Source organism: Arachis stenosperma, chromosome 1, assembly GCF_014773155.1.
Source record: "Arachis stenosperma cultivar V10309 chromosome 1, arast.V10309.gnm1.PFL2, whole genome shotgun sequence".
NCBI lineage: Eukaryota > Viridiplantae > Streptophyta > Magnoliopsida > Fabales > Fabaceae > Arachis > Arachis stenosperma.
Genome location: NC_080377.1, coordinates 8,887,692 through 8,959,780, shown reverse-complemented (window position 1 = coordinate 8,959,780; position 72,089 = coordinate 8,887,692). Strand labels below are relative to the sequence as shown.

General features: G+C 31.2%; 5 protein-coding genes, 1 long non-coding RNA gene, 1 other non-coding gene and 1 pseudogene across 8 annotated transcripts; 4 read left to right on the top strand and 4 right to left on the bottom strand.

Annotated features, from left to right (window-relative positions):
- Positions 1 to 5,754: 5,754 nt before the first annotated feature.
- Positions 5,755 to 7,799, bottom strand: LOC130974814 (uncharacterized). The gene is made up of 2 exons (XM_057899664.1): positions 7,562 to 7,799; positions 5,755 to 6,914 (listed from the first exon to the last, which is right to left on the bottom strand). The coding sequence occupies exons 1-2, from the start codon at positions 7,797 to 7,799 to the stop codon at positions 5,755 to 5,757; spliced, it is 1,398 nt and encodes a 465-aa protein (XP_057755647.1).
- A 1,850-nt stretch (positions 7,800 to 9,649) lies between these two features.
- LOC130954357 (small nucleolar RNA snoR100) lies at positions 9,650 to 9,759 on the bottom strand. Its single transcript, XR_009076287.1, has one exon. It is a non-coding gene; the product is annotated as a small nucleolar RNA snoR100 (small nucleolar RNA).
- A 2,510-nt stretch (positions 9,760 to 12,269) lies between these two features.
- Positions 12,270 to 13,802, bottom strand: LOC130937643 (probable glutathione S-transferase parA). Its single transcript, XM_057867095.1, has 2 exons — positions 13,449 to 13,802; positions 12,270 to 12,742 (listed from the first exon to the last, which is right to left on the bottom strand). The coding sequence occupies exons 1-2, from the start codon at positions 13,770 to 13,772 to the stop codon at positions 12,398 to 12,400; spliced, it is 669 nt and encodes a 222-aa protein (XP_057723078.1). The 5' UTR covers positions 13,773 to 13,802; the 3' UTR covers positions 12,270 to 12,397.
- A 3,211-nt stretch (positions 13,803 to 17,013) lies between these two features.
- On the top strand, positions 17,014 to 24,815 carry LOC130974805 (uncharacterized). Its single transcript, XM_057899656.1, has 20 exons — positions 17,014 to 17,081; positions 17,201 to 17,274; positions 17,908 to 17,930; positions 18,052 to 18,236; positions 18,846 to 18,962; positions 19,100 to 19,145; positions 19,389 to 19,468; positions 19,643 to 19,744; positions 20,169 to 20,220; positions 21,000 to 21,093; positions 21,701 to 21,893; positions 22,178 to 22,340; positions 22,423 to 22,460; positions 22,941 to 23,010; positions 23,093 to 23,170; positions 23,263 to 23,288; positions 23,406 to 24,276; positions 24,403 to 24,452; positions 24,595 to 24,635; positions 24,708 to 24,815. The coding sequence occupies exons 2-20, from the start codon at positions 17,233 to 17,235 to the stop codon at positions 24,813 to 24,815; spliced, it is 2,379 nt and encodes a 792-aa protein (XP_057755639.1). The 5' UTR covers positions 17,014 to 17,081; positions 17,201 to 17,232.
- Positions 24,816 to 33,876: 9,061 nt separating this feature from the next.
- LOC130968381 (B3 domain-containing transcription repressor VAL1-like) lies at positions 33,877 to 41,030 on the top strand. 2 transcript variants are annotated; one of them, XM_057893624.1, is made up of 15 exons: positions 33,877 to 34,007; positions 34,396 to 34,516; positions 35,045 to 35,083; positions 36,011 to 36,092; positions 36,241 to 36,342; positions 36,971 to 37,611; positions 37,809 to 37,905; positions 38,049 to 38,223; positions 38,463 to 38,539; positions 38,652 to 38,814; positions 38,896 to 39,074; positions 39,222 to 39,271; positions 39,416 to 39,529; positions 39,680 to 39,747; positions 40,002 to 41,030. In XM_057893624.1, the coding sequence occupies exons 2-15, from the start codon at positions 34,413 to 34,415 to the stop codon at positions 40,757 to 40,759; spliced, it is 2,649 nt and encodes an 882-aa protein (XP_057749607.1). In that variant the 5' UTR covers positions 33,877 to 34,007; positions 34,396 to 34,412; the 3' UTR covers positions 40,760 to 41,030. The 2 variants fall into 2 exon arrangements, with proteins under 2 accessions (XP_057749607.1, XP_057749598.1); XM_057893615.1 differs by having other exon boundaries at positions 38,652 to 39,074.
- Positions 41,031 to 45,347: 4,317 nt separating this feature from the next.
- LOC130945716 (uncharacterized) lies at positions 45,348 to 46,960 on the top strand. Its single transcript, XR_009072210.1, has 3 exons — positions 45,348 to 45,814; positions 46,326 to 46,459; positions 46,548 to 46,960. It is a non-coding gene; the product is annotated as an uncharacterized LOC130945716 (long non-coding RNA).
- An 18,764-nt stretch (positions 46,961 to 65,724) lies between these two features.
- On the top strand, positions 65,725 to 66,231 carry LOC130974794 (phenylalanine N-monooxygenase CYP79D16-like). The gene has a single exon (XM_057899648.1). It carries the CDS (start codon positions 65,725 to 65,727, stop codon positions 66,229 to 66,231), a length of 507 nt encoding a protein of 168 aa, XP_057755631.1.
- A 1,192-nt stretch (positions 66,232 to 67,423) lies between these two features.
- LOC130974783 (isoleucine N-monooxygenase 2-like) lies at positions 67,424 to 71,111 on the bottom strand (annotated as a pseudogene).
- Between the last annotated feature and the right edge of the window lie 978 nt (positions 71,112 to 72,089).

The window sequence follows — 72,089 nt, the reverse complement described above, 5'->3', positions numbered from 1 at the left end:
ATTAATTAATTAATTATAATTTCTAAAATTATTACAAAAAATTCTAAATATGTATTTTTTATTAATATATCATATTAGTCAAACTCAAATATTATCATTTAAAATATTCTCTAACTACATTTAAATATATATATTTCTAACTATTATTTAAACATATATTTTTAGATAATAAATCTGTCACTCCTAAATTCAACTTCTAATAACAACTATAATTAAATTTCTAACAATAATAATTATAAATCTTGAAATATAAAAAAATTAATAAATAAACTTACATAATAAAAAATCAGAATAGTTGAGATATTTTATAAAATTTAGATCGATCAACATCTCTAAATTTTTTTTAAGGATATAGAGGAAGAAGAACTTCAACAAAGAAGAAGAGGGTGGATCGGAAACAGGAAGAGATATGTTGCTTTAAGGGCTCCCCATATTTTCCATATTGAGGTCCTACCCCAGTCTCCTCTAATTATTTTTTGGATATAACGATGTAGAGTGAAAAAAGAGACCCTGTCACCATAGGTATTTTCTAAATTACTTTTTCTTTATTTTTATATTTTTAATTTTATTATCTTTTAACAATGAGCACATGTTCCACACTTTTTTATTTTTTATATTGGGGAACCGTTGGTATATAACCACGTTATGGTCGTCCATGGTGCTTCACGCAGATGTGACGGCTGCAATGAAGAAATCGGACGGTCCGATTTATGGAAGCAAATCGGATGGACCGGATTCGCTGCTGGGAGGGTACATAAATCGGACGGTCCGATTTGTGCCCCCAGCCATGTGTCACGCATGCAAGTGTCCCCCGAGGTGAAGCTAGCAACACTTTGGTGATTTTGGTGCATCCCCTCGCCATTTCCTTTCACTTTCAGCAACCAAACTCTCTCCCCCTGCAACCCCACAAGCTTCTTCCATGGCCTTCCTTACATAAAACGCAAAGGAAAAAAAAATTGGACCACTTGTTAACAATGCCGAGGAGAAGGAGAAGAGTAAAAGATGTTAATCGTCTGGACCTCCACATTGCTAATTATCTTGATCATCCTAACTATGTAAGTTTTTATTTTATTTTAAAAAAATTTATTTTAATTAAAATAATAGTTATTATTATGTTAGAGATTAGTAATTTATTATGAAGATGATGTTAGAAATTAGTGTAATAATAGTGTTTGAATATTTTAATTTGATTAAAATAATTTTTGAAATTAGTAGTATACAGAAATTAGAAAATTAGTGTAATAATATTATTTAGTTGCATTATAATATTATAATAAAGTGATTATTGTTATTAGTAAGATAATTAAAATAATGATAATAATAATAATAATACTGTTATTATTAGGTATGTATGATAAAGAAACTAAAGAGTTATTAATATTAGTTATTATGACCGAATTTATAGGAATAATAATAATAATAATAATAATAATAATAATAATAATAATAATATAATAATAATAATAATAATAATAATAATAATAATAATAATAATAATAATAATAATAATAATAATAATAATAATAATAATAATAATAATAATAATAATAATAATAATAATAATAATAATAATAATAATAATAATAACTGATATACTGATGGTTAAGTAGTAATATTGTTAGTGTAATTAGTAATTAATTTTTTTGTAGTAATAATATTTATTTATGATGATTAAGCATTCGTAGAAAAATAGTAAAATAAATAAATATTATGATGTAAAAGTTATTAAGTTAACTATTTTTTGTTATAAGTATAACATAAATATTTAATAAATGATTAACGGTTGATTTATTGTTGTATGTATGTTGTTAGAATATAATTGGATAGTTACTTTAGTATTAGTATATAGTATAATAGTTTTTTATTTAATAGGTATTTTTATTGGTTGTGGTTGTGGATAGGTTTTACTGGTTATTTGGTAATGAAAGTTTGAGTTGATAAATAAATTTAATTTGTTAATTATTTAATATAATGTTTGTGTTTAGGGTGAACGAATGTTGCAATGTGACCACTATATGCCGCCGGATCGGTACAATCCAATAGTGGAAGGGTATTTACGGGACACAGGCTTTTATCATGTTTCACAGATTGGAGTTGTCCAATGCCAGTCGGCATTGGTTAATGCTCTGGTCGAGAGATGGCGCCCTGAAACACACACGTTCCACTTTCCTTTTGGTGAGTGTGCCGTGACACTGGAGGATGTGGCTTTAATTCTTGGTCTGCCGACGAATGGTTTGCCAGTTACGGGACTGACACTGAGCAGTCATGAGGCTTTAGAGATTGAATGCCTGGACCAGTTTGGTGTTGCACCTCTGAAGTTAGAGTGCAGGGGAAGTTTCATCAAGTTGGTTTGGTTTCGAGCATTGAAAGAACGATTAGTGTTGGTTGATGATATCCAGATTCAGAGCTACGTGAAGTGCCACATAATGTTATTGTTTGGGACCGTTATGTTTGGAGATAAGTCTGCATCAGGGGTGCACTGGAAGTTTCTGCCGTTACTCCGTAACTTTGCGGGGATCATACAGTTCAGCTGGGGATCGGCCTGCCTGGCACACCTGTATAGATCATTGTGTAGAGCAACTCGGGTCGACTGTAAGGAGATTGATGGTCCGCTGACACTGTTGCTTGTTTGGGCTTGGACCCGTCTACCATTCATTGCGCTGATTCCAAGCAATCCTCAAATCTTTCCGATTGCAAATAGGTAAATTTAATTACTAAACGCTTTTAAATAGTGTATTTTAAATTGTATCCATAAATGTAAGTTAGCAACTCGCTTGATGTCAGGTTCCATAACTGGGAGCGTCAGAATCGGCCTTACAGATTTCGTACCCTTGAGACCTATAGGAGAGATCTGGATGTTCTGCAAGAAGGACAGGTTTGTTGTAATAAATAAGCAGTTCTTTTCATTTAGCCGTATTATTATTCTGTGTGTAATCCTATGATTACTTGCATAATGTGTGCAGTTTGTTTGGGAGCCTTATGCAATTGGAAGGACCGATCCGGAAGTGATTCCTCCTGATATCCGTCAGCATTCTGCTATTTGGAGTGTCACAGTTCCACTTATATCTTTTGAATGTGTTGAGTGGCATGCATCTGATAGACTGAGGAGGTAGTTTGGCTTGACTCAGGGTATTCCTGATCAGGAGCGAGACCTAGGTGAAGCACACGGCGAAGTTCTGACAGGTCCGAAGAATCAAGATTGGTCTGGAACCCACTCATCCTGGGTTATGCAGTGGACGAACCGGTATAGTCTAGTTCTTGTCGATGACACGGTGTCCTCACAGCATCAGGCAGATATCTACTTGCATTGGTATCGAGGTGCATTTGGTGACCACTTGCAGCTGTCACAGATGGAACCACAAGATAATCAGCCTGGTGATCCTATGCATAACCAGGAGAACCAAGACCCACAATCACCGCAACCACCATCGCCACCGCAACCACCACCGCCCCCCTCACAAACACAGGCACAACAAGATCCTGACCAGTTCACTCCATACATTCCTGACACGCATTCTGCGGATTACCTGACTCCACCAGTATATCAGCAGTACTGTAGTGTCCCGCACCAAGAATCTATTGAACAAGGTTCTTTTAGCCAGCTACTTGGGTTCATGGCTCCTGGTCCAGGTTACTCATATCCAGCTTACAGAGACATTCCCACCGGTCAGATGGCCCAACCGAGTGGGATAGCTCCAGGTAGATTGTCATTGGATACGAGACCTCGATAGCACACTTCCTCTGGTACATCCGGAGGTAGATTTTCTGTTGACTCTGGTATGAGTGATGATGCCACGAGGGGTATCATACAGAGCGGCGTTGATCGTCGTGTTCTGATGAATCTCATTCTAGAGAGCTACCAGCCAGCTGATGAGGACAATGATGACTTTCTGGTTGACCATCCAGATGGGGATGAGGTTGCAGACGAGGATGATGATGAGGATGACGATCAGGACGACGACGAGGATGAGGCGGATGGTGAGGATGATGATGATGGGGGTGATGGTCCGGTTCATGGTTCAGCGCCTACTGCAGGTAAAACAAGTTGTAGTAAATTGATTATTTTACTTGATTGTTGATTTTTGAAGTACTTGTTTGTTGAAGTAGTTGGTTATTGATTATTCGATTTGATTAGTTGATATGATTAGTTGGTCATCGATTATGTGATTTGAGTATTGATTAATCTAGTTCATTGTTGAGTTAGTTGTTTGTTGAATTAGTTGGTCATCGATTATGTGATTTGAGTATTGATTAATCGAGTTCATTGTTGAGTTAGTTGTTTGTTGAATTAGTTGGTTATCAATTATTTGAGTTGATTACTTTATTTGACTATTTGGTTATCAAATGTTTTTATAGGTACAACCACTACCGAAAAGGGAAAAGGATACAACCTTAGAGCTGACCCCCCTCGGTGGAGCGCTAGTCGGTATACCCCATCCGCTTTTAAGAAGGCTGCAAAGAAATGCAAGAAATTAGTCAAAGATGTAAAATAGGCGATGAGAAAATGATGTTGAACTTATTTATGTACCATGTCTTATTTATGTAGTATGTGTTGGACTTATTTTCGTGGACTTATTTATATAGCATGTGTTGGACTTATTTATGTACCATGTCTTATACTTATTTATGTAGCATGTCGGACTTAATTATGTAGAATGTGTTGGGATTATTCATAGAACTGGTTCAATTTTGTTGAATGTTTGAGTTTGGAAATAGTTGAGAACAGGTTTGAGAAATACTTGGATGGGACCCGAATAGGGTGGCAAAGTCCGAGTTTTAGAGGAGATGCTGCCGAAATTTTAATAAAATTGAAAGTCTCTATTGAAGTAAATATCTAAAAAGATTTGGCTTTAAACATGATACATTTAAAGATGATATATTTAAAAAGAAGGAATTATGTCTTGATTGGGAATTGTTAATCACGTCATACAATAACGTCACATACGAAAGTCATACAATATATAAAATACTCAAAGTCATACACTAAATCGAGTAACCGCTAAGGCCGGAACTCTATTGCATTGTAGCACCCGGATTACTTGGCCCACCACGTTGATGACATCTACTACGGCTGTGGCCCTCGGTCCCGCATTGCTTATATCGCCTAGGACCACGCAACATCCGAGTGTCCATCTCATTCAAGAACCGGGTCATCCTTGGCCGACCTTTGGATACCCGTCTTAGGAATGGATTACCTACGAATTGAGGTCCATGATAAACAGGCCATGTTGTCGGATTCCCGAGTGGCCTAAACCTAGCCCTGTACACTCATCGAATCTGGTCCATCTTGTAGACATCATGTACATACAATTGCCAATCAAGACGTTGGTTTGCACAACAAGCAAACACATGTCGACACGGAAGCCGGTCAACTTGGAACTCACCACAGTCACACCGTTGTTGACGGAGGTCCACTGTATACTCCACACCACTAGGACACTCACGCACTTCGAATACCTCATTCTGTCGGTCAAAGCAACTAACTTGGATGTTACCTGCTGCCCGCTGATTTGCATGTAGTTTGGAGGTTACAAGCTCAGAGAACACATGTCCTGCATTAATTCGAGCCTCAGCCTCGGCTCTTTTTCGGGTGAATAATTCATTAAGCCTGTAAAATGTTGCCTTAACAAGTGCAGTGACTGGAAGATTGCGAGCCCCTTTCAATACCGAGTTGATGCATTCCACTAGATTGGTTGTCATATGACCCCATCGATATCCCCCATCAAATGCCAAGGCATACTGCTCACGCGGAATTCAATCCAACCAGTTGGTATAAGCCTCACCCCGCTCACGTAATCGCTGGTAACGCGTCTCGTACTCACGAACTGTTCGCGAGTATCCTGTCACATAAAAAAGGGCCCACCATAAGAAACGTTCATCATAATAACTGAGTCCAGGAGTAAATGTAATCGTAAATATCATACCGATGTTGACGATAAGCTTCTGCAGATACGGAGCCTTGAATTTCCTCAGAAAGTTGGACTCTATGTGTCTGATGCAAAACATGTGGAATGCTCTGGGAGGAGACCACGCTCCGTGACTACGAGCAATAGCAGACCTAATGGAGTCGTGTCGATCGGAGATAAGGCCCACACCGTCACGTGTCACAACATGCTGTCGCAAGTTACTGAGAAAAAAGTGCCAAGACTCAGATGTCTCTCCCTCAACTATGACAAATGCAATCGGCACGATGTTGTTGTTGCCATCCTGTGAGACTGCAACCAACAAACAACCCTTGTACTTTCCATACAAATGAGTTCCGTCTACCTGCACTATTGGCTTGCAATGTCTGAAGGCTCTAATACAAGGGTAATAACTCCAGAAGACTCGGTTTAGCACACGAATATTAGGAACCAAGTCATCTCCCTGGTACGCAGGCATTGTTTCAAAATGAACAACTGCGTGTTGCTCCTTGTGACACATGGCCTCAAACCATATCGGCAAGGCTTCGTACGAAGCTTCCCACCCTCCGAAAATTGACTCCACTGCCTTCTGTTTAGCCAACCATACTTTGCGATAACTAATGGTGTAGTTAAACTTTGACTGTACTTCCGCAATCACTGATTTCACCCTAATAGACGGGTCAACTTCTACCAACGGCTTTATTGCTTCTGCAACTGTGTTGGAATCTAGCTTCGAATGATCTTGAGAAATGGTGGCCCTAGTACAGGTGTGACTACCGTTGTACCTCCTTATCTCCCAACAGAACTTTCTGGACATTTTGCTCACCCTGATCAGCCAATCACATCCTGCACCATACTGGGTGCATTTAGCATAGAATGTCGTCGGTTCTGACTCATGCACCCGATAATCCACACCTCTGCGGATTGTATAATCTTTCATCGCCTTAATCACTGCCTCCCTAGAACTGAATTCCATCCCCACAGTAAATTCACCATCCGGCATAAGCTCTGCTGCAATAACATCACAAATTTTAGAGTTGTCAGAACTAATAATGTAAGAAACTTATAAGCACAGAACAATGGAAAACGTACTTCTCAAAACCGAACCGGTTATCGAATCGACCGGTCGGGTCGAATCGGCCGGTCCGGTCGAACCGGTCGGTCCGGTCGGATCGGCCGGTCCGATCGAACCGTTAACTCCCGTCCTAATATCCTGCTTATTTGGACCGGTCGATCCGGTCTAGATGGCCAGTCCAGTCAAATCGGTCATTCTGGTCGACCAAGCTGGTCCGGTTGAACCGGCCGGTCCGGTCGAACCGTCAACTCCCGTCCTAATGCCCTGCTTATTTGGACCGGCCGATCCGGTCTAGATGGCCGGTCCAGTCAAATCGGTCATTTTGGTCGACCAAACTGGTCCGATTGAACCGGGCGAACAGGCCGGTCCGGTCGAACCAACCGGCCCTGTCCAAGTGTCTGCCCCGGTAGTACCGGCCGAGCCAGCTTGATTCAATCACCAATTTGACTATATTAAACGTTAAACAATTACTAATTACATGCTATATTTTGCCTATTTACCCTTGTCTTAAGTATTTGTCCTAAACACATAACCCATGCACAAATCATACTATCACAAATCTTAATTTAAATTAACGGCGCACCTGCATTTACATATTGAGGATACTCCGGTGCATGCATGGCATCCAAATCCAACGACCGCATGAAACTCAACTCCACAAACGGCTGCTGATTTGCTAGTGCATTTGCCACGTCCGCTACATCTGCCACCATAGCCTCGTCAGCTTGATCTTCGTTTCCACCCGGATCAACGACCTCGTAGTTGCTTTCGAACTCTTCTTCACTATCACTGTTGTAATCTTCCAATTCAATAAACGTCATTCACGACCGACTTTCAAGATACACTGAAAACATTTCTTGCATGCTCGCCTCGTCGGTCATATAGGATATCTGTACAGAATACATAACACTCTCCTAGATATTTCAAAATCTATCTTCTCACATATGATCCCTTTTAATTCTTCAAATGACAGTGTGAATGGAATAATAATATCTAACGGATTATCACACACAAATTTCACTCCTTCTGATGTTTGTAATAAAATATAGCCATCATAATATACTTTTAACCTTACTCTATCATTCATGATAATAGAGAAGAAGAGATCTACAAATAGAGAAGAAAAGCTCTGCAAAGAAGAGATGTAGAGAGTTGTAGCAACAAAGAAGAATGAAATGAGCTGTTTAGATTCTGTGGATGCATATATATATATATATATATATATATACCACACCCAAATCGGACCATCCGAACGGATGTATGCCCATTCGAATTTTTAAGAACAAAAAAATCGGCCAGTCCGATTACCAAAAAGCCCGCCCAAAATCGGTAGGTCCGATTTGGTGATAAACAATTTTCAAAATAGGCCCTCAAATCGATTGGTCCGATTTTCTTGGGCAAAAAAAATCAACACTCTTCCACATGCTACAAATCATATGGTCCGACTTCCGTGCATACACCATAAGCGCGCACAAATCAGACGGTCCGATTTGTGACCCTCACCCTCTGAAAGAAATCAAACCGTCCGATTTCTCTCGGTCAGCTGACCGCCGTCACACACTTGTTAAACACCACTAACCTCCATAAACGGGCGTTACACCACACCGTGCATCATATCCGAAAAAATTAGCTTTAATAATTTTTTACTGAACTGATAATAAAATAACAATAAATTAGCTTTAAATCAAAGAAGCAAAAAATACAATAGTTTTCTCGAATACTCTGGAATTGACGAAAAACAGAGCAAATCCCCAGCAACAACACACGGGGTTTATGATAGAACAAAAACTAACATAAAAAAATCTCAGAAGAAAAATAAGACTTCACAAGTGAGAGAGTAGGTGTCAGTTTATACTCTTCAGGCAGATTCCTTGCAGCAGCAGCTACTACTTCAGTTGTTTCTTGATCTCCTTCAAGCATTCACAGGAAGCTCCATCTTTCTCCATATAAGATTTCTCTGCGGAAACCAAACTTTAGAGTAAACAATGATACATTCCCCTTAATTTCATTTTGTTACATGCCCTGAAAATAATCACCAGTGTAAGATAAAGATAATAAGATAATGTCACATATTGAGGAAGCTAAGCAACACCTATAGTCCATACTTCTATGGAGTGTGGAGACCAGAAACCCACACATTACACATACCACATGCAATATTGCAACCCTCAACAAATGCCATGTAAAATGTATGCATCTCTGATCTCTACGCCCAACTTAACAGAAATTGCAGACTATAATCTAGCTTTCTCAATAAGACACACCATCCTATCATCCAAACATATCCTTAGTTATAATTCAGAATTTAAATACTTATAAAATACAAGTAGAGCATAAAACTTATCAATAATTTCTAATCAGCGGGCCAAAAAAATTGCATAGTCCGTACTTCTGTAGAGAGTAGAGACCAGAGACCCACACCTTTCATATGTCACATGCCATAATGCTGTTCGTGCACTCAGCAAATGACATATGAAACGTACGAGTCTCGGTCTCTACGCTCAACACCATCATATCGTCCAGAGACTCTGAACAGATCAAAACATCTACAAATAAGATCTATCAAAAATACCGCACGCACATTTTATAATCATGCTTTAATAAAAAGCAGATCTCTTAGTAAAAAAAGAGAAAATATTAAACTCAATTCAAGGATTTGAAAACATTATAAAAATGTAGGTATGAACCAGGCCCTCAAATCAGGAGTAGTTATCATTGAGAGCAGACATGTTGACCCTAAAGAAATCAATTTCCGTACACACAACCATGCTGCCTTCCTTTCTGAAAATCCAGAGCATCGGCTTATTGTGCACGGTTTCGGATATCAAATAAAAAAAAATGGAACAAGCTATTAAATTAAAACAAAAGAAAACAGAATAAATATAAGCTAATTATAAACCCTAAAGGAGAAAAGAGCATAGAAAGATCTTAAAAAGAACATAATCAGTGAAAAATTAGTGGGAGCAGTAAGCTGTAGAGAATGGAGACAGATGCATATCAGGTTTGGGATGGAAGCACTATTTATAGGAGGGGACAGTTAGGGTTTTACTTTTGCCCTATTCTTCGGGGGATATAATGGTAAAAGTCAGGCCCATTGTTTTTAGAATCCTTTTCGGGCTGGAGATTTTGTGATGTTAGGGACTGAAAACTTGTTGGGCCCAGACTGTATGAATAAATGTATACGTTGGGTGAAGCTTGAAAGTCTTTCTCTTTCATTATCATAAACATCAATAACTTGGGCCTCGGACTCCTTTGTATACAAAAAATAAACACTGATAACCTTTTTTTTTTCATAACCTTTTTTTTAGATATTACTAGGGATGGCAAAAATTCCCAACGGGACGGGTATCCACGGGGATTTATCCGTCACGGAGCGGATATGGGGACGATTTTGTACCCGCGGGACGGGGCCCCGTATATTAAACGGGGCGGGGGCGGGGATAGAGGTTCCCGCCCCGTGGAGACCCGTTTAAACTCCGTTTATGTAAAAAGATTAGAATACCCCATTTGTGTGTACTATGATTTTGTTAAGTATTTGTTATAATTATTGAGTTAGGTTAAGTATAATTTATATGATTATAATTAAGCATTTGTTATCATCTTCATTATCTTTGTTTGCTTTTTCTATTATAATTACTGTGATTTGGATAAGCATTTGTTATAATTATTCTGAAATTTTTATTATTTTACTGATTTTGAATTTTTGGTTAAGCATTTGAGTGCTATACATGTAATTCATAATATTGAAGTAGATATTGATGTAAGTAAAATACCAAATTATATACAATACACTATTTTTAAAATTTTTTTCTAATTTTTTTCAATTTTTATTATTTTTTATAAAAATCTGCAGATATCCGCGGAGACCCGGGTCCCCGGCGGATATGGGGCCCCCGTTACCCGTCACGGGGACGGGGACAGATAATAAAGGCGGGGGCGGGGGGGGGCGGGGGGCATGTCCCCGCCCCCATGGAGACCCGTTGCCATCCCTAGATATTACAGGTTATTCTCTAAAGTCAAAAATTAGAAAATCTAAATTTGTAGTTATTCTTCTTTATAAAATATAGGTAGGAAAATATCAGGAAAAAAAAAACGTAGGTAGGGATTTAAATTTCACTTTATATTTTTACAACAATATAAAAAGAAAAAATATAGATAAATAATTTTTAATTAGTTAACTTTAAACAATTTTAATCAATAATTATTAATTTTGTATTTTTTAAAAAATAAAATTTAGATAATTACTAATTAATGATAATTAAATAATATAAAGTATAATTTAAAAATGCTTGTTGCTTGTTATTAGCTAAATCTTCGTTGGTTACCTAACGAAATTGATATAAAAATCTATTAATCGATAATAAATTCTTAAATGACACTCTTAATAGGAAATAAATGTTAAAGTCAAGTTATATTTATAAATAAATTTGATTGGTTAACACTCAAAATATGAATAAAAGTATGAATAAACTACTAAAATGCTATCAAAATGCTTACATCCTAACAACAAGAATTTCAAAAAAATTTAACGATAAATAAATTTAAAATTTTAAAAAGTAATAAAAAAAACTAGATATTAAAATATATTCTAAAAAATAATTTTAGAAATCAAATTTTAATGCAAATTTTTGCAATCATTATTAGAAAAACAAAAACTTTTCATCTTTAAAATTTGATAATTTTATGTAAAATAAATTTTAAAAAAAAATATTGTGAATGACCATATTATTTTTAAAATAAATAAAAAATTCTAGAGATCAAATTTTGTTCCTATTTTTATCGTACACCTTCTAAATATCTATTTAAATATTGTCATAAAAATTCAGATCAAATGAATAAGTCATTTATTAAATATGAAATTTTTTTATCACTTACAAAAAATATAATATTTATTGTTTATTTTTTTAGTATTTTCAAATTATTTAAAAATTGTCTTTTTATCCATGGCTACATTTTTAAAATACCAAATTGAAAGTTAACCCTAAAAATATTAAAATATGATGTGACTGATTTTTTGAATTTATAAAATATTTGATTATTTTAATAGTTAATTATGCTATTAGAAAAATACGTATATAGCACATATAAATATATCAATATTTTATTGATCATAAAATATTTTATATTAATATTTTGTTTATTCTTATATTTTTTATTGTTAAGAAAAAAGAGAGAGAACAACTATTAGTATTATTAGTATTATGGGATATTTTGAGCGTTAATTTTTCGTTAAGGTTGCTCAAAAACATTAATTTCTTAATAATAATCAAATTTATTTACGATACAAAACATGATTCCATAGAGAACATTAATGTTACATTACAACACCGTAGATGCTTATAGCACATATAAAAACAAACAAACAAACAAACAAAAACAAACTCAAGCAATTCTTTCCCATGCATTTAGCAGCAAAATTTTACTCATATCCATGTGCCTCTCTATATTTCAAAGCAAAGTCATATATGTTATGAGGGTGAGGGAGTGACTTGGCCACACTCTGTTTTTCCATGCACCTTTTGGTCCAACCCACAAGCTTTGGAACAAATGCCTCTATGCTTAGGTTCCCTAGTGTTTCATATGTATAAAACCAGCTTGTGAAGGGAACAAGAGCCACATCAACATAACCAAATTCATCACCTCCAAAATATGGCTTCTCACCAAGCTCTTCCTCCAACATCTTCAAGCATTCTATGAATTGCTTCTTGCTCTCTTCTTTCTCTTCCACCTTTCCATTCCATACCTTCTTTCCTCTGCTGTATACCTAAATCAAGACCACCTCAATAAATTAACTAAGAGAAATGTTACGAACTATTAATATTTTTTATTAATATTAATTAACATTTTAGATTAATATTTTATTTTTATATTATTAAAATTTAAATTTTAATATTTAAAATTTAGTATTTAGGGTTTGAGATTTAACAAACATAGGTAGAAAGAATGGAAGCTAAAAAATTTAGATATGGAAGTAGGATGTGTGTATATTTTAACATAATAATTTTTTGTGTTTTTTAAGACTATAGGAGGTACACAAATCGAACTGTTTAAAAAATTTTAAAAATTTGGGGTACACAAATCGGACGGTCCGATTTCCATACCTCTTAAAAATTGGACGGTCCAATTTGTACTCCGTAAATTAAATCATTCCACATTTTAAAAAAATACTACAGTAGATCACAATTCAAAAAAACATTATTATCATTGTTAACCCAATATTAAAAATAAAAATGTGGAGAATGGAACCATTTATTTGATCATAGACTTATAGCCATGCAATGAATTAGACCTTCTTAAAGCTTATACCCCCAAAAAAAAATCTACATATACAACATTAGTGTAATTTTAGTTGAATAAAATTAGTATCATTGCTGGTGTACAAAAATATCGATACAAATATTTAATCTTATATTGGTATATGTATAATGAAGAAACATATATAAGATAAAGTAGATAGTTATATGACTTACATTTTTATCAATGTAATTGCCCCAAAACCTTGCTTGGGACCTCTTGTAAGGGTCAGAGGGAAGTAGAGAAGGTTTATGGTTCCAAACCTCATCGATGTACTCAACTATGTTGAGAGATTCACAAATGGGTTTACCATTATGAATCAAAACTGGGATCATTTTGTGAATTGGGTTCATCTCCAAAAGCAGAGAACTTTTAGCTTCAAAATCTTCTTGCCTACACTCATATGAGACACCCTTTTCTTGCAAAGCAATTTTCACCCTCATCCCATAAGAGCTTGGCCAGAAATCCAACAATACCACATTGCTGTTGTCTTCACCCATTTGCTTATATTTAATTTATATCTAAATTGGTAATATTAAGTTATATTGTTCTTATGGATTTGCAATTGGGGTATTTATACTTGTGCATTTTTACTTGTTTGCACAAAAAATGTGACACATCAAAAAGGGTTGACCAATGCTGGTGTCATTGCTCATGTTGGATTTTGATATCTATCTTTGTTGTGATCCTCCTTGTTCTCCAAGGACAACTTTTCCTTTTGATTTTTATATGCTTAGTGATAATTATCTCATGCTTTTGAAATATTTAATATTTCTTTGGTTGAATCATATCCCACAGTGTATACATGGTGCCTCATTAGAACCATCAAAATGTGAAAGGAATAAACTCACATAATTTTGGTATATTTTTAATGGATATCAATTTTGACCCGGTACGGTGCTCTAAGCTGATTGTACCCCTTTTTTTTTGTGTTATCTAATCTTATCTACTAGAAAGATATTGAAGAGATTGACCATGAGACTAAATTCCCATAACAAATATAATAATATATATAGATAGCTTCTTTTATATATATATATATATATACTATATTCAGAGTTCATGCTGAAGTGTATTTAGATGATCTAAAATTTTTATTAGTAAATTGACATAATTAATAATAATAGATGTTAATAGTTTTTTTCTGCTAGCTCTTTATTGCTAAATAAACTCTACCCTTATAAACAAATTATACTCCATTATACAAATTAAATTCTTATTGGAAGTCATATTACTAGTTACTTACTGAAAATTGATAAGCAATATAAATTTTATTTTATTTTTTCAAATGCTTTTATATAATTAAAATTATGTACTTTTTAATATAATTTTAAAAATTAAATTATGAAAAAATGATAAAAAATTATCTTACAAATACTTTATTTTTTAACTACCATCACTTTATTAGTGAAAAAATGAGCTAAACCCTAAAATGGTCCCTAAGATTGGCGTTTTGCACTAAAATCGTCTCTGAGATTTCAATTGCACCAATTACGTTCCTGAGATTGAAAAAAATGCATCATATTAGTCTCTGACCTATTTTTCATTAAAGATGTGATGACATGGCATGTTGACGTGGACTGTAAGTGACACGTGTCACTTTATGATTTGGCCACGTGTAATGATACGATGATGTGGTGACCAGTGACATGTGGCATGTTGACTTGGATGGTTGTGCCACGTGTCACAATGTTATTTGGCCACGTGTACAGTTGTGCCACGTGTCGCAACAGTATTCGTCCACGTGTCATCCATTATGACATCGTTGTATATGCACCAAATTAGTCCCTCACTTTGCATTAAGTGACTCATTTTAGTCCCTGAAATTAAATGTCGTGCACCAAACTAGTCCCTTCACCAATTTTTTCTCATTTTTTTAAATTTAAAATTTTAATATCTTGGATACACTAATTTCAATTCTATTTTTTCATATATCGTTTAAATATAAGTGCTTTCATAAAAAATTTAAGATTTTAGTTTTAATTATATAATTTTTTTAATAATTTAACATTGGTAAATTTTGTAATATATAAGTATGTTATTATAAAAAAATAATTATATGATTGATTAGACACATTTTTTCATAAAAAAATATGTGTTTTTAACAAGAAATTAATAATTAAAATAAACATTTTTTTCTTATAAAATACACGTTTTCGTTATGTATAAATGAACTAGATTGAAGGAACTTCAAGCACCCTCACTACCACATTTGACCTCTGCAGTCTAGACGAAAGAGGTCGGAGATGGTAATGAGGGAAGCTTGAAATGCCTTCACGCCAACTCCAAGACGGCGGCTATTAAAGATATCCGCAAGAAAAAAAATATTTTATAAAAGTACTGAAAGAGGTCGGAGATGGTAGTGAAGGTGTTTGAAAAGCCTTCACGTCAACTCCAAGTCGGTGATTAGGGTATTTGCAAGAGAAAAAATATTTTATAAAAACACTTTTATTTGAAGAACTGTGAAAAAATAGAATTGAAATTAATGCATTCAAAAATATTGAGAATTTTAAATTTATAGAAAAAAATGAGAAAAAACTGGTGAAGAGACTAGTTTGGTGCACGACATTCAATTTCAGGGACTAAAATGAGTCCCTTAATGTAAAGTGAGGGACTAATTTGGTGCATATACAACGATGGCATAATGGATGACACGTGGACGAATACTGTTATAACACGTGGCACAACCGGACACGTGGCCAAATAACATTGTGACACGTGGCACAACCATCCACGCCAGCATGTCACGTGTCATTGTTCATCACATCATCAAATCATTACACGTGGCCAAATTATGAAGTGACACGTGTCATTTACAGTCCACGTCATCATGCCATGTTATCACGTCGTTAATGGAAAATAGGTCAGGAACTAATATAGTGCATTTTTTTCAATCTCAGGAACGTAATTAGTGTAATTGAAATTTTAGGGACGATTTTATTATAAAACGCCAATTTCAAGGACCATTTTAAAATTTAACTCGTGAAAAAATTGATTCCGACAACCATGTAATATATATTTAATAAATACTTTCAAACTTTTTATTATATAGAGATAAAATATTTTTATCTGACGTATAATTATTCAGCACTTCTTAAATAAAAAGCATTTTTGTGAATGCACATTGTGAATGAAATTCTCTCATTATTTTGGCACTTTTGAGTTAGCAATGACAAATTAATAAATATTTTTTTAATAAAAATTAATATTTTAGTAATAAATTTTAAAAACAAGAAGTGGAGCTAAAGAATTATAACATATCCTTTCTAATTTTATCTAGAGATTTCGGATTCAAATTTCATTTCTAAATTAAAAAAAAAAGATAGAAGATAAAAAGAGGGATTATTATAAAAGTTTAAAAAAGTTGATTAATTTAGTTTTAGAAATTTTTAAAAGAAATATTAAAAAAATAAAATATTTTTGTAACTAAATTTAGTTAATTTTTTTATTTTAATTAAAATTTATGGTTATTAATTTTTAAATTATTAGATTAACTTGGTTAAATTTAATTATTTAGATGCTTGATCATGTAGCATTATTTATTCTTTAAAATATTTAATGAAAATAAATAGAGTTAATTCCACGTGGCAGAAAATAATTGGAACAAAGCAAAATTAATGATTTTCACGTATACGAATTTCTCTTCACTCTTCAGTCTTGCCGCTCCCGCGTTTCTATTTCATACTTGAGCTCCACACTTTCAGTCTTCTCTTCACTTCGTTTCCATTCACCATTTTAATTTCTAGGTTCTTCTTTTTCTTCTTCTTCCTCCTCTTCATTCTTCTCTGTAACCGCAAAACCTATCTGTGGTATTCCGCTTCTTCTCTGAAACTCTCTTGCTGACTATTCCGGCTTCCGTTTTCCCTATCGATTCTTTGTTTTCCAATCTGATTTTGAAAACTCAACTATTTCAATTGTTTCGTGTCAGGTTTTAGGTTTTTTCTGATCTCTTCCTTCACGATGTTGCAATGGATGGGAGGATCGAGGAAGAAAGTTAATACTGTGAGTCGTTCCATTTTGGATTCAGTTGTCAGTTTTCGCGTAAAGAAAAAAAAAAAACGAAGGATCTTATTAGGTGCTTACTGCTTTATAGTTTCCACTTCCAATCCGCATAAGATAGGGTTAAAACCTTCGAATTCTAAATTTAATGGACTTTTGAGTCTCTAAAAGCATCTCTTTTGCATGCTTGATTCTGATTCAGAAGATAACGCTCTGGAAATTTATTTAACTTTTCGTAGTAATGAAGATAACTAGGAATTCCTTCTGATACCAAACCATAGCTAATTGTGTTTCTTAAGTTCATATACATCATACATTAATTCTATTTTTGAATTGCACAATTGAATAATTAATTTTGTAGGGGAGCAGCTAAACCTAATTAATCAATTTAACTGTCACGCAGTCTGTTATATAGTAGTAAGTTTTTCTCTTGAAAAAGAAGTGGAGGAGAAAAACAGAAAAGCTAGAGTTGCCTTCAGCATCAATGCATAAATATGATTTTTCATGAATTGCTAATAACTCCATTGAGCCTGATATTTCAATATAGAAACTGACTTTTTTGTTTCTTTTGACCCCTGATATTTAAATTTTCTATATGGTGCATGTGATCACTTATGCTGAGATGGGAATTTTCAGTCAAGAATGTCAACGCAGAAGAGGTAAAAAATAGATGTTAGCTATCCTGATGGAGTTTGGTTGGTTGAGTCTTGAGAGAATGTGGTTCCGCTAAAATTTGGTGGTTATTTACTTGAATAGCTGTTAACTCTTTATCTTTTACAGACAAAAACAATATTTTGAACAAAAGAAGCGTCAGCAACAAAATCTGCAGATGCTTGGGTTAGATAACTGTACTAACAGCACAGGCATAACTGCACAGAACCGCAAACAACATCGTTCGCTAGACATTCTTAATTTGCTTAACTTGTCAACAAATACACAAAAATGCGACTCTTCCCATCTTAAGGGTAAGCATTTTATATTTTGTTCTTGGAATTGCAATTTTATTGCATCTTTTTCTGTACATTATTGAAAGTGATTTTTGTGACCTTTAAAACCTCTACTTTTGGTAGCATATATTTTGGTTAAATAGTTGATAATCTTCTTGTGTTTGAATTATTCGTGAGGCCCGGACCATTAGAAACTAATGCAGGTATAGACTTTAGTTAACTCCCTTTGTATTGAAGTATTAATAGAACCTATCATTTGTTAATTTATTAGGGAAAGAGAAGAAAGCTTCGTTGTGAGATTTTCTAGCATATAACTGACGATCCAGTATTTCATAGTTGAATTCTCATTTCTTTCCTTCCCATTTATTGTTTTTTACTTATGGAAATAATTCTACTACATTAAGCTTGTATGATACTTTTGGTGAGTAAATCATTTCACATTAGGCTCAAACTCATTATGATATACTTCCTGGTGAACATGAACATGAATGGGGAAAATATTTACTAGTGTCTTCCTTAAAAATCATTTCACCTAATGCTTAGGCTTCTTCTCTTTTCATTTTCTTGCTCATGTCTGATTTACTAAAATTGATGATTCTCCCCACATTTTGTGCACAATAATAAAAGGGAGGGATGACGGAGAAAGCAATATTTCTACCTTGCCCAACAGTATCTCAGCAAATCAACCAACTATTTTTGCAAACATGGATACTAATGTAGATACCTACAGATTTGAAGAAGCAAGTATGTGGTTTAATACATTTACCTCACTGTATATAAACGGTCAAGTTTTAGGTGTGTTTGTTTGTATTTTTCATTTTTTTTTAATTTTTAACGCGCAATGTGAAACTGAGATGTGTAATGTATAATGAATTTTATAGAAGCAGGATCCTATTTGTGCCGCCAGATAGAAACATCTCCAAAGAAGTGAGTGAATATTTAATTTTACATGATATTGTAACTGAGCCTTTTTCTTTATTAGTTTACTAATTAAGTCATGTTTTTTAAAGTTATTGAATAGATAGAATGGGCATTTGATCAAGCCGGAAGGCTTGGTTATTATTAGGTTAAGCTTCAATACCTAATTTCTTTCACTTAGCGTGGTGTTATTTCTAATTATCACAGAAGGCCTACAGTCTCGAACTTAATGATATTGTTGTCGCTTGACAGGATTTTAACAAGTTTTCCCACTCAAAAGAATCCTACTGTCAATCAACAGGCCAGCCAATCAAAGACAGTAACTGATCAATGTAAGTAGCCTGAGACATATATACAACCCATGCACGTCAGGACAATGGTTATTGCCATGCTATTAATTTACATTTGAGGCCATAACGCTGGTACTAAGTTTTTATTGTTATCTGGTTAGCCAGCAATTTTCTAAACTTTACTCCTCTCAACTATTGATTTCTCTTTGTTCCAAGACTCGGAATTATCTGTTATCGATTTACTTTGTTGCGATGAGCCCACTGCCACTGTGGAGAAGTGTCCAACCTGTGAAGATCATGTTTCTTTTTCACTTGAAGGTATATATTACTTTTATCTCCTTCCCTTTACAAATTGATGTAATTCCTAGGATACATGTGATTATTGTTTCATGCTCACTGAGAACTTGTATGGAATGTCCCTTTTTAAAGTTGGTGGAAAGCAGATGCACAGGCTGAATTTGCCTCTTTGATTGCAAATATAATTTATAACAATGAAATTAAAGGATTGGTTGTCATGGTTAAATTTATAGTTTACCTCTTAGGTCCTAGATATCTTAGTATGCTATGTCTTATGTTGCTCGAATTCATCTGTTGCATGAACCATTCATATATGTATCTTTCCATATATCTCATTATCTATTTTCTTAAAGGTGTTGTTTCTTTGATGATTCCATCAATACCATTGTTTATTTAGTTGTTAATCCAACAGTTTGTTCATGTAAAATAAATTGAATGCTTCTAGGTTTGGGTAAAGTGGGGACAGAGACGCCAGTTCATTCCCCAGAACAAGCTAGGTAACTTAATTGATAATTTTTTATAATAGATCAGTTGTTCATTCCTTCCTTGAATTGTCCTGTTATATTTAGGTCTTCCTAGTTTGTGATTAGTGCAACAATTGTCAGTGATTTGACTTTTAGGTTGGATAGTAGCTGATTTTGTTACAAAGTAGAAATTTGCTTCGATTCACACTGTATCAACTGGTCTTTTCACTCACATACAGCTCATAACAAGCATGCCAGTAGCATTTGTCATAGTATACGTAATCTGTAGCTAATTAAAATGCAGATTTTGATTATTTGGGAAGTCTTTTCTTGAACAAATTTTACAAAAATATATTCCTGTTGCCTCTGTCTAGGCATGTTTATTATGCATGGTGATGCTCATTTAAATTGTTTAGGAAGTATTTTTCTTAAAATTTTACAAAAATATATTTATTTCTAAACTTTTATTTGCTTGTATAATAAAACTTCTAATATCTGGTTTTATTGCTTTTTGAGAAAAGGGATAGTTTCCTCGGTGCTTTTTTCAAACTTGTTATGATACCAGTTGCAATTTGCTGCATTTAAGTATTGCATTATTGCTATGTATTTTTAGTAGTAGCCTTCTTTTACATTCTTAAATGCTAGAATGATGTTATATCTCTTTGCAACCTACCTTTAGCTAGTGTCTTTTACATGATAGGTTACACTACTCTTGATGCTTGGAACTTTCATTTAGTTTCATGGAGCTAAAAATTATATATACAAAACACTATCTATGTGTTTCAAATATTTTTTCCGGTTGTGTGATTTAGAATTCCGCGCCACCACTCTCCATTGCTGAAGAATGGAAGGAAATCAAAAATGAAAAACCTCGATTATGTGCTGGATGACATTGAGCTTGAAGTGGTAAGGAAAATGTCTAATCATCCTTTTTTGCACTTTTTCTTTTTTTGGACTAATCCTGTCTGAATCTTCTGAAGCTATAGAGTATATGTCAGTCATTACTGACAACTGAAGACTTGCAACTTTTCTTTAATGGACATGTCTTCATCATTGAGTTTGTTATATCTGAAATAATTTATTCTGTCTTCTGTTTGATAAAAATTTAACAGTACAATCGATGACTCTTGGCAGGAAGGATACTGTAAAATAATTTATCTGATTGTTTTGAAAAGCTGTTTGATCAATTTAATGAAACACGATGAGTCCAAAGTTAGTTCATATTCTTTGGTAGAAATTCATGAATATTTGTGAAGCATGCATGAATTTGCGTCAGAAAAGTCAGATTTGTGCCTATAAATGGAAGTTGAGTGAGAGTGATTAGTTACCTGGCTATATATGGTGCATTGATCGCAGAATAATCATGATTCTTGAAGCAAAGGATCTTTCAATTTTAAACAGAGATGGTTGATTTTGTTGGATATCCATATGTAGTGTGTGATTGATTTTGATTATGTACGTCATATTTTAGCCTCTGTTGGGATTATGCGATGTGATGATGCCTTACCTGTAGGATACAATGATGGAAGATATCAAGGTTTCCCCTATAAGCAATTCTCAGAACTTCCCATTTAACAAAGTAAAGCTAGATTCGGCTGTTGCTGGAGACCGCAAGCATTATTATGATTATGCTAACAAAAAGGGCTCTACTGTCAGTGAAGAATTCTTCTACACGACTGAAAATAGTAAAGAAAGCCTATGGAATGGTAATTTCTCCATATTTCATATACACATTGTACAGCGCTTAGCCGCTTACCACCTATGTTTAACACGAAATCCCAAAAAAAAAAGCATCGGCTGTTTACATGTTTATTTTCAATGTATGTTCGGTAACTATTTCTGGGTCATCTAAATATTTCTGTATATATACTCTACTTGATCTGATCAGAGATAAGAACTGACCTTGGCTCATGGTCACATAATTTCGTGCTATAAATAACATGTGAGATCATTGTTTTACCCTCTGGCCTCTGCCTTTTGTGTAATGTAGTTGGTTCTGGCTTCCTTGAAAAGCAATTTGACAACAAAGAAGGCTTTGATACCTTGTGGAATCGGACTTTTGAAAGTGGTTCTAGGTCCCCTGAAGTAGTGCATGGAAGGTCCTGCAAAGTGGGAAGTTATGCTTTTGATGAGGACCTACCACCAAAGCCATGGTATTTCTTGTGTTTGAGCATACCTTCCCACGTCCTCTATTGATAGTTTGGACTTAGATGATTGTTATTTCTTGCTATGTAGGTCCTCAGCAACAGCAATGAAAGAAATCAACACAAGCGGTAATGCTTGATTCCTTAGACCAGCCGTGAAGAACTTATTTCTTTTTCTCAATTCAGATAGTATCCTTAAAGCACCATGAGACTTAAGATTTAATAACTTTATTTAACCTCCACCTGCTTTAGTTAGTTCCGAGAAGCATTATTTGAAAATCCATGAGTAAACATAGTATATGAATGTGAGTATGGGTTGAGCATTGCTTTAATGAATGCTAAGAAGTACAATATCCAGATTAAACAATTGCTAGATTATCTTATCAGTGGTTCTACTGAATGAACGTTAGTAATTTATCTTCTCATAGGAAGTTATAATTTTATCTACTAGATTGATACTCAATGTGCTTCACTCATCATAGATCTAACATAATGAACATGTAACATGTATGCCATCATTGATTTCTGAGTCCTAATTGCTTTGACATAAGTGATGTTCTATCCATCATTCCATGCTATTGTGTACCTTGTGCTCTTCTTTTTTGTCAGAGCAACCGACTTCGCTTTTCAACGGCCAATTAGAGAATGATTTTGACTTCTACATGCCTCGTGGGGCAAGGTATGAGCTGATGAGCACTAGTACAGTAGTACTCTCTGATGCTTTGCTGTGGTATTCTGATGTGCTTGTTGTGTGGTTGAAGATGTCCTAGATTAGATGTGGGCTTCAATGCTGAAAATTTAGTTCCAGAAGACATAAGGGATAATTCCAGCTTGCAGAGGTAAATTCAGAATTATCCAGGATTTAAGGACTTTATCTATTTCTTTATAGTAACTTCGGTTTTTTGACTATTTCTTTTGTACTTTCCTTCAGCGATGAGTCAAGCTCATCCACTGCTGGTAATATATCTTATATCTTTCTCTTCTCTCACACAATGAGTGTGACACTTATCAGATTTGTACATGATTAACAGTATTCATAGCAATCTTAATTGGAATGTATGTATTTTATGTCAGTGATGGGTGAGGCCATCAAGCATTCATCATCAAGGTTACGGACAGAAGACAACAGAAGAAACCATATAGATGCTTTTGCAAGCACTAGAAATAAGTGCAGCACTAAGGAAGAAAAACGTAGCAGCATGTCAAATCCATCAAAGCGAAAATCATCTCATTACTCAACCTCTATTCTCCAGGAAGAGTTGAGTGCACATAACATCTGGCAATTTGAGGAAAGATGTGTATCAGTTGATAGAAGTTCTGGTGCCACTTCATTCTGTCAAGATCTAGAGGAAAATTTTCCCGTCTTTGGCGCCAAGAATAAAACCGAAGACCCTTTCAACATCTTTACAAACCCAGAATTACAGAACAAGGTAAGTGCTTCCTCTGGGGGATTTAAGAGGGCTGCATTGGCAGATTCACCTCCGCGCAGTTTTACCTCCCACAAGTTTGCATTTCCTTGTTCAAAGGCATTCCCAGATGCCGAGTCATGGCCAATGAGCTCAGGTTTATCTCCAGATTTTCAGTTCAAAGAAAAGCCTCAAGATGCTGCTGGTTTTCACCGGGAGACTTCATCAAGTGATACATCAGCACAGGGAAGTGCTAGCAAAGGTGAGAGAAAAGTGAGACTGCAAAAGCACAGATGCAAAACATTTGAGCAAGGAGAAGATATTTTCATGGGAGATAATGAATTGTCCTCGGACAAGAAAATGGAAAGAGATGCTTCAAATTCCAATAATCATAAGCAAGAGGGTCAAGGCACAGAGGACACAAATCCAAAGACAATAGAGTCTCTTGAAAAGACAGACGACTCTCCTAACCATGTGGAAGAGATATCATCATCAATGAAGAAAGCTAACAAACATGAAAGCAAAGTAGAAAAAAGAGAGTAGGTCTATTCTTAATTCCAATATTCCATTTCTCTTGACACAATGGCTATGACTTAGGCCAATACTCTGGCTTATACTTATGTTATTACATGAGATATTTACTAAGAAAACTGAATTTTCACCAGGAGCAATTGTGATGCTGAAAATCCTCTGAAATATGAAACTACAGAGGAAGGTATGCAGTTCTGGGGATTTATCCATCCACATTTTCTTTCACATATTTCTCCTTATTTGTGTTGGAAATGCAAGTTAATTCATTCTTCCTTGTGCTGCGGATTGGACATAAACAATATACTTTGCTCCGCTTGCTTATGCAGAAATTAAAAACTGGGGGCGTGAAGGAGGAAGAAATACGACGGTGAGTGGAAAACATAGTAATGAACACACTAGCTTGTCAGGTCAGGTAATGATTGAAACCTACGTCTTTCAGCTTCTTTGTGTTCAGAGGGTATGGAAGGAGGCATGCACAAGTACAATACCAAGAAGGAATAATCCCTTCCTTGGACCTGGCAGTGATGCAATTTTTCATCGGATTTAGAATAAATATAAAAAAATAACAGTAAACATTTGTTTTGTTTTTAAACAAGTGGTTGTTTAAACAGAGACTTCGCTTGGTTAAGTTTTGAAATTTTCTCCATTTGAAATAGTACAATTTCGGTACAGCATTTCTCCAGGTGCTATTTGGGCACGAGGCATTACGTGTAAATAAATGGAATTTCACCCATATAATTGGTTAAAAAAGTTAAAACTATTTATAGAAAGAGTATATGGAAGACTTATGACATTTACATGTATGTTAGGGATTTCTTAGTATCTTAACGTGAATGCAATGGAAGTATTTGACAGCAATTATCAGTTATCTTACTATGTCTATCTATTAACTTAGAAATGTAACTGAAAATTTTCTTTTTATAACTGTAATATCTAAGAAAATGTGATCTAAATTTTACTCACTCTCTTGTCCTTTCTGATACTCATAAATTTAGGCATAATATGGCAATTATCAGGATTTCGGAGACTAGATAGATAAGAATATGATCCAGCATGTACATTGAGATGGAATCCGAAGACCAAATTACTTATGTAGATGCATGATTGGACTTTTACAAAGAGTGCTCTAAGGAGAATATTGTCAGAAAGTAAGGGAATGTCACGTTCATATTATTTGTCGACACTCGACAATAAATCTTTCGTTCCCAATGTCAACATGATAGTTGCGGGCTTGCGGCAACTGTTTAGGTTTGAAGGCTAGGTCGTTTATGTTAATAATGTTATATGTACAAAATTCTAAGCCTCTAACATTTCCGTAATATTTAATACGAAAGGTGTTTAAAAGATAGTGCTTAATTTATTAAAAAATATTAAAAAGTAATATTTAATTTAAAAATATAAAAATATTTTTTTGAATATTTAAAATTTATTATAAAAAATAAATTAGGCAAAAATAGATATTAAATAATAGACATTATAAAATTATCCTTAATACATACCCTAAATGCTCATACGCTCCCTTGCCTCTAATGAGTGGTATACGGTAGAGTAAAATGGAATCAAAAGCATTTTAAAGAACTTTCATTACTAAGACCGATAAAATTATGATAGGATAGAATAGTTTATTATAGAATAAATTCTATCTAGTTTTATCAAAAACTTTTTTTTATCTTCCAATTTGAGAGGTTTGCGATAAAAATGGTTAGAAACAATTTTATCTAAATAATATAGTGAAAGAAAAATCCTCTACTTCTTTAAACTCTATTACGCTCTCTTAAACCTACAACATAGCTCTCCCTAAACGTTCGTAAATAGGAAATAAGACAATGTATGGTTAGATAATTTTTTTAAGATATTAACACTATAATTTAAAAACAAAAAAACGTATAAAATGATTTTATATTAATTGTGAACAAAATTTAAAGAAAATACTAACTATCAAAACAAAAAACAAAAATGAGAAGTTTGAGGCTTTGAGCACATCTTGAATAGTTATGCAATTTTGTTCATGTGTTGTCATGTACATGGGAAAAAAAATGTTGTCATTTTGTAGTAAAATCCCTTAACATTAAATTTTCACTTTTTCCTTATTCTTTTTTAGTTCAAACAGACCAAATAAAGTAGTAAATCAGTTAATATTAAGGGTTAGTGTCACTTTATTTATCCTCTTCCCAAACATTTAATTTCTTCGAGAATTCAGAAAGTGGAACTCCAATTATTATTTCAGGTAATGCTTCATTATTGCCCCCATCTGACACTAGAATTTAAAAAGAAAAGAAAAGGGAAAACGATAAACGATAATTTTGAAGATAAAAATGAATATTGTACTACAACTTTTCAGTCGTAGTTATCTCTCTCATTTTTATCATGCCGTGATATGCGTAGATATAGACATGAAATCTTATATTTACTCACATCTACGCATGCTTCGAGGGTTGCGACAGATTTAATTATTTAAATGTTTAATACATAATTGTTTTTAAATTTTTTATTACATATATAAATCAACCATATTATATACGTATATTAAAATTAATTATTAATATAAAATACATATTAAAATATAAAATATAGCTCATCTCCTATATACAAGTTTATAAAAAAATTGTTCCAATTTTTGTCAAATACGTCTTTTGTATACGAATTCCAAACAATATGACTCATCTCTTATTCAATATCAATATGTTCCTTGTAGTCATTTAATTTACTTGGAATCTTTTTCATAATGTACCAGATACACCAGCAGTGAATTGTTGTTGACATGCATAATTCAATTACCCTTTGAATCGATGCGCATTGATCGGGAAAAATATCTTTTGGTGCTTTTCCTCTCATACAACGTAGCTAACACTCAAATAGCCATTTGAATGATTGGATGTCCTCGTTTTTCATCAGCGCGCATCCGAGAAGTGTCAACTAGCCGTGGTGATTCACACTCACAAAAGAACCACCAAATTGTACCTGCATAAATAACAAGCAGACCGTGGTGAACCGAAATATATACATGCACTGAACATCAAAATATATTTGAATGAACCGAATACCTATTTGTGTTATAGGTAGTGTCAAATAAAACCACATCTCCGAAATACTCAAGTGCAGTCCTACTTCTTGCATCGGCCAGAATGCATGTTTAATGTAGTGATTGCCTTCAAGGCGTTGAGCTCAAAGAAGAAATTTTGGTTCTTCTCTTTCATTCTTATTAGGTACTTCCCAAATTATTTGGCATCATCTTCTTCAAAAATATTCCGTACTTCCCTTGTGATGTAATTCCTCACATCTTTTTCAATAAAACCTAGTTTATGTGGCTACCAGCTGCTGCCACAAATGATTGGTAAATTTTACTCGGTCTAATTCTAGCTTTCTCGTGGGTTTCAATGGTGCAACGCACAAACATGCTAAACTCGCTATATTGTTTGAGCATCTCAACCTGGTTTGGACAGCAAGGATGTGAGTGATTCAGAATAACTTTAGAAATTGTCCAAACACTGACATCCTTCATTATGTGTACATGAATCCTGGATGGACAGTTTAATCTAGCTGAGGGGTTTGTCTTCAGAGTTGGAGATATCTTGGATTTTCACCTCCCCTCTTTGGTGCATACAATTAGTTGATTCTTAATCTTGTCTCCATCCCGAGTCGTGTTTCTTATTTTCGTAGAAAAACCAGCAAGTTTGGAATAATGTTTGTAGAACTTTACAGCTTCTTCTAGTGTCTCAAAAATGATCCCCACCTTTGGGACAAATCTTTCATCCACAACACAGCTGGTCTGCACGGTGAATCGAAAATGTCATTAACGGTGAAACAATTCTATAATATTTATCGAACCGAAAAGTTTCTAATAGTAAACGAAAGATAATCCATTATACAAAACCAAATTGAAAACAACTCTCTCTACAATTTAAATAGTATCAATTCAATTCAATTCAGATTCAGATTACCTCCGTACATTCAATTCAATTCAAATAAAATTAGCAATTGCATTCCATTGAATTCGATTCAAAATTCAATAATTCAAACCTCATCAAATTGATGCGTTTCCAAAGAATAATCACACTCATTCAACTGATTTGAAGTTGATTCATTCATTTTTCAATTCAAAACTCTAGATCGAAAAAAAAAACAAAAAAGAAGAAGAAGGACGAAATTAATTACGTCAAAATCAATCCAGATCCATAATGCAGAGAACAAGGAATTTTCTTAGGTTGAAGAAGAAGAAGAAGACGAAGAAGAAGAAGAACACGAACAGAAAAAAGAAGAAGAACAAAAACGCAACAAAAGAACAAGGTTTACGTTGAAAAAGATTTATGTTTAGAAAAATTTATCACAAAAAAAGGTTTATGTTATATACGTTATATGAGGCGCGTGTATAACAAACAGTTGTGGGGTGAAGGACGGCGCATGTGAAGAAAATTATTTGGATAACATCCATCTTTTATATAAATATAGAGTTTTTTTGTTTTAATATAAATTCTTATATTTTAAATTATTTTTTTAAAAGAACTTAATTAAGTTGTTTATTCAAACATACTTTAGTATGGTATCTTTTATAAGTCACACCTAATTTAATACGTAGATATATGCCATAACCTATCAGAAAAATAATTTGGCATTAGGTGGTCCACAATAGTTATTTTAGTTTGTATTTTATTCAGATGTAACTGGGAAATATGATTGGACCAGTTAAAAAGGCATGAACTACTGGCATAGGCACAACAATTACCATTATCTATGATACACGGATACTGACACGGATATAGAACACGATACGATACAGGATATGTTAATACGCAAAATTTAAAATCTTACATGATACAGGAATACGCATATATATAAAATATAAAGTATTTTTTAGATAAATCATAATAATATTTTGATATTTTATTGATATTAAAATATAAATTAAAATTTTTAATTATTTTTAATGTCTTATTTTAATTATATCAAGTATTTAAAATATTTTTTGTTTTAATAAATAATAATATATACTATATCAAAATTTATTTTAAAAATATATGTTAAGAATAAGACTGGACACGCTGACACGTGATGATATTTAGGTGTGTTCAAGTGTATCCGAAGAAGAATTTTTTATTTTTTATTAAGACATAATTGAATACAGTAGACACGCATGTCAGACAAGTGTCCATGAGTGTCGTGGCTGAAATGTGTCCGACACGCGGACATGATAATTGAGTAAAGTGTCTGTATTTCATAGACCATTACCATTACCAGTTAGAACTTAGAACAAAAGATTAGTGATTTTTAGATAAATTAAAAACATATCTACTTAATTACTAGATTCTCTCAAATCAAATTATAAAAATAAAATTATTTAAAATAAAAAGATAAAATAAAAACACAAACTAAATCCTGACATTTTGATAAAGATTTATATGTCTTATTGATAATAATCTTTAATCATTTAATTTTCTGATGACCATTTTTCATAATATACAAGCGTAAATAAATAGTTATTAAGCCTTCTTCGAAATAAATAAGAAAGTAAAAACAGTGTTTAATTTTATTAATAGATTATTATATTATAACTAGCACTAATAACATTAAAAATAATTTTCGATCTGATTTTCATAGGAACACATTATTTTCTCCATTAAGGAATTTATTTAATTATTTTATGTCCCATATATAAGAGGATTTAACAAAAAAAAAATCTTCTTGACAGATTATGGTCTTTAATTAATAATTAGATTAATTGGGGGGGGGGGGGGGGGGGGGGCTAACGATGGTGGTTGTTATTACTTGAGCACCCAGCGCATGCTTGAAAAGTATAATCTCAACTACTAAAATAGTAAAATATATTCTTGTTATTCACAAGTTCACGCCAAAAAGAAATAATGCATTTGATGAGTTTGAGATCTATATAAAAGAATGAAAAAATAATACATACTTTTTTCTAAGAGTTTTATTGTCATCAGAATAAAAGGAAATTTATTACAAGAAAAATGGGCACTCTTGTATGCATGCGGGTGATGAAAGCTGTGACAAATTCGAAAAAAAAAAAAAAAAACTAGAAAATAATTTTGTGTCATCTAAATCGTCTTAATAAATTATTCATAAAAAAAACGACCCAAATAGATTAATGGTGATTTAAGTAGAAACGAATCTTTCTCTGGTCGCCTAAACTTATTGATCATGTTGTTTTTAACTTTAGAATATAAAAATTAGTCTTACCAGTTACCATTATCATTTAATTAACCTTGATAATGATTTTTGTCAAATAAATATTCTTTTTTTTAATTATATACTACATAGCCAGCATAAGGAAAAAAAAAGAAAACAAACTAATTAATTATTGTTGTCTTAAAAATTTGCATGTTAGCTACCTTTTTTCTTCCATTTTTATTTAATTTAGCTATTTAATTTGTTGATAGAAAAATAGCCATGAATTACAACGCCTTAATTAGATTCTAGATTTCTTAATGCATTTTCTTTCGTTAACTATTATTGCATGTTTCATGCAATAGTCAAACATTTTTGTAATAGAGCTTTGCTTATGTAAACTTATCTGTATGGATACATATATGTCATCTAATAAGTGCTAATTAAATCTACGTAACTATATATATAATTATATATGCTTAGATAAACAGAACCCTACCTCACGAAAGCATAGTTGAAATTCAAAATCACCTCATTTTCATGCAGCCATGAGAATGCATAATTTCATACGTGCGAATGATATGATTTAATTTAACTATATCATAACCAAAAGTCAACTTAAATTTCTACTAATTTATTATCAATTTATTTTGTTACTAACCAGCTTAAGTCGGTCGAGCAGTCAGTTTACTTATCTACTTAAATAAATATTGGAATTTTAAAATTTATTTTGTATATTTAACAATTCATTAGCCAGCATGACAGATTCTTAAATAGAACTTAGATTTGTGACGGATTAAGTTTTTAATTTATCGAATTAAAAAATAGAGTAAAAAAAAATTGCTACTCTTAAATTCTCCCTCGTGTTCTATTATGCAAAGAAGAGTGTGGTTACAAGCAAAGGATGATCAGGGGAAATGAATTAAAGAATATGATTATGATTGCTAATTAACTTTTCTTCTTTAATACATGATTATTATTATCATTATTGTTGACATTTAATCAATTGGGTTTAGGTTAGTCAACGGAAATAATGAGATAACCGCATGGATTTTTTTAGTGTTGTAGTGAACTTTTCAATCTGTAAGCCATTCTAGAATCTAGAAATGAAAACTGAGGATTTAAAACTTTGATTTTGAGATAATATTCATATATACATATTACATACCGCGTTTATTTTTAACTAATTCCATCTTCAATAATACTATTCATATAACAAACGTTCTTGACACATATTAAAATACAGTTGTTATTAATTAATTATACTTAAATTATTTTTTTAATGAACAGAATAAAGAAAACGCTTGTTGATTGTTAAAAAAATACTAATATAAAAAATATATAAATATCAAGACTGTTTTATATTAATTTGTTATTAAAGATAAAAAAGAAATAAAAATAAAATAATTTAAAATTTAAAATTTAAATTATAAATCTAAACTATTGATATAAAATATAATAAATACATAGTTAAAATTTATTTAATTAACAAAAAATATAATATTTTTTAATAAAAATAGTTTAAAGATATATTTTGAGAACAAAAATATTCAACCTCTTTGCCGTATCCTTGATATGAAAATATAGAATTTAGAGCTTTGATTTTAAAATCAAAATATTTATACGTAATTACGTAGTACATACCATGCATTAACTAATTTCAAGTCCAATAACACTTTATATATATACTAAACACCCTTAATACTGATAAAAATATAATTAATTAAGTAAATATTATTTATATTATTTTTTATTAACAATTAAAAAAATCTGTGTAATTGTTAAAAAAATACTAATATTAAAATAATGTCTATAATAAAAATTGTACGTGTAGTAAAATTGTTTCATATTAGCTAAGAATATAGAAATAACATAGACTCGGGAAAACAAAAAATATTTAACCACTTCGCCGCCCTATGAGATGACCACTATCAACCATTGGCGACTTTAATTTTTAATCTATCTAAACCATTATTTAAAATGAGTTTTCCAGATAGATATAGAGATAAGCTTTAATTTTTGTGTCTTGAGATAGAAATTATCCAAATGGGACCTTTAAGTGTACATCAATTAGTTGTTCATATATATAGTATTTGTAGAATTTAATTAATAATTTATATGTTCCTTTTCTTTCAACTTAACTAAGGAGTTTTTTCTTTTTTTATTAATATCAGTTAATTTTTTAATATTAAGTTTTAAATTCTAAATTATAGTCTAAAATTTTAAATTATCCAAAAAATAAGAATTTAAAATATACTTTTTATAATCAAAATTTGATTAATATTAACTAAATAAAATTAATTTTTTATACTTATTGTAAGTAAAAATCAGGAACCAAAAATGTCCTCACACATTACAAAGACTAATTGGATTAGGTATAACAACAACAAAATTAAACTTCCCATAAACCAATAAACAGATGAGACAGACTGAGGATTTCAGCATTACCATAACTTTCATGTGGATTTCACAACCAACCGCCTTCATATCCCATCATTAATAATACCCTTTTTTTTCTTATATTATTATTAAGATTTATCTATTATATGTTTTAAAAATACATGTTAAAATAATAATTTTTTATTAAAAATATAAAAATTTAATTTTTTAATATATTTATATTATATTTATCAAATAAAAATATTTAAAATTTTTTACTAGTATAAAATTATTATGTATTCTTAAAACATATATTAACTAAATCTTTATTATTATTATTGTTGTTGTTAAGAACATTTATTATTATGACAAAATACTTCTTAAGATTATCAGTAATAGTTTTTTTTAATAAATATATTATAAAAACATTAGAAAGAAAATTCATTTTTTTGGCATTTTAATAAAACTTTTTTTTACTTAAGCATCTTGACAAATATCCTAACAAAACTCTATTAGTATTTTCCGCCAACCATAATTTAATTCAATAATAATAATAACAAGAATTTTGCTATCTCCTAAAAATATTAGTTAAGTATATCATAAAAAATATTTTAATATTATTTATTATAAAAAAATATTTTTCTTATATTTTTAATATATTGAATATATAAAAAATATTAAAATATTTCATTTTATGATAATCAATATCATTAGGATACAAGATAACAAAACCATGTCAATAATAATAATAATAATAATAATAATAATAATAATATGGACAATCAACAATTTCCAAAAAAACAAAAAATTATTTTATTTAAGTATTTTAATATTTAAGATGCCACCTCAGCCACGTGTGCAAGCATGGAGACATGTTTTCACACACCTAATCCCAATGCAACCCAACAAACAGAGGGTGATGATGAGACAAAGAGAGTCCAAAATCACAGTCACACACAGACAACCCTCAGAATCACCCGCGGGTGATTATATCATCACATCAAATCCCTCAAAATAATAAAAATAAAAATTAAAAAACGAGTTATGTTATGGTTTTTATTATTATAGCGGTGGTGTGTGTGTGTCTTCAAGTGTCGTGCATGCATTTTATGCATCTCTTGCTTTGCATGCACTCTCTCTCTTCTCTTTCTCTCTCTTCCCTTTCTCTCTCTACACACAGACTATCCCTTCTTCTTCAATCCCTTCCTTGCCTTCTCTCTCTACAAAATCACCCAAGGTTAATTGCGATTACTCCTTTTCTGAATCACTCTCTCTAATCTTCTTCTTCTTCTTCTTCAGCTCGCTCTTCATGTACTTCGATGTGTTTGCTTTTCAGAGATTTGAACCGATAGATATCAAGTTGGGTTTTTTGTTTTTAAGGTTCATGTGAATGACCCGTTACTGGGTTTTGTTTTGGGGTGTAAGAAAGTTTCATTTTTTGGGGGGGTTTTTTATAATTTTTTTTATCCCTTTTTGGGTTTTATCTGTAAATCTCGAAACTTTTTGCATGGAAGCTTATCGGGGTTTTCTGAGCTAATGGGGTCAAAAGGGGGAATCTTTTAGGGTTTTTGGGGATTTTGATTATTGAGCTGATTTTGATTTTGATCTTCTGTGTGTTTTGGTAGTTGAAATTTGGGATTGAATGGGTTCCGACATTTGCGTCAATGGTTCTTGCTGCGTGCACGAATGGAAGAAGGGATGGCCTCTACGATCTGGTGGATTCGCCCAACTATGCATCAAGTGCGGGTAAATTTGATTCCTTTTTGCTTTTGATTATTGATATAGATTTCTTTTTCGCTATTTTTGGGTTTTGATTTGATGGATATTTTGGGGATTATGGATATATTGGTCACCTACGTGTACACTAATTTTGTTGTGAATCTTACAGATATTTTTGGGTTTTGACTTTGATGGAATCTCATTGAGGTCCCAATTGGATTAGTTATGGTTCAATATTTCATTTTTTTTTATATTTTTAACCCGTTTCCGTGATTCTCTGGTTTGTGTTTTTTGTGTGTAATTTATGAATTTGGTCACATTGTGGTCAATGTTTATGATAAGTACTAATTGTGCTTGATCATGAATTGTGGAAGCAAGGGTATGAATGAGAAACTGTGAAATTGAGGTTATTTAAGGATAAGGATCAATGTAAGCTGTTTTGAGAAATATTTCTGAATTGTAAGGATTTGGGAGTGAAAATAATATGTAAGGTTGAATTGATATTCATATCATGTATTTCATTGACTAATTTTTGACTTCTTCATGTGATGCTAGATTTATGGAGGAATGGAAGCGTGAGATAATTGATACATTGTAAGTGTAACAATATCCTAATTTTAGATGCCAATATTGCCAATGTTACTGCTCTCTTTTCACCCTCATGTCAATTGTAATAAATGCTTGGTTGATTCATTTTCAACTTATCATTCTAGTATAATTCTATATGTAAGTGATTATTAATGTATGTGTGTTTAATGTTAGAAGCATTAGATCCTTCGTTTTGATAAAGAATCTTTGAGTTATTGTTATGTATTAACACTGGTTTTCTTCATCCTGTTGACTCTGTATAAATGTTATTTACATGTTGATATTTGCTGGTAGATGGTTTTATTAATGGATCAATCTGATATAATCGAAATACTGCTTTTCTGGCTTTTCTTGTGAAGTGTCTTGTCCTTCCGAAATGATGAATCCAGCTCCTAAACTCTATGATGCATTAGAGTAGTAAAGTAAAATTGTTAATTGATAATGAGAAAATCATGGGAGTGAGTCATATTATTCCAAAATAAATAAATAAATGTTTGTATTTTATCTGGAAAAAAACTTCCCACATTGAGAAACTCCATACATTTTTATTCTAAGAGAAAGTCCACACAGTGTCATCTAAAGTGGAAGCATCTTGCACTATCAAGGATACTTTTCTTAGAAATTTCTTCACTTACAAATATGGAGCTTGGTTAGGTTTTGTTGTGATGTTTCCTTCTGGTCAAATGGTCATGTAATATTGTCATGTTTATACTCTATCAGTTACATAATATCTGTCAATTTGAAAATTTGGTAAATTCATAAGTTAACTATATCCAAATTTTAGTTATGAATGCACCAAATGTGCAGAAATTACAGATATTGTAGAACATAGTAATTTCGGTGATCTTGCTTTATATTTTGGTTATTAATAATTCATTTATTAAATCTTCATATTTCTCACTTAGACATTCTTTGTGTCCTTATGTGCTTTAGATCTGCAAATGAGTATTCACTATTCTGTAATAACTTCCACCGTCGCGAAACTGGATGGAAGGAGTGTAACTTTTGCAACAAGGTACAATGATGATTTTTGTCTCAACTATTATTATTGTTATCATCGTCATTATTATTGTTATTATTATTGTTATTATTATTAAGAAGTCTGAACCCCATTGAGACCTTTCTGTGTTTAGCGATTAAGTATATTTGACTTGATTTTGCAGCCTATCCATTGTGGATGCATAGCATCTAAATCTTTGTTCGAGTACCTTGACTTTGGCGGTGTAGGATGTGTTAGCTGTGTAAATGCTTCCCAACTACGTTTGGTAAGTTTAATCTGGATATGTTTGTAATTTTGCCATCATATTATTATTAGTACATTGCAACAGGTTTGATTTTGTCATATGTTAGTTGCTTAGTCTTGCGTCTAGAATCTCACTTTAGTCATGGATATCTGAATTCTAGTCATAATTGTTTAATGCAATGAAGTTTTTCCTTGATATTTTAACTGTAAATTACTATCTCCAAAGAATTTATTTAAAGGCTTAAGCAGTGGCATTACTTCAACAATGTTTAAAAAGTGTAATCGCTGTTGTTGGAGGCCCATGTGTGTGTACCAAATATTTGCCATCATGTGTTAAAAATAGAAGTCATCTAGGGGTCTTCGCCTAACAGCATAAGTGGTGTAATTCAATAGTTATTGCTTGAGAATCTGGAAAGAAGGCATGCATATGTATAAGATCATTTGGGATATTTAAGTACCAAGATCATTTGAAGAACCTCTGGCTTCTAACTAGCGTTTTTTTTCAGTGATTATACTCAGGAAATTGTTGCTCGTGTTTTGGTTCTTATTAGAGATTCTATGCCTGGTATTCTGTTAGTGCAGTTATTTGACATTTGTTGTCGAATGTTTTGATATATTATGTTATCTGCTTATTGGATATTTTCCTGCAGACGAGGAATACTGAAAATGGGTCTGTTTCGACTACCAAAAATAATGCAAGTGATCGGCATTCTGCGCATATTGACAACAGACAGTTTGTCAGTAGCGTGGATGAAGGAAAACTTATGGAGTTCTGCAGAATTGTTGAAGCTAGCGAATCAAGCCGTTGGAATCATGCTCAGAGAGACAACATAATCTCATGTAATGGGCAAAATGGCAAAGAAGTGACATTCAGGGAAGTGGAAAGTGGATTTTCAAATGTGATAAAGCCATCGGTTCAGTCATTAACGTTTTCTGCTTTAGAAAATAGTAGACCGACATGGGAGATTAAAAGTAGACATGAACCAATGACTCAACCATCTTTAAACATGTGTCTGGGAAATCCGTCTGGGAGCAACTTGGTACTGCCTTCAGCAACTGAGATTGCAGAAGGAAGACTTGAGAGCAAAGCCTCCAACTTTCAACAAAGATCTCGGCCCATATTGCCCAAACCATCGAAGACCGGACTTACTATGAATGTGGAAACAGACAAAGGCTCAACTTCTCAGGCACGCATTGCTCGACCACCTGCCGAGGGGAGGGGCAAAAACCAGTTGCTTCCTCGATACTGGCCCAGGATTACTGATCAAGAACTGGAGCGGTTGTCTGGAGAGTATCCTATATATGTTTTTGGAATTTGGTAGCATGTGCCGTCGATACTTTTACACTAACATCCAATTTGGTGCTGCGACATAGTTTTACATTTTACTTGTTATCTGATTTTATAAATTTTTCTCTTCTTGCATATCAATGGCAAACAGTAATATAAAGTTGATTTATCAGCAGTTTTCCTTAATGTTATGATAACAGTTTGAAGTCCACTGTAGTGCCGTTGTTTGAGAAGGTGTTGAGTGCTAGTGATGCTGGCCGAATTGGTCGACTTGTTCTCCCAAAAGCATGTGCCGAGGTATGTTGGGCATTATTATATATTATTACTTGTTATCTGGGATTGCTTGATTGCAGATATTTATTGCTTTATTGTTCTTTTATAGACATATCTCTTCACCCCATAACAGCGAGACATCTTACAAGGTAGCATCTGAATTGCAGGCTTATTTTCCTCATATTTCACAATCAGAAGGTCTTCCTTTACGGGTCCAAGACGTGAAGGGGAATGAATGGACATTTCAGTTCAGATTTTGGCCTAATAACAATAGTCGGATGTATGTATTGGAGGGTGTGACACCTTGCATACAGTCCATGCAATTACGTGCTGGTGATACGGGTATAAATCAATCCAGTGAACAAACTCTTGCACAGAACTATTACATTACAGTTTGCACTTTCTTTCCAAAATATCTTAGGCTTCACGATTTTTATTCAAACTTGTATCCTGATATATGTTTTGGTTGATCTGTCTCATTTTATTACTGGATCAACTGTAGAGTTGAGCTGTGGATATTTTTAGAGATCTTTCGTGCAAATCTGACGTTATGGTTGTTTTATATGATTCTCTTGCTGCAGTTACATTTAGTCGGATAGACCCTGGGGGTAAACTTGTTATGGGTTTCAGGAGGGCGACAAATTCTTCAGACACCCAGGTTGTTAGAAAATATATGCATTTCCATCACTAGCCTCTATTTTGAATGATACTTGTTTAATTATTTTCCCTTAAATTGGTAAATATCATTAATGGGTATTTTGCTTAAACAGGATGCCTCTACATCTGCACAATCGAATGGTATTTCAACTACAGGAACCACCTCTGGTGGAACTGAGAATCTGCTATCAGGAAGTAATTATGCTGATCTTCTCCAGTCGGCGAAAGGGAATGGGGAACCTAATTCTAGTGGACATCCAGAACATCCACGTTCAGGTACTGGAGCTGCCGCTGTGCTTAAAACCGAAAATTGTGAGGAGATGATAAACAATCATTCTGTTAAGCAACCAATTCCAGTTTCAGAGAAGAAGAGGACTCGCAATATTGGGCCTAAAAGTAAGAGGTTGCTCATTGATAATGAAGATTCTATGGAGTTGAGACTTACCTGGGAAGAAGCACAGGACTTGCTTCGTCCGCCACCTAGTGTTAAGCCAAGTATTGTCACCATTGAGGACCAAATATTTGAAGAATATGATGTAAGTGCGGTGTGTGTTTTCACTCAACAATTATATACTTTGTAACTTAGCTGTTACAAGGTGAACATGGAATAATATTGATTGATATATTTACTTTTGAATTTTGTGTCACCGGGCTTATCTATGTCCATGTTTGATTTCATTTAGGAGCCCCCGGTTTTCGGAAAGAGGACTATTTTCAGTGCCTGTTCATCTGGGTAAGCATATACCACTCTTTACCCCCTGTTTTGTGATGCATTTGCACGGCGAAATCCTTGTTTGAGTAATACTTGTTTTTTTGTATTATGCTCCTGAAAGCTTTTTAACTTTATCATATTGAATATGTTAACTGTTTTATCCAGGGGGAAGGAGCAGTGGGCTCAATGTGATGATTGCTCTAAATGGCGAAAGCTTCCCGTCGATGCTCTTCTTCCTCCCAAGTGGAATTGCTCTGAGAATGTTTGGGATGCAAGCAGGTGTGCCATTTTTTTATCTAGTGATCCTGAATTAGGTCTCGACGAGAAGGGTGATAGATTAGTCATTTTGTTCAAAATTTGTCGGAATCACCTCTTTATATGATGAGGTCGGAATAAACTAATCATATGATTCACATTTCTTATTTTCAGGGCTTCATGTTCTGCTCCAGAGGAGATGAGTTCAAGGGAATTAGAAAACCTTCTGAGAACCAACAAAGGTATGATACTACTTTCTGTGTTTAAGATAATTGCTGCATGGATTGTGTTTAACATTCATGTATCATCTAATATTATGCTTTTCAAGTATCATTCTATGCCTACTTATCTATGCATCAATTTCTAAAATCTTATTCCTCATGAGGTTCAACAATAAATTTACACCGGCTAGACTGCAAGTCTACTTCCAAAATGAGCCCTTGATAGTTAATATAATTGTTCTTGAATCTAATTGGTCGCGATCGATGTTTCCCAGATCTTAAGAAGCGGAGAATTGCTGAGAATAATAAACCAATCCAAGAGCATGAGCCTTCTGGGTTGGATGCTCTTGCCAGTGCCGCGGTTTTAGGAGACAATCTTGTTGATCCTGTGGAGTCATCAGCTGGAGCCACCACCAGACACCCTAGACACCGTCCCGGCTGCTCCTGTATTGTGTGCATTCAACCACCAAGTGGAAAGGGGAGACACAAGCCAACATGTACTTGCAACGTATGCATGACCGTGAAGCGCCGGTTCAAAACCCTGATGCTTAGAAAGAAGAAGCGCCAATCGGAGCGCGAAGCAGATGCTGCTCAAAAAGGTCATATTCCTCGAAAAGATGAGTCAGATACCAATGGAAGAGCTTCAAGAGATTATCCTAAACCGAGTCACTCGGACAAAGAGGGAGGACTAAACAAAGATCAACAACCAACCCACGTGGGAGAGTCGAATGCCGGACAAATAGACCTGAACTCGCATCCGAATCGCGACGACATGGCAGCCGATACATCGGCGCCTAGCACCTCGAATCATCTTGAAATAACAAACCGAGAGGTAAGGAACTATATGAATCAAAATGGTGTTAGAAGCTACAATAATGGTGAAGTGCAGGATAATCAGCATCCTTCTTTACTCAATCAATCTAATGGAGGGTGCTTTGGATCATCCATTGTGTGGAAAATGGAAAGAAAAGATGAGGTTTACAATCATGCCAATCAAAGTCAAAGCCATAGTCAAAACAACAATCTTTCTTGATAAATTTATTTATTTATTTATTATTTATACTTCTATATTTCTATTTTCTTGCACTCACAGTATATAACATAATTTGCTCTCTCTTTTGCAAAAAGGGTGCTCAAAGTGGTCAAAGATAGTTTTCTTATAGTCAAAAGGATGTATTACTATTATCAATATTTTGAAATATTTTCCTTCATGGAAGTGGGTTCTGCACTTTTCTCTATTTGACGATGTATTTTTTTGGGTCGTTTATGAGAATGAAAGAAAAAATGGTATACCTTAGTCCTCAGTCTTGGTCCATCCCTTTTTTTGGTGATATTAGTGACGGTTAATTCTGTTACTTCTTTTTATTTAAGCCCATCCAAATAGTTCCTTTTGTTATCTCAGCATTTCACTTGGCCAAAAAAGAATTGTTACTACTAGAGTTTTAGTATGATAGAAGTTTAAACTTAGTCCAATTCCATTGACTCATTTCATCTAGTTAATTAACATACAAGTAGTTTACAATCAAAGTTCAAACATTAAAAGTTCATGAGTTGCACTTCACAATTTCAACTCAAATTTTTGAACTGAAATTAAGGGACACCTTTCTTGTGTACATTGGTGGGGAATGAATGTGTAGAATCTTTGGTGGGTTTGTAAACTCGAAAGTTTGTATAATTAAATATACTTGTGTACATTTTCTATCTTCATATATAAACGTGAATATAATGATTATTCTAAGATTTATTATTTAATAATAATGCTAAACATATAAAAAATTAAATCAAATTTTTTGTAATAAATTAAAAGATTTTGTATTATGTGAAAAAATATTCAAAAAAATAAAATTTATTACTAATTTATATATAATTATAATGATTATTGATGGATACTTTAGTAAAATAGATTAAAATGTATGTTATTTTAATCTTGATTCTTGTAGGAAAGGAAAGTGTATATTTTATAAAAGAGGGATGTAAGTTAATGGGAGTGACAACGAGTAGAGTAGGATAGGATTTAGACTCCATCTTAATTTTATTTGAGGGTTTAAATATTTTTCAAAACTTAACCATACTTAACTCGCGGATTGAGAATTTTCTACATAACCCGACTTGCACTCTAAAAATCTACACCTGATCCTACTTGACACTACCCGTGGCAAATCATTTTTTTCAATCAAACACAATATTTAATCGTTTCATATTTTATAAACATGCTAATAAAACAAAAATATATAAAACTAAATTCATATTAAAATAAAAAACATTAAAATCATAATAAAACTCATGTTAAAATTAAAAAAAAAAAAAGAGAACATGTGGATTCGATCTCTATCAGTTTTATTATACATGTATATTATTTTTAATTACATATTATAATATACTAGGAGTACGAGTAGATTAGGTAGAGTTAAGCCTAAACCCACACTCGACCCGTAGCTCTTTGTGCTCTGCTCTCAACCTGATTCGCTGCGAGTTGGGTTGTCAACCCTATCGAAATGGATTGGATCGGATTGAATATCGGAAATAAAATTAGTATTAGTAGCCATACGGAAGTATTATTTAGATATTTTGCAGGAAAAAAAGTTATTTTTTCTTAAATATAATTTCATTAATTTGTATTCTTCTATGGTGTTTAATGCATTTGAATTCGTTTTATATGGAAAAATCACGTTGTCATGACATTAATCCAATATAATAGACATGTTAATAATAGAATGTTCAATTTCCAAGTGTATTGTTGCCGATCAGGCGATCACGTAATGCATGAAGCAAATACAATTTATTTGAATTATTTTGTCAATACTTTTCAAATTATTCAAATTTTATCTTTTTTATGTTCATACTTAATTTATTTATTTTAAATTTTTCCTTAGACTTTCATTTAATTTATATTTTGTAGATATTAGAATTAATAAAATACTGTTCTTTGAAATATAGTTAATATATTCTCTCTGTTTTCATTTGACTATGTAAACCTAAAAGTTCATAATTTCATCCCACCTAATATACAAATTCTTTTCTCATTTATTTTTCTTTCATTTCTTTATTATTACTAAGGAATTACTGATCAGGTATACTCTTAATTTATTTTTATAAAGATTGTTTTAGAAAAGAAATATCAATTTATATGATATTTGGATTAGTTGATAATGTTATTTTAATTCTTTATTTATAAGGTTCTTATTCTATAGTTAAAGAGTAAACTACTATTTCTACTTACGAAAATTTTAAACACAGATAAATCTACTAATGAAAAAAAGAAATGACTATTTTTACAATTCTACTCATAAAAGATAGTTTTGTACGATAAAATTATTCAAATACTGAAAAATTATCTAAAAATCCCAAATTATTATTTTCTTAACCTTAATCTCAACATCCTCTCCCAAATCTCAACCCTCCTTTATTCTTTTTATGAATTTCACCATCTCCTTCGCCACCGTCACCAACTGTAATCCCCACCTTCCTTCTTCCGCTTTAAACTATGGTGGATGGCTCAGAAAATAGGAAACAAAGGAAGAGACATTCCATTAGAAACTCAATTTCTTCTCATTGACCAATGACGGCTCCCATCTCGAATCCAACTTTGGCGATGAGAGTAACTAGATCGTCTTCCTCTTTCTCATTAAAGGAAGCTTCAGACCATGCCTTCAAGGCAACGACCGCAACAAGCTCGAGCTTTGCATCGAGAGCAGTAACTCCGGCACAAAGGTATTGTCCTTTAGCCACGCGCTCTGACACCGACCCCTTCGCCACCTTCCACGACGCATTTAAGGTTGTAAAGAATCGTGGATTTCTTCGGGTAATGCATGCGAGACGCTTTTTACCAGGAGGTGACGCAGGAAGGCGTGAAGGACGGGATCCAATCCCTATCTGTAGGCGGTGCGTCGCCGAAGTCCCTTTTTCTCAAAAGGTAGGGCTTACAGTTGGTGGCAGTGGTGGTGTTGGTGAAGAAGATGGTGAAATCCATAAAAAGAATAAAAGGAAGGGTTGAGATTTGGGAGAGGGATATTGAGATTAGGGTTAGAAAAGGGTAATTTGGGATTTTTTTTAGTGATTTTTCAGTGTTTAGATAATTTTATCGTACGAAACTATCTTTTATGAGTAAAAATGGTAGTTTTTTTTTCATGAGTAAATTTGTTGGAGTTAAAAACTTTTGTGGACAAAAATAATAGTTTACTCATACTTAAATTATTCTTTTTCTAGTTTCTACTTTAATAGATATTGTGTTGTTGACGTAGTTTTGAAGATTGGTGCTGAACTTTGAAAGCTATATCAATGAATTTGTTATTTCTATCATTCTTACCAAGTTTATCCATGTTATAAAGGGAGTATAGATATATGTAGTTAAGCTCTTATTATGCATAATGAAACAAACTTATTAACTCGAGAACTTCAATGACAAGGTATTAATAAAAAAAAGACATAATTGTTTTACTAAAATTAGGTTTTATTAGTTTGAATAAACAAGTTTAGAGTTGGTGATTTTATTAAAAATAATTATTATTCATGGATTACCCACAACATTATTTTTACACTAATCCATTAAATACTAACTAAATACATTAATGTTTTTCTTATATCATATTTCTTATGATATACATAATATTATATTTTAATTAATCCAATACTTACATCGTACGAGCTATTACAATGATCGTGAAAAGACGATAAAGGTGAAGGATCATGATCCATAAGAAAACACTAAAAATTTATCTTCATTGAGTTATGCTAGCATTTTATCCGGTACCCACTAAACCTTCCATTGTTTCCATGCATGTTCATTATTTTAATCTCAAAATCAAAAGGCCTTCCATCAATTTTTCATTATTTTTTGTTTATTTATATTCACATACAATCTATTTCATTTTTAAAAGAGCGAAGTGTACACAAAAAATATTATAATGTAATAAGCTATGGAAGAATCAATTACTTTCTTTCATCTCTTTCTTATTATTAGGATTTATGTTTGAATTTGATTTTGAATTCAATCTCTTCTACCATTGTAATTAATTGGATATCTATCATGACTTCTTTAATTTTTTATTGTATTCAATGGAAAGGAGTCTGTTTATTAATTTTTTTTTAAATTATACAATAAACGATAAACTATTATAATAAATTAATTATAAACTAATTTTTTTTACCAAAGATAAGATTGAAACTCGAATTCGCGACCTTTAGATGAGTATGGATAGACTATGCCATTTAAGCTATAGCTTGTTGGCAATTATAAACTAATTTTATTATAGTTAAAATATTAAATCTAATTAAATTTAAGTAACTCAAGTTACTAATATATATAGGGGTGGCAGGAGTATCCGAACCCGCAGGTACCCGACCCGTCCCAACCCGATCGGGGCGAGTTTAAACCCGATCGGGGTGGGTTTAAATCCGACCGGGGTGGGTTTAAATCCGACCCGAAGCAGGGCGGATTTATGTTGGGGCGGGGCGGGTTCGGGGTCAGGGTAAACCCGCCCCTACCCGCTCCGGAGTGCATATATATATATATATATATATATATATATATATATATATATATATATATATATATATATATATATATATATATATATATATATATATATATATATATGTATGTATGTATTTAGGGATTAGGGTTTCTCTTTGTGCCTCCATCCCCTTCAGACACCATAATCTTCTTCTTCTTTCTTAGAGAACCAAAGTCACCTGACTATAGTCTTCTTCTCCGTTGCTCAGTTCCTCACCCCCTTGCCATCGCTGCTCAGCCTCTCATTCCCTAGCTGTCGTTGCTCACTCCTTGCCGTCGCTGCAGCTCCTCGCTGTCACCGCTCAACCCGCAGCTCCTCGTCGTTGCCGCTCGCCCGCAGCTCCAGCCTGTCGTCGCTGCTCAGTTTTTAGTTCTGTAAGACCATAAGTTCCTCTCGCTCTTGTTCTCTCATGCGCGCTTTCTCTCTCTCTCCCTCTCCATCATATTGTGAGATCTAATTTTTTTTGTTCTTCCACTGATTCATCTCTTGGTTGCCGTCGCTGTGAACTTGGCCATCGCCATTGTATGTGAGCCTGTCACCGAAGTCCCTTCTCTTTGTCTTTCGAGTCTGTGACTGTAAGTTTTACAATTTTTTATTCAATTTTGTAAATGCATGTGCTGAAATGGGTTTATATGTATTTGATTGAGAATTTTGTTGTAAATTTGTTGATTGAGAATTACTTTGTTGATTGCAATTTGTTTGTGTCTCTGATAGTAGTTTTTCATTTTTCATTTTGATTGAGCACTAGAGACTTTGTGCTTGTAATTTTGCTTTAATGTGTCTAATTGCATTTTTTTATTTTTTTATTTTGAATGAGAATAAGAGACATTGTAATTACAATTTTATTTATATGTATTTGATTGCAGTTCTTTATTTTTCATTTTAAATTGTTATCGGCTCTAGTCTCTGATGTTGGCATGTTGCAATTGCAGTTGGTTATATATGTTGATTGTGAATGAGGCTATCATATTCATGCTTTATGCTTTAGATCAACAGAACAATAAAAATTTAGTACTTCTATAGTTTATACTAGTATTTATAATCTAATACTTACTTATGCTATAATGCTTTGTAAAATTTTCAAAGTGCTTCCAACTTTTACATTAGCAAAGATTCAAGAATTGAAGGATCTTGTAGAGGAAGCTAAGAGGAACCAATCCTTGAAATCTCTCTTGCTATCTCCTTCTAGTGACTTTGTGTTTTCATATTATGAAAATAAAGTAAGCTACTAATTAACTAACTTTGTAAACTAAAACATATGTAGCAGTTTTCAAATGTGATTGAGTGTATTTTTATTCATTCATTCAGATAGATGTTTTTGAATTCAAGAGCAATATGGTTGGGCTTTATTTCTCATCGAGTTCATATGAAAGATGCACTGACTTTACTTTCGGTCTGGTGGAGTTTTATGACAAGTTAAGATCAGATGAGGAGAGCTTTGAGATTGTGATGATACCTCTTGATGAGTAAGAAGAATCCTTTAAGAAAGGATTGAAAAGTATGCCTTGGTTGTCATTGTCGTTTGAGGACAAGAACGGTGGAAAATGATAAAAAATAAAGACTGAATACTCTTTTATATTAATGTTGTAATTTTTTTATTATGGTGTTAAATTTATAGTGATCAAACATTAGCTTTTTTTTTTTAATTTCAAGTTATTGATATTGTATGAATCTTATGTTTGTATTTTAATTTATGCATGAATTTAAAGTTTTTGTCTTAATTTATATTGGAATATTTAAAAATTAAAACGTTATTTACTTTTTACAGGGGTGGGTAGGGGTGGGGCGAGTACCCGCAGGGACAGGTTAGGGTACTATAGTTTACTACCCGCAGGTAGTGACGAGGCGGGTAGTATATGAATAACAGGACGCCGGGGCGGGGTCGGGTAGGGCAAAAATCCGTCCCTACCCGCCCCACTGCCACCCCTAAATATATATAATTAATAATCAAAATTTAAAATATCAACTAATAAAAAATTGAGATGTTATAAAAATAAGTTACATGCTATTTTAGAGAAAATTGGATAAAACTCAAATTTTATTTTAAGTATCATTGTTATGAATATTTATATTAGTATCGAAATTTAAATTTAAACTTCTTAGTTTAGGATTAATATGTTTTAAATATTTAAGTTATAATTTATAAGTATGTTTGTAATTTCTCTAATATTTAAATAAAAAATTTATTTTTATTATAATAGAGATTAAATATAAATCTTATTAGATAAGAAATTGAATTAAGATATACAGTAGTATTATTTCTTTTTTTTATTTTTTTTATTTTGTATATTATTGTTATGAGATAATTTTTTTTTAATTTTAGATTCTGCAGAATTAACAACAACAACTCTTAAAGTTGTGAAATAAAAAAGTCCTTGATTCAACCCCTTTCAAAGCCAACTATAACCTTGAATATTAAAGGACATTTGGAAAATCTGGTTTATAACACACATTTCTGATCATAAAACGCAAGTATATGTCCACTAAATTAACGTGGTGATGTGGCGCTGGTTATTAATACATTTAATTATTAGTGCGTGGCAAAGGGTAGTACTGTAGTAGCCACCCACTATATATTATCCGGATATCAATGATCCATTCAAAAAATTTTAACAGCGAAAACAAAAATATATATTAAAATAAATTTTTTAAGATATTGATATATTTATAATTTGAATATAATTTAAGAATTTAATTTTAATATACAATTAGTATAAAATAATTTTACACGTGCATTTAATTACGTAATATTATACTAATAAAAATAACTATCTTTTACGTTGACTATATGAATAATCATCCAAAAAAATAAATATAGTTGTATGACTATATAAAATACTTTACATTGTCAATCTATTAAAATTAAACTCATAATTTAAAACTAGGAGTATGTATAAGTATTAAAAAAAAACTTATATTTACAATAATTATGTATAAGAGTTAAAACAAAGAATATTAATTAGAATTCAATTAGAGAGCCAAACTCCAAATCATAAACTCTCAGTCATAAATTCTAAATTATAAAGATCAAATCTTAAATGAGTTATGTTATACGTACAAGTTTTTTTGGTTTACAAGTCTTACAAGTTAGGACAAGTCTAACAAAAATTACATTCACCAACTGGAGCGCGACAACACGCGCGTTACTCAATTGTTTCCAAAGCGCACTCTCACTCACCATTACGGAAAATGCTTCTTCTTTTTCACGTTCCTCCTCCTCCTCTTCCTTCTTCTTCTCTTTCTTCTTTGCATTTCTCTTGTTTTTCTTCGCGTGTTTCATCTTCATCGTTGTTTTTTTATTACTATTGTTATTGTTGCATTTTTTTCCTCCTCCTTTTTCTATTGATTTTGCAATATTATGTATTTTTTTCTTCTTTGTTTGATTTTTCTCCCAAGAAAAATTATAAGAAAACAAAATAAGAAGATGAGGAAGAAGAAGCAGTAGAAGATGAAGAGAAGGAAGAAGAAGAAGAGTTTTGAATTATGCAGAACTTATCAGAATAAAAATACACCCAAAAATTTTTAAAATATACCCAAATATTTTCGTGTTACACCCAAATATCTTCGTGTTACACCCAAATTTTCTGCAAATATAGAAAAATGTTTTCTCTTATGCGGCATTTTTCTTCTTCTTCTTTTCGTTATTTCTTTCTTTCTTTTAGTTAAATGAATGTAAGTTCATCATATTCTAAATAATTTTGCAGCATTATGTGTTTCTTCTTCTTTTTTGTTTGATTTTTTTGTTTTTATTCTTGTTAAGAGAGTAAAACAAGAAGAAACTTAAGAAGGTAAAAAAAAAAGATGAATAAGAAAAGAAGAAGAAGAAGATAGAAATGATGATAAAAAAAGTGTAGAAGATGAGGAGGAGGAAGAAGAAGAGTTTTGAATTATCCAAAACTTATCAGAATAAAAATACACCCAAAAATTCTTAAAATAATACACCCAAATATCTTTGTGTTACACCCAAATATCTTTATGCTATACCCAAATTTGCTGCAGAAAAATATTTTCTCTAATACTATATTTTTTCTTCTGAATTAAACCATATCTTAGCCACTTGATTGGATTAAAATCAATAATCAATTTTATTCTGTTTCAATTGACAATGTAAACCTGAATTATTTGTTACCTTCAATAACGAGATAACTGATGATAGAGGAGAAAGAAAAAAAGAAAAGAGAAAAAGAAATTCTAATGAAAAAAGAAGAAGGAAGAGGAGGAGGAGGAAGATGTGGTGTTGATGACGACGATAACGAGAGAGAAAAATTACGAAAAAGAAGAAGAAGAAAAAGAAGAAGAAGAGGAGGAGGAGGCATGGAGAAAAAAGAAGAAGAAGAAGAGGCGTAGAGAAAAACGTGAAAACGCGTGAATATAAATGATTTTTATAACTTGCATGAAAAAATGCTTGTATGCGAAGAATAACTCATCTGAAATTCTCTAAAAATTAATGATCTTTTTACAATAAAAAATTGGTTAATGTTAAGTAACTAAAGTTAGGTTTTTATATTTTTTAGTATTTAATAGATAAATAATATTTTTCTTATCTTAGCCAATTTTTGAAAAAAAAAATAATTTTACTTATATTTAAAAAATTAAACTTTAGTTTGATAATTAACTAATTGTTTTGTTTTAAAAATAACATTATTACTACTTATTATTTTTTATTTTTTAATTTTGATACTAAATCATATTTAAGAAGATATATATTTTTGGATATTAAATTTAATAATTTTTTTACATAATTTTCAAAAAAAATCATTTATAGTTTATTATTGGGACAAAAATAATATAACAATAGATACAAATATATTCATTTATATATAATTAATAACAACTTCTTAAAAGTGAGGCAAATGCACCCTTTTTTTTTAGGATAATGTGAAGTAGCCAAAAAATAATTACAATATAGGAATATTATATAAAATTTTCTATTCTCTTGATAAACAAGTGACATATACCTCTTTATTACTTATCCTCCTTATCACTTACTATTTTGCTGCATGTTTGGAGTCATTAATGTTTTTTCTAAAATTAATTTCAATTTCTTCCAAATCAAATTTCTAATATCTCTCTATCACATTATTATCTATTAAAATGCAATAATTCTTTGCAAAAAATATGAAAATTAAATTAAAAAGTTTTAACAACTTCTACTATACAACTTATATTTTACATATAGATTATTAAAATATAAAAAATAAAATATAAAATATAAAATATAAACAAAAATTAAAAAATAATTTTTAAAAAATAATTATTAACTCGTCATATTAAAATCAATAAATAAGCATACATATGAATATTAAATAAAAATATTAAAATAATTAAAATCATGGCCTATTAATGCACATATGAGATAATTTAAAAAATATAATAAGACGTATAGTTTAAAATTTGATAATATTAATTATAAAAATTTATTAATTATAAACATTATAGGTATGAAATTATAAATATTATGAATACAAATTATGGAAGTTATTAACATGAAATTATGAATGTTATATGTATGAATTTATAGATGTTATGTGTAAATTTATCAATTGAATAAATTAATTTAAGAATTTGATTTTTTTTTTAAATTCAATTTTGATAAAATTTAAAAAACATATGTGTTAACTTTATATTTACATATGCAATAACTAAAAAATGATATGTGTATGGACGTAATATCTAATAAACATGAATTTAATTTTCAGATGTTAGTTGTATGTAATTATGAATGTTATGTATATGTACGTATGAATGTTATGTGTATGAACTTAGTTAGTATACAATATAATTATAAATGCACATAAAAGCACAAAAAAAAAAAATTAAACCAACAACAACCTTGTCGGGTGAGTCCATCTGTTATTCAAATTCTCATCAGCACCTTCTACTATAGGTACCGTATTAAGGTCGAATTCAAATGTCATACTGTTTGCAACAATAAACGCGACTCCTTGTAAAATTTCTTGACTTATACACTATTATGCTTGCAATGGTATTAGAGTCACGATATTTGAATGATCATAATTAAATTAAGAGTAAATGACATTTTCGTCCCTGACCTTTTTTTTCACGGACATTTTCGTCCTCAAGGAATGGAAAATACATTCAAGTCCCTAACCCCTGAAAAACGTGGACATTTATGTCCTTCCGTTGAATTCAGCCGTTTGCACTGAACGGAAAAGGATGAGCTGGCAGAGGTGGCGCTGAGGTGGCCGTAACGGAGGACAGGTGGCATGGAGCATTTCGTAACAGGACATATAAGTCCTTGGAGACAAAAACGACGCCGTTTTTGTAACCTCCCCCAATTTCTCTGTCTTTTCTTCTTCCTTCGTCATTTTTCCCTTCCATTCTTCTTCCTCGGCCCCTGCCTCCATCACCGCCGCACAGCGGCACCTCCGTCAGCCACCATCAACGCTGGCGAAGCTACTAGAAGCTTAAGCAACTAGAAGCTTCCACCACCATAGCCACTTTCACCTTCTCATGTCCCTATCATCTTTTCGTTCCTTTGTACCCATTTGGCACCACCGTGCTCCCAACCATCGGAGCTTGGGCCTCTTTGACGTCACGCAGCGTATGAGGTTGACGCCGCCTCTCAAATGCTCCGCCGCAGAACCCGACCAGGAAACCAAGGTTCCCGCCACTTGCCTTCTCTTGAATGTGTTGCAACTATTCGATGGTGCTTGCAATTGAACTGTTCTATGATTTGATTCTGTTAGGGTTTTGGCTTGATGTGTGTGTTTGCCATATTGTTGTTTTATGTGTGATTCTTTTTGGTCTCTGAATTTTGTGGTGTGAAGGGTATTATTTGCAGGCAATGTGTTTGAAAGAATGTGTGAGTGACATTTTTATGATTTGTGTTTGATAGGTGTTCCTTTTCCTTTAGTTGGGATGGTGGCGTATGGCTTGGTTGCGGCGCTTGGTCTGCAATTGGCCACAAAGAAGATGTTGCCTTTTGGGATTGGTAGGTCCAGCTCCCAGCTCATGATGTTCCATTCTTTTTGAGTGCTTTCTCAGGTTTGCAGCAGCATTTATTAGTCAGAAATTTGACTGCTGGTGGCCTAACAAACATGTGAATTTCTATGAAACGATACTGAACTCTCTCTTGTTGGGTAGCTCATGTCCTTTATCTTTGTACAAGGGTTGAAGAAGTTCGTATAATTTTAGGCTTTTAGTTGTTGTGCGTTGGAATAACGCTATTCTTTTAACTGTTTTTACATTTCCGACTCTTTTGTTCCTCTTAATCTAAACGTTGTCTAATCCGTTTATGATGATGTACAGGAATACATACATTTATTCTGAACCATTATGGGCAATGGTCCAGCACCATTTTCTGATATTGGCAAAAGGACAAAAGGTAAACCTGAACTTAACTTCATTCCACACATCCTTTAAGATTATTGTCCGAAGTTATTCTTTATATATAGTTGAATATTTTCATGATTATCTGCTAGTTCATAATATGTTATCCCATCTTATTTCTTGTGTTGTAATTATAGTGCTTGACCACATCGCATGAAGATTTATAGTGATATGGGATTATATTAAAATCAAATGTTTCTTGTACTCTTTTTTGAGTATGGGAATGCCTTGTACTCTTTCTGAGTACTTTAAATATTGAAATCTTAACTCAAATATCATAATAAGTCTAGTATACATAAAGCCTACAATGCTACATGTTTGGAGACTTTATAAGTATCTGTAGCTTGAAATCCTTTTGATAGTTGGCTTCTTATCAAGCCATGTCTAAATTTGTTATAATATATTTGGCATTAAGTTGTGAACGTTGCAATTCTTATGTAGATTTTTTGTACAAGGATTATAACTTTGATAAGAAGTTTAGCTTGTCAATTGCTAGCACCACGGGATTGGTAATGTTTATCCTTATTTCTGCTATTACTTTTTTTTGTTTAATTAGGTTAATTTTTAGTTTTTCTTTTTAATTGATGCTTACTAGATACAAAATCTCATAGCTTCAATATGACATAGTTTTAATATCACAACTACAATTGTGTGAACACTACATAATTTCAAATAATATGTAAATTCATGACTGTTTATTTGATTTTTTATTTTTATTTTATTGGATTATGAAACATTTATTATTGTTATTAATTCGTTAAAGATACTCATGATATTTCATTCTTTTTGAGTGCTTTCTTAGGTTTGCAGCAGCATTGATTAGTCAGAAATTTGACTGCTGGGTTATGAATATTGTTCCTGTTAGTAGCACAAATTTCATATATTGAAAGAGCCTCTATCAATTCCCCCAAATTACTTTTACGATTTTGTTAGTGTTTTGTAATATTCTGCAATTTTTATAATTTAGGTGTGAAGCATTTGACACCTACCCAAGAACCTATGATAATGTCTATGTGTTGGATTTCAAGACATTGCCAAGGCAATGGGGTGGCAAGTCACATTGAAAGATACATCTAAGGGGCCTCATGCTAGTTATAGAGTATTGGTGTGTGACAAGCACCTCCTACATGCTTGAAACAAAATGGGAGGGTCAGCTTAGCAGAGAGAGATGAGAGAAAGTGAGAAGAGAGAGACTAATGGGAGTAAGGGAGTGAGAAAGGGAAGAAGACGCGAAAAGAGAGGAAGGATGAGGTCGCCGGCGTTGATGGTGGCTGACGGAGGCGCGGCTGTGCGGCGGTGATGGAGGCAGGGGCTGAGGAAGAAGAATGGAAGGAAAAAGGGACGAAGGAAGAAGAAAATGGCAGATGGGGGAGGAGACGAAACGGCGTCGTTTTCGTCTCCAGGGACTTATACGTCCTGTTACAAAATGCTCCCCAGGGACTTATACGTCCTGTTATGAAATGCTCCATGCCACCTGTCCTCCGTTACGGCCACCTCAGCGCCACCTCTGCCAGCTCATCCTTTTCCGTTCAGTGCAAACGGCTGAATTCAACGGAAGGACATAAATGTCCACGTTTTTCAGGGGTCAGGGACTTGAATGTATTTTTCATTCCTTGAGGACAAAAATGTCCGTGAAAAAAAAGGTCAGGGACGAAAATGTCCTTTACTCTTAAATTAATAAAAGGTAAATATTACAAAGAATCAAGTGCAAGTAAATGCCTTAACGGAAACAAAAAATTAATGATTTTTTTGTATTTCTATTAATTGACCTTAAGGGAAACAAAGAATCAAATGTAATTAACTCAATTAATGTATATTATCATTACCGTCCATTATTATTATTATTATTATTATTATTATTATTATTTAATGTATTATTAAATATAAAAATTAAATTATAAAAGGAATATTAATTATTAATTATAAGAATGCCTAATAGTAAAAAATATGATATTATGATTAATATCATTAATAAGTAGAATCGATAAAAATATGATAAGTAGAATGATAAGAGAGTGAGATAAAAAATAAAATTGTTATTAAATGATATAAATGAAATAAATTATAAAAACTTTTAACTAATTATGACTGAAAAATTTTTATTACCAAATTTTTTCCTTTTTTTTAAGACTGGATCCATTCGAAGGATGAAGTACTACCAATAATACGTGCTGAGCTGTATTAAATATTTAAGAATTTAATTAATATGTGTTTTAAGAATGCATGATAAATTTATTATTAATAAAAAATTTTAAATATTTTTATTTAATAAATATAAAATAAATATATTAAAAATTTAAATTTTTTTATATTTTTAATAAAAACTTTTTTAATTTATAAACTTAATCTATATCTTTAAAACACATATTAGCTAAACCCAATATTTAAATATAACATGTTTGTTGCCGTGGCACAAGAAAAACTGCTTTTGAAAATTATAAGAACATATTTGGACATTCTAGCTATAGACCAACACGTTTAAAAAACGATTTAATATTATTCTTACATCTTACTTCATACTTCATCCGTTATTAATACCTCAACCTACACCATCTATATATAAATGGTAGACTAATACTATACATTTAATTTTTTTTATAAATTAAATTTAATTAAATTAAATAATAATATTTAAAATAATACTAATTATAATTAATTTTTATTATATTAAACTAATTTGATTAGACTTACTTAATAAAAATTCTTAAATGTGTAACGTTATTCTAAATCGAAATCATATAAATAAAACGTATTAAATCAAAAGTACATATTTTTTTCTTTAACAAACCTTTTGGTATAAGGTCAAATAATATTCAAGAACAGTTACTATAAAATTAGACAAATATCTCCAACAACTCCGTAATAATAAATCAACTTAATAATTACAATATAGTATATTCAAATTCACACACTCTATATATAAAAAAAGATAAAATCAACATAAAAAAGTATGTTATTCATTATAAATATACATTATACTTATCTCACATTCTTTTTTATTTGAACGTTAAAGTGCTTTTGCAGGTGTCCACCGCCATCAGTTCTCTAAAAACCGACGTATACCTATTCCACTTCAGGTGAAGGAGAGCACAACTCTTGAACAGGGCGAGTTATACTTATTGCCAAACTTATTACACAGGAACATTTGGCGTCCACCGTGTGGGCACGAGTTTATATCTAACTCCATTACGATTTTTTCTGTCCGATTTTTATCTTCTTTTGTAGGTTATAATAAAAAGCGGAAGAGCAAAATATCCACGTCCACTACTTCCTCCCACTGAGGTTAAACTATTGGCTATCAATGAGTCGCTAAGAGCAGAAGTGCAACAGGTGATCGAGTTATTAAACCAGAAACAGAATGGTCGAAACGTTGAGAAGGAACAGAAAGATCCTGGTAATCGTGACGACGATGACGATGATCATACTGATGCATGAGCATCTTAAGTACTTTTCTTGGGCAATTTTTATAGAAAATTGATGACTTTTGCTTGGTAATTATATGATTTTCAAGGTTATTCTATTAGTACTTTGATTTTCTTGGTTTCATGATCTTGTAGGGAAATGTTAGGAAAAGAGAAGCAAAAGCACAAGGAGGAACCAAGCATTTGAAGACAAGTGCAAAGAAAATTCATGGATGCTATCAACCCTGACCTCTTCACACTCCAATAAACATAGCATGAGTTATATATAGAGGTCCAAATGGCGCGGTTTCAGCGGCATTAAAAAGTCAACTTTTACTGCATTCCAATAATAGTCTATGATGCTCTCTGGTCTCATGGTACTGAACGTCGTGACATTGGCGCCAGCGCCAAACCGCATCCCACCTTCATTATCTTGTGGGAGAAGTGGCATCTAACGCCAGATGCACCAAGTTAGTCGCCAGAATCACCAAGTTAGACGCCAAAAGCACCATTCTTTGCTGGAGGGCTAACGTCCAGCACCGGCCTCTTGGAGTCCAGAACCATCCCTACTGTGGCATCCAGCGCTAGTGCAGCGGCGTCCAGCGCCATAACCTCCTATGGCGTCCAGTGCCGTAACCTCCTACAACATCCAACGCTAAGTCCTCTGAACTCAACGCCAAGCCTCCAGCGACACTCCAAGCTTCCTGTGCTCAATGCCGTTCCTTCGGTCTGAAACCCTAAGAAACTGGCGCTAAACGCCAGTCGAACAGCAAGGAGTCATGAATTGCATCAAAACTGGCGCCAAACGCCACCCAAGTGGCGTTAAACACCAGCAACTCAGCCGAAGCCCAATTTCATGCTAATATAAAGGAAGCAATGCACAAACTCTCGCACTCTCTCTTCCGTCTTTTATTCTTTTTAGTTTTAGGTTTTACACATTAGATTATGATTCTAATTTTTTGTACTATGGGCAATTAAACCTCCATTATTAAGGTTAGGAGCTTTATTTATTTTGATGGATTAATATTATTATTCTTCTATTTTGATTAATGCACTGATTGTTATTCAAGAATTGAGTTTCGTTCTTCATTTTAAGGATTAGAGTGTATTGAAAAATAACCCTAATCGAAATTAAATCCCTTTGAATCTTGAAAAAGTTAAATCATTGGAATTAAAGCTTGAAGCCCTTTTCTCATAATTCTTCAATTATCTGGATTAATATGATACGTGACATATTTCGGATTATTTTTGGGTTCTTAAGAATTGTGTGGTCTTTAAACCAGAATTCGAACTTAATCTTTTAACCAATTAATTGATCAAGGAATGACGGTTAATTAGGTTAGAAGAGATTAAATTGCCAAGAAATTGGAATTCAATCACCTAGGGTTTGCCATGAATTAAATCTTTGCATGATTAAGGTAGATGACAATAATTGTTAATCCTAAAATTTAAATATCTCTTACACCTTAACTATTTTGTTCTTGTTTAATTTTCTGCTTTCATGTTATTTACTATTGAAATCCTTTTTTTTTATTATCCGACTAGAATAGTCAGTTGACTATTGCTTGTTTAATCTGTTAATCCTCGTGGGAATGATAACCCACTGCCGTGGTATTACTTGATACGATCCAGTGCACTTGGCGTTAGTTTGTGGTTTAAAAATTCCATATCACATACCTCAGAAGTCAAGACCGTGGTAGTAGTCACTCCAAAGTCATCAGTAAAAATAACCAACCCTTTTTCAACAGAGATCATGAGCTTCTAAATATCCAAAAACTTCACTCTGCCAACAATGCTGAAACCCTTTGATGAAATCGGTGACCTGCAATATCCATGTCACCAAGTTTTATTCGATGATATTTCTTAACGGTGCTTCTAACTTAATATTATATCGTTCTTTTTCCATAATTTTAGATAGTGCTACTTTACTCTGATTTTCATCTTTACTTGCAGGTTCAATCTCTACTTTTTAGGAACTAGCTGACCTTTTTACTAACAATTTTGCAGCATCCAAGATCTATGTCAATTATTTCGATTATTTTAGCAAAATCAAACAAGGTCAACATGAAAGTCTCTATGACTACAAGACGAGGAGCAATGGAGATCCCCAACCTCAACCCCTATGTCCACCTCCATGCCTTTAAGAGTGGTCTTCGTCCTGGCGAATTCCAAAAGACTATTGCTATCACCAAGCTGAAGACTTTAGCAAAATTTTGAAAAAAAGTAATGGACCGATAAAAATCAAAGAACTTAGACAAATTTGGCAAATCAATAAACTAACTCAATCAAAAGAGGACAACCAGAAAGACTTTTTCAAATTAACAAAGTGATTGAAAAATGGACTTATACCTTTCAAACAATACTAAGCAAAGAATTACCTGGTACTTAGAACGCAACATCATTAAAGCTATACTACAACTAAGTTGTAAGTCAGGACTCGAAGATGTACTCTTTTTCTCACTTTCAAGATTTTTTTAATATTATGTTTTGCTTGGAGAGATTTTAATGAGGCATTTCACCCTATACTTTCTATGTTAAGAGGGTAATCCTTTATAAATAGTACATTATTTTCAACTTTATTATTCTTGTCTTCGGTTTGGCTACTGTTTTTTCTACACACTACACATATTACAACAAACCAATACTAAAGTTGGGATATAAAAACAAACCGACAGTTATAAGTCAAAATCAATCCAAACAAGCCGACGCATATAAGTTGGAATCACTTTCAACAAATCGACAACTATAAGTCAGAATCAATTCAAACAACCCGAGGCCTATAAGTCGGAATTATTTCAATCAAATAGACAATTATAAGTCAGAATCACTTCCAATAAACTGGTAACTATAAGTTAGAATCAATCTAAATAAGCGACACTTATAAGTCGGAATCACTTCAAACAAATTGGCAATTATAAGTCAGAATCACTCCAAACAAATCGGCATTTATAAGTCGGAATCATCAAAGCAAGCCGACACCTATAAGTCAGAGTCAATTCAACAAATAATCAACTATGAACTCGTACAAAAATATACTGATATAATCAACACCTTTTCCAATGACAAGCTTGACCAACTTTATTATAGAGTTGATCTTGGGAGATAATCCTCATATTTCCGAATTATTACACAAACCACATCTCTTTCATATCCAACTAAGTTATAACTCAATTTTCATAAAAGTTTAACATATTTTTTTTTAAATAAACAGGTCAAGCATGAGGACTCACCATATTATCATTATTCATAATAATTATTAGTTTTATTTTTATTTAATTTAGACTTGTCTCTCTAACATAATTATTATTTTTTAAGTACAACAAATCGAGTTTGAAGGCTGCCACTTATTATTATAATACCGGTTTATATGTGACAAAATTATCTAAACTCGACCTGTCTTATTGCAAAATATCACAGGTCAAGTTTAGGGCTATAATCTATTACTAATACCTCAACCTACACTACCTATAAATCGAAACTATATAAATAAAATGTGCTAAATCAAAGGTACATGTTTTTTCCCTTTAACGGACGTTTTTGTATAAGCTCAAACAACATTCAGGAGCGGTTACCACAGAATCAAGCTAATATTTCCAACGGCTCTGCAATAATAAGTCAACTTAGTAACTGCAATATAGCACGTTTGAATTCAAATGCTATATATATATATATATATATATATATATATAACAAAGCAAAACAAGAAAGGTACTTTATTTACTCTGAATACAATTATACTCATCTTACACTCTTTTTTACTTGAATGTCAGAGTGCTTTTGCAAGTTCTTACCACCGTTAGTTTTCTGAGAGTCGACATATACCTCTTCCGCTTCAAGTGAAGGAGAGCTCAACCTCTGAACAAGACGAATTATACCTATCGCCAGGTTTACTACACATGAACATTACTTTTAGTGTTGTAAAAAATATATATTAACAAAGATTTATAATGATGTTATTTTTTTCAAAAGTTTAAGTTGATATGAAGAGACAAAATAAATAGTTATATTTCTAATACATCCCTTTAAGTAAGAGTTTCTTTTAGGTTTTCTTGATTTTTTGCATAGGATTTTTTTTACTATTTTTATTTGTATTATGCTAATTTTTTTTTTTGTTCACCAAAGATCGAATACTAGATATTTTGGACATAGAACTTTGATTTCATATCATGATTTATTTACTTTTTTTAAAAACTTAAGTTGATTGGAGAAGACAATATAAATAGTTATATCTTTAATATATAAAAACAAACTTAATGACAATGTAGAATGAAAAAATTCATTATATTTTAAATCATATATAAGTTAATTTTGTTTTATTTTTCTTTTTTAGTTTTATTATTTATTAACTTTTTTTATCTTTTCATAATAATAATATAACAATGTTTGTTATATATAATATTTATATATATACATATTAAATCACTTTTAATTTTTTTTATAAAATTAATAGTGAGATAATATTAAATCATTTTTAAATCTGTTAGAGAATACTAAGATATTTGAATATTAGTTAGATCGATCTTAATTGATATTCTTGTTAATAATAAAATATTAGATATTTATTATTTAATTATTTTTTAATTTATTTATCACTTATAAATATTATGTATTCTACACAGAGCATCTGACTATCAAATTTAATATTCTTGAGTTATTATTATAAATTAAATGAATTAAAATATAAATATTTGAGGAGCATCTAATTATCAAATTTAAATCTTTTATAATTTTTTTATTTTTATTCTCTGTTTTCAGTTTTATTATTTCTAACTATTTTTATTTTATTCATAACAGTAATATAATGTATAATAAGAGTTTTATTTATATACAATATTCATAATTTTGTATATATGTCACAACTTCATTCTATTTAATTTTTTTATAAAATTAATAATGGAATAAGATTGAATAAATTATTTTTAAAACAATGATTTAAATGCAAATACAACAAAAAAAAAATTAAAGACAATATTAATACTGTCCCCTTAATCACAAATATTTGGAATAAAAATAACATCATGAAAGAATTCATCAAAGAGTATCGTCATTTTCTTATGTCACAAGGCAGAATAAGATAACTTTGCTAGATATGAGTGTTGATAAATCTCCTAAATTTAGTAATGGATTCAAAAAATTTTAATAATAAAAACAAAATTTATATAATATAACAATAATTTTTATAATAAAAATATTAATATATATAAAAAATTAATTATTAAATTATCTATTAATTATTATGTATTATTATGTAGTTATGTATAATTATATATTATTTAATTTATTTTTAATGTATATTTTATATTTTAATATGTATTTTATATAGATAATTATATGTAGCATGATTGTTATTATAATTATATATATTTTGTTATTGTAAAATATAATTAATCTTTAAAATATTTAATTTATACATTAAAACACTAAAATAATAATATATAATTTAAAATTTTATTTCTTTAGATTTTATATTTTACAAAAATTAAATAATTTTTTTCTTGCGGTACAATTATTAGAAGTTGAATTTTATTTTTCAATACAATTATTAGAAGTTGAATTTTATTGATGATATTCATACTTAGAAAAGTTCTCTCAATTAATATAGTAATTGTTACGAAAAAATTAAAGTTAATTTTAAAAAAAGATTAAATAATATTTTTTCGAGTCGATTTTTAAGAAAAAACATCAATCTCATTTAAATTTGAGAATTGATCATTCCAAAAATATTTAATATAAAATTTTTATATTAACTATTAAGTACTAAAATTGAATAAAAAAATTATGGTATAGTCAAATTTAATAATTTAATAAAAATAATATTAAATAAAAAAATTATGGTATAGTCAAATTTAATAATTTAATAAAAATAAATATTATTTTTATGTACTATTTAAAAAAAATTTTAAATTGTAATAAAATCACTTGTTGTTTGGCGATAATTCAATACTTTTCTTTTCCGGTGACTACTGATTTCTAATATAAATAAAAATTAATAATTAGTTATAATTAAAATTAATTTTTTTAATTTAAAGAGTTCTTCTTTTTTTCTTGTTTTTTCTATTTCTCTTATTCTTTTACTCATTTTATCTCTCTTATATATTGTTCATCAACAATTAATTACAAATTTAATAATTAAAATATGTAACATGATATTTTTTAATTGTAATTAAAATTAAAATTAAAATATAACTATATTATATCACTAATTATTTATTAATCAAAATGTGTCACGTGCCACTTTCTCATTAAAATTGAAAAAAAAAATTCAAAATTAATAAACTTTCTTCTTCCATCTTCTTATCTACCTCTCTCTCTTTCTCTATTTCTCTTTAGCCTTTTTACTCTATCTATAACTTATAATTTATATTTTGTATTACTAATTTGACAAATAAAAATATGTCATAAAATATTCTTTCATCATAATTAAAATATTTTTTTCAAAATTAACAATCTCAATCTCTCTCTCTCTCTCATTTTTTTATATTTATCTCTCTTTTCTCTCTTATTCTTTATTTCTCTGTATCTTTCGTTCTACAAAAAATAGAATTAATAAAATAATATAATTCAAATAAATTCATAAAATTATAAAAAATACATTAAATTTATAGCTAAATATAATTAAAAATAATTTTGTAATATTATTCACATAAAAAATATATTATTATTATTATTATTATTATTATTATTATTATTATTATATTACGCATAATTTTTTAGTTTTTCATTTAGTTTTAAATTTTTATCGTTTATTTTTTAATTTATATTTTCACTTGTCTTCCTTCAAATATTTATTACATATAATTTAAAAAAATACTAATATTGTGATTAATAATTAAAATCAAAATTCAATTGTTCAAAAAAAAAATTGATGTTAAGTTAATTTTATAATTATCAATATAAAATTTTATATATATATAGAGTGAGATTATTTTTAAATAACAAGCATGACAATTAATTATTTTTATTTGTACAACAGACTTAACACCTAATCAAATATAAAAATATACATATTAAATTCTTTCAAGTTTTAGATAATGAATACTAAAATTAATTATTATTAAGAACAAAACTCTTTCATATAAAAATAATAACTAAAAAGTTTATTATTTGATTTTTTTTTAATTTATGGAGACCTGATCTTTTTAGCTGACGAAGACTTTTATCCCCTATAACCTTTTTGTAAATTAGTTTAATTCTATGAATTTTGTTCTATAATTTATAATGTTAGGATAAAGCTGATGTAGTTTTAACAAAATTATATTCTCGTAATGTTATCACGGGTAAGGACACTAGTTATATACAAACTTTAAATTTAATAATAAAACAATAATATTATATCACATTTTGCGGTTTGAATTAGATGGTATCAAATTAATTTTCAGTTTTGAGAAGCGTGTGAAAAAATCGGTTAAATTTATGCATTTTGTCAAAAATAAAATCTAATCTAACCTAATCTAAATTAATACCATTTTAGCCAATTTTTAATTTGAATTTATTGAATGAATAGTTTTTTTTTCAAGATTGATTTGTATTGAAATTAAACACCTGTATATGATAGTGATAGATAAGAATGGCAACATCATTCGAATTTGTGGATACTTACTCTGCTCTTACTCGCTCAGGGCGGATAATTACCTACCCTGCACCGGAATGGAATTTTAGCGGGGCAAGATGAGACCGAGTTAGAATCCAACTTTTTACCACTCGCAAATAAAAACAAAATGAATTCTATGTGGGTTATTATAGGGCAAGACGTCGGATAGAACAAAAAATTATGCTTTGTTATTGAAAAAGTGAAAAATGAGAGTGATGGTGAGGAATAATTTGGCATAATAATATTTGGTGTTAACATTCTTTATTAATTATTTGATGAAAAGATTGTTTTTCAAGTTTTTCGTTAAATGTTTGGGGAAGAAAAATGACATTATCCTAAAATAATAGAAATTATGAATCCAACAAATTAAAACATGTGACAAGAATAATATGACAGTCATCACCATTGATTTTATTTCTAAATCAAAGACGAGAACCCAAATCGAATTCTTACGTAAAAAATTAGAAACTTATATGTAATTATTTTTATGTGAAGTTGATATACAAGAATTGTTAGATAATTTAATAAATTTGACTAAATTATTATCTAATAGTTTTTAATTATCAATTTCACATAAAAACAACTACTATTTATGATAAAAAATGTTACATAATCAATATTTTTCAGCATTTATATTACATTCAAAAAAGCATTAACTAATTTTCCAATTTTTACTAAACTTATCATTCTGTTAGCATTTCCCTTTCTATATAATAGCAAATATGCACCAACCAAAATATTATAACATACTCCACCTTTAGTAGAGTGTCCTAAATTCTTAATCCAAATAGTTCTAACTTCCCAAGACATGAAATCTTCTTTTACCCCCATGATGCTCTCTCACCCAATCTTTTATATACAAATATATTTTTAGTGGCTGATTTTAATTAGTGACTAATTTTAGTATACGAATAGCATTTTTTATTTTTAATATACTCCTCAAGTAAAACATCTTAAAATTTTAAATCTTAAACCTTAAATTTAAATAATTGATATAAAATTTAATAACAAATTAAGATTTATTTAAGTGATAAAGAATTTAACATCACTCTTAACCTAATAAGTAGCATTTAAGGATGGCCAGTGATAAAAAGTTTGGTTAATATATAAGAAATACTAAGCTCAAACTTCAGTTTTAGTCTATATATAATAAACAAGAAAATTTTTCTATTAATTAATTTATTTCATAAATTCTTGTGAACATTAATATAAAAAAAAATAATAATTATGAATATGAATATAGGGTTGGCAATTCATATCCTATTCACAGGTATCCAACTCAATCTAATCTATAATGATAGGGTAGGCTATTCGACCCGCTGCGGGTAAGGTAGGGTACGGTTTGGGTATGCCTGCCCTACCTTACCTTACCCGTACTTCATATATAATACATATTTTATAAAAATTAAGTATATAGTGAAGGAAGTGAGAGTTGAACCCACAACCTCCCTTATGCAATGACTTACAATAAGTGAATAATCACTAAACTAATTAGTTAATTTAGTAATTTAGAATATTTGTTTTTTATTTTTTATGTTATTAATATGTATAAAATTTGAAATAATTAAATTTTATATTTATTTTAAAAAAATTTGATATTTTTGCGTAGGGTAGGGTAGGGTTTAGAACTTTAGGGTGCGGGTAGGGTTAGAGTTGAGAGATTCTCAACCTGCGGGTAGAATAGAATAAAATTTTAACAAAATTTTCAACCCGCGAGTAAGATTAGGGTAGAGTCCAAACCTTACCCTATCCTACCCATTGCTAACCCTAATGAATATTTATAGGATCCCGCTAGGGAGACAATGGACTGTTGGTACAATGTGTATAATGGGCTATTGAGTTATAAAATGAACATCTCCCATACTATCTAGAATAACCATCCGAGTACTAGGGATAATAAACATCTTCTTGAAAAATTAAACTGATTTTAAGGTTTACCAAGGATCGAACTTTTAACCTTTCGGATCTAGCGCTCTAATACCATGTCATGATACCACTCATCCCAAAAACTTCAGCTAATGAAAAAAGATAACACTAATGATTATATCTCTAATACTCCATAAATCTTCATTGTACACGTTGTATAAATATTCCATTCGCTCCTCATACTTTCCAATATTTATATTTGTAGGAGATTATGATGGCAACAATAGATAATCCATACAACAACATTGAATGGGTGCTGGCTGAAATGTTAAATCAACCAAAGCTACTTCAGAAGGCTACCGAGGAATTAGACAATGTTGTCGGAAAAGAAAGATTAGTGCAAGAATCAAATATTCCAAAACTCAATTATATAAAGGCATGTGTAAGAGAAGGTTTTCGACTTCACCCAATCGTTGACTTCAACATTCCTCATGTCTCCATGGAAGACACCATAGTTTCTAATTACTTCATTCTAAAGGGTAGTCATATCCTCGTTAGGAGACAAGGTATTGGCCAAAATCCAAAAGTTTGGAAAGACCCATTAAAATTCAAACCTGAAAGACATTTGAAGAATGATGGGTCTAACTTAACTTTAATTGACCCTAATTTAGAGACTTTCACATTTGGCACCGAAAAACGTGGTTGTCCTGGGTTCTACAATGACTATTATGTTATTTGCAAGGTTGGTGCATGGATTCACTTGGACTGCACCACCCAATGAACATATCATTGATCTTTGTGAATGTGTAGGTGATACTTCAAAAGCTAAGCCACTTATAGCATTGGGAAAACCAAGGTTAGCGGCAGAGGTTTATCACAAATTAGATCAAAAGAAAAATATCTGATTAGGATGTCATCTCTACTAGCTACTTAAAGTGATGTTAATCTAGAAAAAAAGAAGTCAATTAATAAAACTAGTAAGAGTACTTATGTTGTCTCTAATTCATAACTGCTTTGAATGATCAATTCCAGTGTTCAGTTTTCATTTCTTTGTTCTCTCTGTTTGCTAAAGCTCTTTAGGAAATACAATAAGCTCTTTAAGAAATACAATATTCCATTCACTCATCATCATACTTTTTCACATAAATTTAATCGAGATATCTCTCTATTTATTCATTATTATTCATATACATAATAATGCATGCGACTCGATTAAACATATTATTAGAACGATATAAAAATATGACATCATTTTACTCAATCTCTTATTATATATTTGTAAATTAATTTGACGAATAATAAGTTTTTTGCTTTTATCATATTTTGATGGTATCAAAACTCAGAAAGAAAAAGAAAAAGATCTAGAAGACTCCTTTTATAGAATGTAAATAATAATTGTTAATTTATTATTACATGGATTCTTAGTTTTATATAACAGCTTTTACAGTAACTCTTAATAGACCTGAGATTAATACTAACAACCATTATCTGATCTTATAACTAACTAACCAACTTTATCAGCTCAGTTTACTGGCTTAGTTACTATCCCTGACACATATGTTATTGAGTGACTCACTTCATAATTAGTTTGTATAGTTCTACCTAAATTAAAGATGACACACCAATAATTTAATGATGCAAAGTGCTAAAATCATTCAAAGATATTTCTTTTCAGGAAAAGTATATGGAATAAAAGGTTACCAGTAAAAAATTAAATAAAATCACATTAATTTATATTAATAATTAATTTTAAATTTTTTAAATTCAAAATTTAAAAAATTTAAAATTGATTAAATAAACCTAATTAAAACCTATAAAACCTTCCTCTTCTCTCTCACATTAACCTACCCACCTCCAACAATCACACATACAGACTTCTCTCTCACCATCAGGCTCTCTCTACCTTCCTACCGCGATCCACTCCTCCGATCGCTTCCGCTTTCAGTCAGAACTGTCTTTACCAGATCGAGAGCTCATGATGATATCTCAGTAATGTCTGCACAACTAAATCTATGTGTATAACGAATAAGAGGTGAAAGATCGACGTCCTTCGAGATTGGTGACTTCCTCAAGCACGCTTTGAAGATCTGGAGACGTAATGTCTCATCCGGTAAAGGAATGTATATCAATTGATCAAGACGTCCTGGCCGAAGCAATGCAGGGTCTATAATGTCAGGTCTGTTTGTTGCTCCAATGATGAACACTGTTTCTTTAATAGACATTCCATCCATCTCTGTTAGTAGTTGGTTCAACATTCTATCAGCACTATCGGAATCTCCTCTTGAACTTTCTCGCTGCAGATTCGAAATGTCAAAGTCTTAGAAAAATAATTAGTGGCAATTTGTGTGAAATATAAAAAAACCATTCATTTAATATGAAAAAAACATCCTAATACTTAATAAAAGAAATATCCAGTTATATTTTAGAAAAAATAATTAAATATCTATAAAATTTTAAAAAAATGAAATTTTTTAAAAAATAAAAGCATTCACATTTGCAATACAAAAAAATTCGAAAAATATATAAAAGAACATCCATTTAGTATGAAAAAGAAACATTCTGATACTTAACAAAAGAGATATCCATATATATTAACTCGTAGAGATTTTAGATTCACCCAAAGATATTTTGGCTAATATCTTTTTAGTTCCCTAGCATTGCTCTTCTTTTAATTGATTTGATGATAAACTTCCGGTGGTAGTCTTGGCTTTTCCAGTGCAACTAGTGGCTTAACTTTTGTGGTATCATTTTCAAGTTCAGAGAAATCAATGGTTGGTTCATTGGGAGGTGCAATCCAAGTGAATCCATGAACCAACCTTGCAAAGAGCATAACAGTTACTGTAGTTCCAAGTGTGATTGCAGGACAACTTCGTCTTCCAGTGCCGAATGTGAACAACTCTAAATTTGACTCAGTCAAAGTCAAATCATATCCATCTTTCTTCAAATGTCTTTCAGGTTTGAACTTCAATGGTTCATTCCAAACTCTTGGATTTTGGCCAATACCTTGCCTCCTAATAAGAATATGGCTACCCTTTGGGATGAAATAATTGGCAACAATTGTATCTTTCATTGAAACATGAGGAATATTAAAGTCATCAATTGTATCTTTCTTGTACTAACCTCTTCTTTCCTACTACTTTATCTAATTCTTCAATAGCCTTTTGGAGTATCTCTGGTTGATTAATTATTTCAGAAAGTACCATTCAACATTATTATATGGATTGTCCATTGTTCCAACTGCAATTTCCTGCAAAAGACACATATATTCTTCATATTCATCTTATCAAGCAAATATATATATATATATATATATATATATATATATATATATATATCTATATATATATATATATATATATATATATATAACAATATTTTAATCACGTAAGCTACATAAGAAAAAAAAATAAAGAAATTAATTTAATAGTCAAGTATTTTTTTTTTCTAGTTTTTTTGAGAGTAGAGCAAGATTAAGAATAAAATTACTAACCATATAAATAAATTAAAATATAACCAACAATTCATTCAACCTTCTCTAATCACTCCGGCATAGTCATAAAATAGACTAAACCCACCCTTTTGGGTTAAGTCTTATTAACCTAAAAAAAATGATGAGTTAGATAAACAGATTAAATAAACTGTCTGTTTAAATTTTATTTTATAATTTCAAAAAGAATAAGTACTTTTGGCTATTTTTTTTCGATCCGACTTGAAAATTTAACCCATTAATTGGAAAACATTGTATTTCAGTTTTTTAATCTAAAAGTATCTTTTTAAAAATATTTAAAAAAAATAAAAAGATAAACGAGCCAGTCTATTTAACTAATCAGATTAGTCATAAATAGTCCGAATTAAAAAATTATACCCATAAATAAAATGAATTTAAATGAGTCTACTCCGTTTAATCCACAGATTTAAGTGATCTAGACTTAAATGGACCGAGTTAACTTATTTGACAGTATTACACTTTGGCCATTTTTAACATTTTTCCTTTTTCATTTCTATCTCTCTTTAACATATATGCTTGAGAGTGAATTAAGTCAGTTTATAAATAAGGTCCAGTTCGATAAATTAATTTGATAAACTTGTAAATCAAAATTAAATAAGTTTTTGAGCATATATATTAAATGAATTGAATTTAAATTTGTGTAATAATAATCTTATTTTTTATTTATCATATCTTAATCGTAATATTTTATTTATTTTATTGTATATTGAATGGATAACACATCTACTTACATTATTTATTATTTATGATAGAAGAGAGCAACATATATGTTTTGCTATAAAATTTTATAGTTATCTTTTATATATGATATTGATAGATAGACAATATATAAATAATTTTTTGATATATAAATTATAATTTATTTATATAAATTATATATTATATTTATGTTATTTAAGCCAATTCATAAATTTTTGGTAAACCGAATCTAAACTTTATAAGTAGATATGATTGTTAACGAAACGAATTATAAACTAAACTCAACTCATTTCGATTCACTTCCAATCCTATAATACAGTGTTATTAATTTTTATTATTTTTCAAAAAAAATCTACCTAATTTTAATGTATTGTAAAATTTCACTAATTAACTATTTTAACTGAAGAATCTTGAAACATAACTTCTCAAGAAATAATAAAAGCATAGTGTTGATAGACATGAGAGTCTTGGAATAATAATAATAATATGAAAAAGTAGTGAATGAGTAAAAATGTTACCATGATTTGACTTTTGATTTCGTGGAGAGTCAAAAATGGATTGTTGTTAGCATCTTTCAATGAGATAAGAACATCAAGCCAATCCTCTTGATGTGTCCTGGTCCCATTCCTCCATTGACAAATCCTTTCTTCAATGATGGGATCATGGTACTTCCTTAGGGTATTAGTAGCTTTCTTCAATATTTTCTTATGACCTTCAAAATCAAACCCCCACAAGAATGGAAGATAATCAGAAACAGAAAATGCATACATATGCCTTACCACCATGAAGAGTGATTCAACATACTCCAATTCCTCAGCACCAGGACCCCCATCTTCTCTACCATTTCCAAAGTACCTCTTATTGAAGAGCAACCTCCTAATCAAGTTTCCACCATAGTGTTGCCCTACATGCCTCAAATCCACTAAGCCACTACCATTCTTGATTTGGTTATACACATAGCGAACAAGGTTATCGGCTTTTTGCACCCTTTTTTCATGCAGCCATTGATGCCTTTGAGGCGAAATCAATTCCTCAACTATGACTCTCTTCGTTTTCTTCCATTGTTCTCCAAAGGGTGTTAGAGTTGTGGCTAGGTATCCCGATGAGACAAATTTACTTGACCAACTCAATGGTCTTGATGCGAAGATTGCATCTTGTTTCATTAAAATTTCGCGTGCAATGGAAGGACTTGTCACTGGGATAACATGGACATTGCCTAGACGGATGCATGCGATTTCGGTGTTGAGATCATTCATCATGTTTTGTATCCATCTAAGAGTGGGTTTGTTTGCAACCATTTGAGGGAGGTTACCAACTATAGGCCTTGGTTTGGGACCTGGTGGGAGCCTAGGCTTCTTTGATTTCTTTCTTGAGTCATTGAGTTTAAGGAGTTTGATGAAGAGAAGTATAATAATGCAAAATAGCATGAGCAAGAAGGTAGGACCAAATTCCATGGGTGCATTTGAAGTATAATTTGGCTGGGTTGAATTGGGTGCTTATATATATACATTACACATTTAGATCCGTATGAAGTACGGATATTTTGTTAAGTTGTAGTGTTGACGTGTTAAATATATTTTAAATACGACATTTATTTTACACGTATGTTTATTGTGTTTAATTGTGTTTTAATAAAAAATAATTTTTTTCATACACGTTTAGTTACATTTAAATACCACCATGTATCAGTGTATCTAACATTATTTTTAATATGTATTTTTAAAATAAATTTAAAAATAATATATATTATTATTTATTAAAATAAAAAATATTTTAAATATTTTATATAATTAAAATAAAATATTTAAAATAATTAAAAAATTTTAGTTTATGTTTTAATATCAATAAAATATCAAAATATCATTACGATTTATTTAAAAAATATTTTATATTTTATATATATATGTCTCTATATCTTATAAAATTTTAAAATTCGTGTATTAATATATCTTATATCGTGTTGTATCTTGTATTTATGTCATTATCCCTACATCATAGAATAAGTTAAATAAGACGTATTAATTTGTCGTGAAGTTACCTTTTTTTTTTAGTTTAAATTAATAAAAAAATGTATATGAATAATATCTTTATAATACATTTCTTCATGCAAAAGTCTACTTAGATCCATGTAAATATTTTGTATAGGCTTAATTTTATTTATGTTATTATTTTTTTAAAGGATAACATCGACCGAATCGATTATATATACAAGTTTTGATACCTATTATGAAATAATTTTTTTCGAAACTTAAATGGATAAGAAGATACAAATAAATAATTATATATCTAACCTAATTAAATTAAAAGAGTTAGCGTGTTACTATTGAATTACTTTATATTTGTGTAATTTTAAAAAAATCAACTATTAAATTTATAGAAATTCTTTTATTAGTTCAAAATCATTTGTTATATCTTATTAATTATTATATTCT

Excerpts from the sequence above, each read along its gene's own strand:
- LOC130974814 (XM_057899664.1), bottom strand. The coding sequence starts at position 7,799 with ATGACGTTTATTGAATTGGAAGATTACAACAGTGATAGTGAAGAAGAG. Across the intron at positions 6,915-7,561 it reads TCCTCAATATGTAAATGCAG|CAGAGCTTATGCCGGATGGT; the intron begins GTGCGCCGTTAA and ends ATGTTATTGCAG.
- LOC130937643 (XM_057867095.1), bottom strand. The coding sequence starts at position 13,772 with ATGGGTGAAGACAACAGCAATGTGGTATTGTTGGATTTCTGGCCAAGC. Across the intron at positions 12,743-13,448 it reads GCAATTACATTGATAAAAAT|GTATACAGCAGAGGAAAGAA; the intron begins GTAAGTCATATA and ends GTCTTGATTTAG.
- LOC130974805 (XM_057899656.1), top strand. The coding sequence starts at position 17,233 with ATGTTGCAATGGATGGGAGGATCGAGGAAGAAAGTTAATACT. Across the intron at positions 18,237-18,845 it reads CGACTCTTCCCATCTTAAGG|GGAGGGATGACGGAGAAAGC; the intron begins GTAAGCATTTTA and ends CAATAATAAAAG. Across the intron at positions 18,963-19,099 it reads CTACAGATTTGAAGAAGCAA|AAGCAGGATCCTATTTGTGC; the intron begins GTATGTGGTTTA and ends TGAATTTTATAG.
- LOC130968381 (XM_057893615.1), top strand. The coding sequence starts at position 34,413 with ATGGGTTCCGACATTTGCGTCAATGGTTCTTGCTGCGTGCACGAATGG. Across the intron at positions 36,343-36,970 it reads ATGCTTCCCAACTACGTTTG|ACGAGGAATACTGAAAATGG; the intron begins GTAAGTTTAATC and ends ATTTTCCTGCAG. Across the intron at positions 38,224-38,462 it reads ATTACGTGCTGGTGATACGG|TTACATTTAGTCGGATAGAC; the intron begins GTATAAATCAAT and ends CTCTTGCTGCAG.
- LOC130974794 (XM_057899648.1), top strand. The coding sequence starts at position 65,725 with ATGGCAACAATAGATAATCCATACAACAACATTGAATGGGTGCTGGCT.